Source organism: Benincasa hispida, chromosome 4 (assembly GCF_009727055.1).
Source record: "Benincasa hispida cultivar B227 chromosome 4, ASM972705v1, whole genome shotgun sequence".
Taxonomy (NCBI): domain Eukaryota; kingdom Viridiplantae; phylum Streptophyta; class Magnoliopsida; order Cucurbitales; family Cucurbitaceae; genus Benincasa; species Benincasa hispida.
Genome location: NC_052352.1, coordinates 18,907,233 through 18,979,321, shown reverse-complemented (window position 1 = coordinate 18,979,321; position 72,089 = coordinate 18,907,233). Strand labels below are relative to the sequence as shown.

General features: G+C 33.1%; 2 protein-coding genes across 2 annotated transcripts; both read right to left on the bottom strand.

Moving 5' to 3' along the window:
* Nucleotides 1-15,010: 15,010 nt before the first annotated feature.
* LOC120076623 (serine/threonine-protein phosphatase 2A activator-like) lies at nt 15,011-28,147 on the bottom strand. The gene is made up of 2 exons (XM_039030501.1): nt 26,815-28,147; nt 15,011-15,327 (listed from the first exon to the last, which is right to left on the bottom strand). Exons 1-2 carry the CDS (start codon nt 28,002-28,004, stop codon nt 15,321-15,323), a joined length of 1,197 nt encoding a protein of 398 aa, XP_038886429.1. The 5' UTR covers nt 28,005-28,147; the 3' UTR covers nt 15,011-15,320.
* Nucleotides 28,148-30,825: 2,678 nt separating this feature from the next.
* Nucleotides 30,826-31,995, bottom strand: LOC120076879 (protein PHOSPHATE-INDUCED 1-like). The gene has a single exon (XM_039030828.1). It carries the CDS (start codon nt 31,932-31,934, stop codon nt 30,984-30,986), a length of 951 nt encoding a protein of 316 aa, XP_038886756.1. The 5' UTR covers nt 31,935-31,995; the 3' UTR covers nt 30,826-30,983.
* Nucleotides 31,996-72,089: the final 40,094 nt, after the last annotated feature.

Genomic DNA, 72,089 nt, shown 5'->3' with positions numbered 1-72,089 from the left:
TTAAAATTATTAGCAACATGATGAAGACAATATCGATGGTACGCTTTAGGTTCACTCCAACCAATTTTCTCATTGTTAATTGTAGCGAGAATGCCCTTATGTCCATCAGAAATCAAGAAAATACCATCTTGTTGGATAACATATTCATGCAATGCCCACAAAAATCATGACCAACTGGACGAGTTTTCACCTTCAACAATAGCAAAAGCAAGTGAAAATATATGCCTGTTTGTCTCCATAGATAATACGGTCAATAATTTCCCCTTATACTTTCCGTAGAGATGAGTTCCATCAATCTAAATTAATGGTCTATAACATTTGAACCCTTCTCTTGCAAGACCGAAGGACTAGAAAACTCGACAAAAAATAATTGTACTTGGCACATCAGACGGAAGAAAATACCAATTCGATCGTATTCTAGGATTGTAATGCACAACAACACTCGACCAATACGGAAGCTCTGAATATGATTTCTCCTGATCCCCAAACACAAAAATTAACGCTTTTCTCTTAGTTTGCCACACCCGTTTATAATTAACATTATACCCATATTGTTTTTTAATTACTTATTAGAGTAGGGCCATAAGTACCCGAGGATCAGCTCTAGCCATATTTTGGATTTCAATACTAAAAAAATTTGAATTAGGCTATGAATAATCCTGTATCAATTCTAAGTACAAACATGAGTATTCCCTTTCAATTCTGGTGATTTCAAACATCTCATAAGTTTTACGCCAACATGCATGTAACCTCCAATCACAACCATTTGTCTACTGTTTGCATCTCACGTACCAAATATCTTAATTTAATTCTATTACGATAATTTCATAGTATTCTGTCACACAATGTTTTTTTACAACCAGTTGTAAATCTTGTTTAGTGTCAAATAACATTGTTTTTTTTGTATTAAACTAGAATTATCTACACATTTGCTCATTTCCTCCAATGTTGACCTTCGTTCACTGGTTGAATTAATAATTTTTCAATCTATTTGTGTGAACATCTCTGATGATACCAACTCAAGATCATGTTATGCACTTTTATCGCTTTCAAATAATTCATCAAGTTCTACGTCCATATCATTGTCTCCATCATTTTCAGGTTCAAGAATGACTAAATCTTCATGATGCATCAACATATTTACTTAAATTTTTACAATTGTTATAGTTGACAAAAAAAAAATGTTAATACTAACAGGCAAGAAGTTTTTTTTTTATTCTTTTAAGTAGTCCAAATAGGTCAATACTCTCAATAGTCCAAATATTTTTTTTTATGACTAGTCCAAATGTAGATATATGGAGCATACACTTCAATCAGTCCAAATGAAAACAAAATAGTAGATTTATGGTGCACACACTTAAATATGGAGGAAACTCTATTCTTTTATGCACAATCTCATATATTGGGAAAAAAAATAAACAAACTTTACCTACGGTGGGCAACAACAAGAAGAACAGTGGACGGTAGAAGTGGCGAACAACAACAACAATTAGATCGGCGGATGGCAGCGGCAGTCGGACCCACGATTGTGAGAGAGAGGCAGAAAGTGAAAAGTTTCATATGGGAAGAAAGTGAAGGGGAAGGTCGTCGGGCGTGTGTTTGGGGCCACTTAGTCGTGGACCCGATCCACGATTTAGGGCTAATCATGTACCGGGTCCACGATTGAACTACTCTATTTTTTATATTACTTTCAGCTCAATCCTATTTTTGTTAATAATTACTAAAATAACATGATTTAAAAGAAAATTCTATTTGACCCTATCAACTGTCCTCATATATTTAGAGAAAATATAAAATTTTGTCATAAAAAGATGATATGATGCATAAATTTTGTTGAGGTGAGCTTACCACAACGATGATTAGCATAATTTTTCTCTCAAGAAATTGGAGGTTTGATCTTTTATCTCTACAATTCTTGTACTAAAAAAGCATAGACTTTCAACCTAAATTTTCTATTTTATTAAATTTCACACCTTTAACATTTTTTTATAATTGATACAAATCTTATATTTAAATGTCAATACGTTTCTTTTATGCAAATAGTAATTTATACCTCTAGACTTTGGGAGTTATATCAATTAAATCTTAAATTAATAATTGTATTAAATTTAAGTCATGAACTTTGGAGATTGTATAAATTATTTAAACCTCAAACTAATAATGGTATCAATTTAAACTTTAAAATTTTATAAGTATATCAATTTAAAATTTGAACATTCACAAATATATCATTTTAAACCATTCATTATGTATTATTTGGATACACTTATAAAAATTTAGAGTTTAAATTTTAAAACATAGTAAAAACAAAATCAATTATCAAAGAGCTTTATTTAAATTTAATAATTTCATTGAATAAACTAAAATATCATAAAAACTAAATTACTTTGTAGCGCACGAACCAATAAGAACAAATATATAACCTCTGTAATTTGAAATTTCCTATCTACTAGATCCATAAATTTTAAAATCGTCAAATAAGTAAAGGGTTCGTTGAACACAAAATGGTAAATGCAGAGTAACATCATTGAGACATAAGTTTAATCACTCAAATTTCATAGTATCTTTTTACTTTTAAATGATTGAAACTGCCTATTACTATTTCTAAAAAGAAGTACATACTAGCATTTTTCAAAGCCTATTATTAACCTTTTCTAAAAACAAAATTTACTAAAGATTATCCATAATTTTTGTTTAGAGGAATATTACTCATAATTTACTGCTATACAAATATAAAATAAAGAAATACATACATAATTTTTTTTTAAAAAAAAAAAAAAAAAAATGGGGAGGCCATGGCCCCCCTGGAGCCCCCATACAGATCCACCACAGAGCACAGACTACAGTTTATCAAATTATATATATAGACACACACATCTTCATATAGATAGTCTTGTCCAATTAAAGCACGATCCTTTTATAGGTCTCGGAAACGACATAGATGTGATGGGGACACGTGCCATTAACCTCTTCATAGATCTATTCCTACCTGTTGTCTTCTAATTTTCTTTGAACTTAAATCCATTCATGGAGTTTGGACTTTGTCTGAGGCAATCCTCGACTAGAACTCATTCCTTTTAAGATTTTTATTATATCGATGTCATTTTATTTATCACTACAACAACTCAGGATTGTTTAAAGAAATTAAAATATTTGATGGTATGATTTAAAGGGATCTTTTATGTTAATATTATACTTTGAGAAAATTATTAGGAAAATATAGTGGTTTTGAAAGTATTTAGAGAAATATTGTAGTGTGGTAAACGTTTAGAAGATCGAGTATGAAAGAAAAAAATGAAATAAAATTAATAAAGGTCAATAGTTGGATTCTCGACCAAAGTATGTCAAATTGTAAGTGATTTATGTAATATATATAAGTTTTGCCTCTAAAATCAAAATAGACCATTTGCTGGTTGGTTGGGTCTTCAATAGAGCTGCAGTCCCCTCCCGATCCTCGGTTTGACTCACGAGGATACAATTTTTTAAAATTTTTATGGTGATCGGGAACTAAAGGTGTTTTCATCATCATCATCATCTATACTATCTAAAAGGGGCTACAAGGGAGAAATATATGATTAGTCGATGGTTATTGAGATATCTTACGTAATTTTATATTTAAATCATTAAAAAAATCTAATTTTATCCCTAATAAATAATTTCTTTTTCAAAAAACTACATTTTATCTCTAACAAATATCTTAATAAAGGAAAGAATATGTTATTTAAAGTTTCACATTCTATCTCTAACTAATATTTATTCACCTTAAATAAAGAGAATATATATATATAATCACATTTTATCTCTAACTAATATTTATTTCACGTTAAATAAAGGAAATATTTTTTAAAAAATCAAAAAATTTTCTTTAAGGCATTTATCTTTTTTCATTTTTTTTCTTATTATTTAATGTAAATTTTGTGTGTGTGTGTTTTTTTTACATTTGTGTGAGATTGAGATTTATTCAATGTTATGTAACACGTGCAGCTCACGAAGGTCCGACTAGTACTATCTAAAAGAGCTATGGGGTCTATCTATACTATCGGACCATAGGGAGAAACATTCATTTTCTTCTTTTACCTCTTTTAGATAGTATAGTTATAGATACATTCGTTTTTAATACCTTTTGTTGTTTAAGGTTCTTTTGTATGTTATATACAATTTTAGAAATACTTTTTGGACATTGATTGTGATTATGTCTGACTGCTTTGTTTTTTAATAAAAAAAAAAATATATAGCATTATTAATTTTTTTTAGTAAATCAAAATATAGCATTACTTGATTTTATTTTAATAATCTTTAATAAATATTTTAAATTTTATTATTTGCTTATATAATTATATATGGAGGTCTTTTTAAATATTAAAAAATATTTACACTTTATAGTAAAAAGTTCAAAATGTACAAAACGCTTTTGGACTTTTTGCTATAAATGTAAAATTTTTTGAATTTATTTGTTTATAAGAATTTTTCTTATATATAAGACCTATTGGATATAAATTTTAAACAATATATATCTATCAAACACACAATAAAAATTTTAGGGTTCTATTATACACCTTTTAAAGTTTCGGGACCATATATAGAAATAAATTTAGAAATACGTGATCTAAACTTCTAATTTTATATGAACTTGTGTCCCTCTAATTTTAATTTAATTTAATTTAATTTAGTCGGGTTTTATGCCCTAAAGCCTCGTAATTTATTGGTTGATTAATTAATTATGTAATATTAATTTATCTATTAATTTTATTTTAAGCATTTGACCAAGATGTAATTATGAACAACTAGTGAAGTATCGATTTCCTCATATTGATTATATCCATGGACAAAACTTGTCCTACGCTACATAAGAGTACATTTTAATTAACATTGGATTTCTTTTTTGATTCTATAAAAAATAATAATAATCTATTTTATCTATCTATATTATCTAAAAGCGACTATGGGAGAGAAATATTTGATTTCCCCTTTTGCGTCTTTAAGTGATTGGTTACGGGGTTACCATTCATTTAATTTCCCCTTTATCCCTTTTAGTTGATAGATATAGGAAGATACTAGGTAATTTCTGTTGGGGTTAATGCCCTAAATCTCGTAGGGTCTTATAGTTGTAAACATTATATGAACAAACTCTTTATGTGATTAATGAAATATATGATATTTTATTATATTTGTCTATAAAATATGTGATATTTTAGTTGCATTAACCACAAACCAATAAACGAACATCCAAGGTTATCTTTGTAACTTAAACATGTATGTGGAGACATACAAGTGGATCATGTTTAAGTGATAACCTAAATGGTTTGTAGTAAATAGATAAGACTAGGTACCTTATCCTGGTGATCCTACGAGTATGACCCGCTTTGTAAGTGTTACAATTGTTGTAAAGTACTACAAATGATCTGATCATGATCATTCATGTATTAGACATGCGAGCGAAGATATTCTATATAAAGAAGTTTGTATAAGACCGGACCACAAAATGTTTAATCTCATTATATAATATCGTTCATAATAGAGACTTATATTTCACCAGGATGACCATAAGTAACATGACATGAATCCTAAGTGAGTTGTGAACTCCTGCCTATAAGGGTGGTCATTTGATTTGTATGGGTGAGAGTGACCAGATCGCCGACTTACAAGGCTACCATTTTGGGATTCGTCTGATTGGGAGTTGGGAGCACAACAACACAAGATGGAATTCACTCTTTCCCCAAAGCAGGGATAAATAGATAAATTGCTCCCTTAAGGGCTAATTTCGTATGACGCCACACCCTCTCCTAGTCCGAGAGGGGTTTAGTCATAGTGTAACTATGATCTATTGTTCATTAGAGGGATCAGTGGTACTTAAGAAATTGGATGTAACTACAAGAGAAAAACAGTAATTTGGCCTAGTGTACTTACGAACAATTTGTAAAAGATCGTACTGTTGATTGGCTATATCTAATGGATATAAAAATATATCCAGGTCTTTAGTGGAGTGCTCGACAGTTAACGAATGGTGAATAATGTAATTAAAGAGTTTAATTAATTATTCATGTACCGTTGGAGTTTCAAGTTATAGGTCCATAAGTTCCCATTGGTAGCTCAAAAGGATTTAGTTGAGAATCAGTTTTTTGGGTTAGTTTGAATTTTTCAAATTAATAGAGGGATTTAATGATATAATTAAATTGTTTCAATTATATATGATATAATTGTCATAATGTATTTGATACATTATAGTTTAATGGGAGGAAATAAATATTTGAATGAGATTCAAATATATTTTCTATGAATGTGATTCATAGTTGTTAAATTTAATATAAATGAGATTTATATTAAATGTCATCTAAAAGAGAAAAGAAACTATAGTTTATATTGTATGGAATACAATATTAAAACTATAGGTTATATGTTATATTTGATATAATATATAATTTAATATAAATATAATATGATAAGTTTGTTATTATATTTATTTATATTATTTTATTATTATTATTTGAATAATATTCTCCATCTTTTCTCTCCATCCACTATTTTTTTTTTATAGCAAAATGGAGAATAAAAGAAAAACAATTATTCTTCTTCTCCCACGTTGAGGTTGTTAAATGATTGAGAGTTTTACAAAAGTGTTTTGTGTTATTGTGTTCTTGAGAGAGTTCTCAATCCACCTCCTCCACCCAAAACTTTCCCTCAAACCAAAATAGTCCGAGTCCACCACTCCTGGGTTCTCACTCCGAGAATACCAATGACTCATTTGTGGTTGTGTCTGGGTTTTGGTTCGAGAAAATCTTGAAGAAGGTATTCAAGAAGTTGTTGATTTTGTTCGAGGGAGGATTCGTGAAGAAAAAAGTTTTAAAAAATAATGTATCTTGAAACTCTTTTTCTTATATAGCATATTGTAATTTAACTTTAAGTGCATATCACTTGTATGTTTACTGTAAACTTAATATTTGATAATTGATAAAAATTGAATGATCCGCTTCTGCTCAAGGTTCTCCTCACACGAGTTCCTCTAATTTTACATTTAAATTATTAAATAATTTTTTTAAAAAAATCTCATATTAAATACTTTACTTTATCATTCACATGAATTTAGTTTCAAATTAGATTTTTATTTGATTTCTTTAATCAAAACTTTATCAAATTTAGTCAAACATCCCTTTCCATGAAATTTAATCAAAAAATTTTTCCAGAGATATATTAATTATTAAAGAAAAAATCATATCATTTAAAAATTTTAAAAAAATCTCAAAATTTATCAATTTTCACGTTTAATTCATATAGATCTAAGAGATAAATTAGTTTAGAGGAAAAAATATAAATAATTTAGACTCTTTATAGCAAAAAATAGATCCTTATGTTTATGTTTAAATTTTTTATCTCGATTACTTCACTTAATAAATAACATTTATATTCATTTATTTTAAATAATGTCTAATTATTTTATAATTCACGGAGATCAAGCAACAATAGCGTTCATAATATCGCAGATGACCCACAATAAGTCCTTATCGTATGGCATAATAATGAGAGATTTATTAAATAAAATTTCAAAATCGTATCTAATGAATCTCTAAAATTTTAGTTTTGTATCTAATAAAATGCAATTATCTAATATATTCATGAACTTTCAATTTTGTATATAATAAGATACTTTTAATGGTCATTTGATCCCTTCAACTACCTTTGTTAGTCGAGACGATATTCGATTTTCAAATATTTATAATCAAAATTATTATTGATTCTTAATCAAATCATCCAATAAAGATTTTGTAGGTGAAAATTTGTGTGTTTTTTTTTAATTCACAAATGAGATTATCATGAAATAAAAAAATAATAATAATATTTTGGTTAAAATTAAAGTTTGAAACTAACCAGATTAATAAAATCATCATAGAGGGGAAGGGGAGGGGAGGGGGTTTGTCTCACCAACATGAGATGAGTTAAGTTGATATAATATACCAACTCAATGTTTGGTCCACCAACTTTAAATGTTGGTGGAGTCGAGTTGGTATATTTTATCAACTAACCCCAACTCTTCCTTTTTTTTTTTTCCATGTTTTCAATAGCTCCATCCATCAGCTACTATTAGTGACTATTGCTATCACACTCCAGGAACTAACTCCGGACTCCGATAACCACCTCCAATGACAACTCCAACGAACAATTCTGGACTCCGACAACCATCTTCGATGACAACTTCAGCGAACAATTCCAGGCTCCGACAACCATCTCCAATTACAACTCCGACGACAACTCTGGGCTCCGACGACCACTTCTGATGGCAACTCCGGTGACCCCATTCTATGACCACCTTCACGCGGCCAACTCCGATGACCAATTTTAGGCTCCAGCAACTACCTCCAATAATAAACTCCGATGACCAAATCCGATACCCACCTTCATAGGCTTCGACAACCACCTTCAACTACAAACTTTTAAAATTACATTCGCTAATCAACTTCGATGAACACCTTCGAGCGAGTAACTTTTCGATAACCACCTCCGGCGAAAAACTCCGACAACCAACTCTAATACCACCTTCATGACACCAACTTCAGACTTCGACAACCACCTCTGACTACAAACTCCAATGAAAATCATCCTGGTTGTCAACTTCTCCCTCTGACGACCACCTTAAACACAGCCAACTCCGGGCTTTGAAAACCACCTCTGACGACAAATGTTGACAACCAACTCCAATACCACCTTTATGCGATCAACTTCAAGCTCCGAAAACCACCTCTGATTACAAACTCCGGCGAAAATCATCTTCGATAATCAACTTCAATTACCACTTCCGACTATTATAAAACTGATGACTATTAAAGTATGTTGTAGGGTTGTTGATTATATAAATAATATTATTTTGACTACATTAAGTGCAATATTAATACGTAAAAATTGTAAAATATATTTTTATTTAATTGAATTCACATATCAAATTAGTGTTAAGAATATTTAGACGAAAAGTATGTAACATATAACAAAAAAAACTCATAAAATGAAGATTTTTTTTTCTAGAACATTTTCTAGCAAGAATTAGTGAAAAATGAACATTTGTTTTCTGATGATCCTCCAAATTTGAAGGAATTAAAAGTGAAATTATTGAATAAATGTGGTTAAATTTCACTGGCTACTAAGATGATAGAGGAGATTCAATTACAAAAAATTCATGACGGAATAAAAATACAAAGCAACGATAGGAAGAAAAAGAAGAAGAAGAAGATGATGGTAATGAAATTCATGGAGAAAAAAAATAAGAATCAAAAGTTTTTATTTCTCTTTGGTTTTTTTAATTTTATTTAACTATATTTCTTCAAGAAATGTAACAGATTAATTGTTGTTCATTATCCAAAAAAAGAATGAATGAATGAAAGAAAGAAAAGCTTTAAAAGTTAAAAGAAAAATTTGTAATCCATATTTTATTCTAACAAAGATGGTAGAATTATTGAATAAAAAAAATTTAAAACAAAAATAGTAATCGTAAAAGCAGATTATTTAAAGTTCAAAAAACTACACATATGAACTCAAGACATTTTATCTCAACTCAGCGTCCCAAACAACTTCTAAAATCAAAATAAATAAATAAGTTCATAGGTCTCAAAATTTTTACCCTTGACATTTGAGTCTTCTTTCGATTTGGTCCCTAAATTTCAAAATTTATATCTTTAACATTTGTTTTTTTTTTATTAAATACTCTTTTTTCGTCTTTAGTGTTAATGTATGCTTATAAATTTAAATTAATTAAATAAATTATAATTAATTAAGTTTCACTATTTTTCATCACTTTTAAAACTGAATTTAAGATTTCACTTCATAATTATTTTAGATTAATTGTGATTAAAAATGTAAAGCGTCTAGTTTATGGACCAAATTGAAACAAAACTCAAATATGAGGTGTAAAATTGTAATATTACTAATTTGAGCTTTTATGTTCATAAATGTTACCAATTTAATTTAGTAATTAATAATTATTACATTGTATATTAGCATTTATTTCTAATTGTACAAAACCATAAAATTTGTTTTAATTACAATATTTGATTAATTTTAGATTTTGACATGATTTTTAATTGTGTTTACCTAAGTGATCTTTCTCTAAAAAAAAAAAAAAAAGATATATAAATGAAATGGTTCCATTTGAATTTTCTAAATTAACCTATTAATTTAATTTAAGAACATTTAAATTTTGACACCAAAATCTTTTCTCCTTTTTTTTCTTTTCCACAAAACGATTGAAATTTAAAACGGATTATCATTCTCCATCATACAATCAAATTGAAATTAGAACTTCTACAAAAAATAATTTAGAAGTTAACAAAATAAATCCAAAATCGATTGATCCATAATATTTGAGTTTTATAGTTAATTAACTTGATTTTATGAAAAGTGAAGGAGAAATAAAGGAGAGAAATGGTGGAATAAAGAAGAAAAGATTGAGAGAGGATAGAAAGAGAAAGGGAAAAAAGAAAGAGAGAAAAAAGTGAGTCATGAGTCGAGATTATTGGAAAGAAAAGAAGAAAAGGGAAGGAATATAATGATTAGAAAACTACAATATTTTTCTAAATATCTTGTTAAAGTACCCCATTTTCATATATTTTTAAAAACTATCATATAATTTCAATTTTACCGATTCAAAGTGTTCTAAGAAAAAAAAAAATCAGATTTGAACATAAAGGTCTTCCCCTTTTCAAAACCACTTTTTAAGTTTAATATTGGATGTTTAATTTCTCTTGGTGAACCTTTGTTTAACTAGAATGTCACATATATATTTTTTTTAGAAAAAAAACTTTAAAATATATAGACTTTATCAAAGATGAACTATCATTATATTTTCCTCCCTTCTTCATATATCAAACAAGAACCAATAAATAATTAAAAAAAGACAAAAGAAAAAAAATAATTGAAGTAAATTCACATGTATGAGTGAGTGTGTCTTATAAAAAGTAATTAGCCCCTATGAATATGGATGTTAAAGGACACATGTTTAAAATAGTTGTCTATTAGCTAACCCTTGAAAGTTAAATATCATATGGTGGAGTTGTCCTAAACATCCACAAATGTTGGATCATAGTACAATCCTCACATGCCAAATACCCTTCTATTATGTTCTTTCCCAATATAAATACAAATATCATTATTCCTCAACTTATTCAACATTTGGTTAGGGGTGTTCGTAGGTTGGGTTGAGTTGGGGTAAAAAAACTTTTTAGATCTAACTCAATTGTTCGGTTTGTTAATTTCTTCGACCCAAATAACTCTTATTAAAAAAATGAACACAACCCAACCATGAAACATTCGGATTGGATTGGTTCGGGTTAATCGGGTTATTTATTTAAATTTATATTCTAAAAAGAAGTAAGATATTAATACGAAAAAATTTGATTTAATTATGTTCATACAATTTATATAATGATTTTTTTCCTCCCAAAGTGCTAATAAACTATTCTTAGGAGTTATTGGAGAATAAATTATCCAAAAAAATTAAAACTTGTATATATATATATATATATATAATTAAAGTTAACCATAAGTTTAGGTTGGTTCGGGTTGTTTTGGGTTATTTTAAGTGAACCCATGAACCAACTCTTTATTTGAACTCAACCCAATCCAAATGAGTTGATAACCCAACTCAAACCACATGGGTTAGGTTGGATTGATCGATTTTTTTGGGTAATCGGATTTTTTGAATACCCCTACATTTGGTTTGGTTAATAAGAGCGCTACATTCAATTTTCTACTTTTATATATATATATATATAAACCAATACTTTGATGATCATGAGCTACATGCATTTTTGTGTAAGTCACTCCAATTATTAAGCAAAAAAGTGAAGAAATATATATTTTTTTAAAAAAAAAGCCTTGGGCGTGATAACTTGTGGACTACAGTTGGATAATTGAGCGGGTTGTATTAAGATACATGTAGCCTAGGAAGCACTTAAATACTTTACATTAAAAATGAAAAAGAAAAAAACCTTTAATCAAAATTTTATTTCAACTTAGCCCCTAAACTTTTGGGATTATATTAATTTTTAACTCTAAACTTTCACCTGGATTTATTTTGAAAAAAGTTGTGTGAAACTTCTAAATTGATATAAATGAAATCAATTTTAGACTATTTATTAAAATTACATTTAAAATTTTTCCATGTATTTAATTCTTACACTTTTATAGACTTCTTCAAAAATCAGATTAATAAATTGACAATTATAATTTATGCATAGAAAAATTTCAAACTTAATTGAGTATAAATTAACTCGCTTAGGAAAACTTAGGGATTTATTTGTTAAAATTATAAATTCTACTCGATGTTTATTCAATTCTGTAAATGGATATAATTATTAGTTTACGGTTTAAATTGATACAACTCAAAAATTGGTGTCAAAATTTTCAATATGAACTTTAAACGGGATTTATAAGGTGTAGGAAAAAAAAAACGAAATTATTAGTAGATAATTTCTAAAAGCACATAACTGTTTTGAAGCCAGATGTAAATTATTCAGCAACTTTTTGATAGGAGAGCACAATCAATAAATCAAATATTGACTTATAAAAACTCAATCGATCAACTATTGCTTAAAATACAAGAAACCAACAAAATTCATTTCAGAAAGTTCATACCAAAATATCTATAGAATAATGCTTGAATAATTTAGACCATGTTCTTATTCTTTTTGTTTTCGTTTTTGTTTATTTACTGAAATTAATGTAAGAAATATGTGTTGTTTAAATCAAGTTTTGGTAAGTGGAAATGAAGATGAGATGTTCGAGAAATATACTTAGGAACAGAAAAATGTTTGCATGTTAGCAAATGTTGATAGATTGTAAAGTTGGCTTCATTTGCAAGCATTTAATCTCTAAATTATAGTTTTCAACAGTTTAGTCTCTTTTATCTTAGAATATATCACAATTTAGTTCAAGAATTTTAGTATAAACTATTTAGTCTATATATTTTAGATTTTATAATAATTTTAGTCTATAATATGAAAAAATCCATCAAAATTAAGTGGCTATTTTACTATATACGGACTTAGTTTTTATAATTTATAAACATGTGTTTTGAGTATAATAAAGGGCAAAGGGATTAGAACCACAAACATCTTAATCACCGACACATATGTATCATTTAAACTATGTTTACTAAGAAACATATTAGTCTTTCGAAAATAAATAAATATATATAGTCCATAGTTTAATTATTGACCTACATGCTTAAGACATTCCGTTTGAGACTAAATTATTACGTACTAAAGATCAATATCAAATTGTTTCAACATGGTGAAAGTGAAGGGGCTACATCTTGTACAAAGTAAATTCAAAATTTATGGATCAATTATTAGGTTCATAGAAGTTTAATGACTCAAAATGTATTGTTAACCTAAGATTGTTTATTTATTATTTCTCTTATATATCGTTGAAAGGTAAAAGAAATAAAATGATAATTCTTAATCCTTTTAGAAAGAGAAAACCCTACATTGACAAACTGGTAGACCTACAAGTGAATTCTTTTAAACAATGGGTTAATATATCATTTTAATTCATATACCTTAAAATTTGTTTAATTTTAGTTGATCTATATTCAAATATCTAATTTTAGTCTCTATACTTTCAAAATACTTCTTTTATCTATTAACATTTTCACTATAAATATTAAAAACATATGATATTTCTTTCTAAGAAAATTATTATAATTATTTGGTGAATTTTGACAAAACGAAATTAATTTTGAGAGACTAAATTTAAAACTTATCAAAAGTAAATGGACTAAAATTGAAAAAATTTTAAACTATATAGGGACCAAAATAATATTTTAACCTAAAACATAATTTGGTTACCAACATTTATGCATTTGCTCAATTTAGACCTCAAAGTTTATAAAATTTTAATCGAGTCCCTTACCCTTTAAACATTTTCTTAATTATATTCTCGTTGACAAATGTTAAAATTGAGCAAGGTTAGATTTACATCACATGATAATTGGTGAGTCAGCTTAAAATTTTGAGAAGAAATTAAACCAAGGCACAAGAGAGAATCATCAAGTTTCTACATGTATGAATATGAGTACAAATCTTACTTTTATTCTCTTGGAGGTCTAATTCCTCTTTTAAATTTATGTCAAGTTACATTTTTTATAATTATACCCTCACAATTTGTGAGAATGTTAAATTTGAGCCACAACTTCCATAATATACAACAAAAACAAGATACCTACCGAACAGAAATTTTGAAGAATGAAAATCCATCTTAGAGAGAAAAGTTTGACTTCACTTCAGATAATAACAGATTAAATATGTTGTAAAACATAAGGAAGTCCATTGAAACTTTTTAGGTTTATCCCTTATTTTAAGTTTGTATCTTAAAAGGTCCATAAACTTTTAATTTGATGACTAATAGGTCATCGAACCCTGAAAACCTTTTGACAGGTTCTCAAACTATCAACCTGTCTAATAGATATCTAAAAAATTCAAAATTTCAAACTTTTTTATTAAAAAAAAAAGATCCATCACATAAAGAATTGAATTTCAGTCAAGTAGGTATGTTTTTTTTTGTTTTTTTAATGCATGACATGATTCTATTGAATACAATATTAAAATTTTAAAGATATAATAGATAGGCATAAACTTGGAAGTTCAAAAAACAAAACATATAATTTAACCAACTTTTTAGGTTCCATTTGGCAATCATTTAGTTTTTTTTTATTTCTTTTTTTTTAAAATTAAGTCTATTTATCAACATTTCTTACAATGATTTGCATCTTTCTTAGGTACAGTGGTTGAATTCTTAGCCAAATTCTACAAACAAAAACAACTTTTTGAAAACTACTTATTTTAGTTCTCAAAAATTGACTTTGTTTTTTAAACGTGGGTGAAAAGTAGATAACAAAGGAAGAAACCTGAATATGGAAGTAGTGTCTATAGACTTAATTTAATAAATTAAAAAAAAAAAAAACAAACAAAACAAACAAACAAACCTTCCATGTCTAAAACATATATAGTTGCCTTATCAAGAAAGGGACTACAGACAACAATTCAACAAGACTAAGCACAAAACAATACCATTCTACAAGAAAAAGTAGAAATTAATTTCAGTTACGTAGATATTTTAAATAGTAAGAAGATTTCCATTTTCATGTCTACCTCACATTCTAGTTTGAAAGTTGGATTCTCATATTAGGATTCGTCAGACTTAAAGGGCACTAGAGCAATACTACAAGTTAAAAGAGAGTTAAAGAAAGTACATACTTTCCCAGGTTCCATGATTGTACAAAATTTGTTAGCAGAGTAGTGTGAAGTCCGCTGAAAATGTGCACAAATGATGCCCACATCTTATTCCCTGTCAGAATTAAGGAAGAAAATGTCAGATTGCCATCTGCCAGAGAAATCATAACGTTGGTCATTACTGAAAATAAACAAAATGATTTGTACTTCAAACTATCGGATCTTGTTAAACGGATTTATTTTAGTTGTTAATTTTGTTTTACTTCAGATACTCTATATGCATTGTACTAAAGACATGTGACGAGTTCCTTTGCTGAAACTAATTAATAGCAGATCTGTAACACCCCAAACCTAGTGATACATAGAAGGCATGACTATGATAAAGAATTAAGAGGTCATGAGTTCAATCTATGATAAAACGGTATTTTCAAAACGCAAGTAGTACACGTCAAGGTGATAAGTCCCTTGATTGCCTTCAGGTGAAGGCAACAAAAAGGTGTCACCTGAGTAAAATGAGGCGTAATAAATAAATAAATAATATAGAGATATTTATAGATAGCATATATATAGTCGTATAAACTGTCAAAGCCTTACAAGATTAATACTAAATATTAAAACATCAAAGTATCACACCTCACCTCAATAAATTTGAATATATAATATAATTAATTAACAAAAAAAAAAATTTCACAGATAGAAAAAATATCAAATTATTTATAGAAATAGTAAAAAAAAAAAAAATACTAGTACTCTTCTATCAGCATCTATCTGTAATAGACTTCTATCGGTTTCTATCACTGAGATTAAAACTTTGTTATTTTGTGTAAATAATTTTCCTTCTTTTTTTTTTATTTATTTTTGAAAATCTCCCTAATAATAGTATGTGAAAAAATCTAACCAAAAAATGAAATCAGAATCATCCAAGTGGTTTCAAAGATAAAAGAAATAGAAAACAATAAAAATATATAATATATATAAACTGAACTCCACTGACGAAAAGAAATAGAAATATAAAAATATGAACTGTTTCAGATTTATTATACAAAAGAAAATAAATAATAATCATCTAATCATTATTTTGTATTTTAATGATTTAAATTGAAGAATAATTAAAGAACTTCTAAAAAATGATTATAAAAGTTAAACATTTCATTAAAACCCCACCTCATGGAAGAACCAACAACTCAGCAAGAAGTCGAAGAAGAAAGACTAAAACAAATCAACCGAATATGCAGTCAAATGAAGAAGACAAAGTCTACTGAAGAAAAAAAATTCAGAAGCTCCCGATCATGTGAGAAGAACATGAGAAGAAGAAGAATTGAAGAAGAAGTCAAGGAAGAACAATGGCTGTAAAATTTGGAGTCGAACGAAGAAGATGAATAATTTAATTGAAAAGCATGCAAAACCACCGCCTGTCTAAGATGAGATTGAAAATAAAATTGACAATCTTTGCATGGCATTTCATTGGCCCTTTCATGAGTTCAAGGGTTAGATTTCGCGTCTCTTGAGTATTTTCTTTTCAACCAAAAAAAAAGGAAAGAAAAAAAAGAAAAGAAATTATATATTAATCGGGTGTGCGCCTTTGTCAGGAGTGCAGTTAGGTGTGACTTACACAAAGGCGAGAAGACCCTAGGTCGCCTCGCCTCTCGCCTAGGGTCGCCTCAACATCGCTAGTAGCCACCTACCTAAGACTTATTATCCTACGAGTTTCTGATAGACCTCCTATATTTGGAAAATATGAAAGGAGAATTAACAAGAAAAATAGGAGGGGGTACAAATGTAAATGAGGGAGAAGAAGGGAATAAAAGTAGTTAGAGCGAATGAGTAAGGTGGGGACCACTTGTGAGGAATTTGTTATTTGTTACCAAATTAGTACAAACCAAAGGGAGGGGAGTGAGGTAGAGGTAGAGAAGATTTTGATCTGAATTTAGCATGCGAGCTTGTAAGGAGGAGGTCTCGGCTTCCTAGGCTAATTCTGAGCCAAAACAGTAAATACATAACCGGGCATTATCAATTTGGTATCAGAGAAGTTCCTTCTTGGAAGGGCATGGTGAAGAAGATGGAGGCAAGAATGTTAGCAGTCGAAGAACAACTTACCTTGCTACAAGTAGGGATGGAAAATCGAATGGACCAAAGATTTGTGGAAATGCAGCAAGTCACCGAAAATATTATGGCCGCCAAGATTGAAGCCCTGGGAGAAACGCTCGAGCAGAAAATGATACAAGCACTGGAGCTTTGGTCGAAGAAGTCGGAAACAACAGGGGAGGGCGAGTCGGGCTCATTCGAGAGAACAGTGATGGATAAAGGGAAACAACCGGCAAGGAAAGGTATCGGAGAGAGGAGAGAAGTACCATTATTCGATATGAAACTGAGAAAATTGGAGATCCCAATCTTCAAAGGGGAAGTAGGGGAAGACCCGTTGGGCTGGTTTCATAGGGTCGAGAGGTATTTTGTGGTAAATCGCTTGTCGGAGAAGGACAAGATCGAAGCAGTGATATTGTGTTTGGAAGGGGAAGCACTAGAATGGCACCAATGGGAAGAAGAAAGGACACCGATGGATACCTGGGTGAAGTTCAAAGAGCAGCTGCTGCTGCGTTTTCTGCTGGTTAAAGAAGAAGATCGTCGAGCTCAGTTCCTCACACTGAAGCAGGAAGGCAGCGTTCGAGCATACCGGTGACGATTCGAACAACTGTCGGGGCTATTGAAGGATCTTTCAGACGAAACACTAGAAAGTAAATTCGTCAACACACTGAAGGAAGATATCCAAATCGAGATGCAGATGTTCAAACTAATTGGGCTCAAGGAAAAGATGAGGATGGCCCAAATCATCAAGGATACAGAGGAGGCCCGAAGGAAGAAATGGGGTGGAGGTGGCCCAAGCCCATCAAAAGCAATCAGGACTAGGGCAGCAGCAGCGGGCCTCAATGCCACCACGGGTCAGACCAGCCACAACCCGAGTAATCACACGCATCCGACAGCCCGAACCATTTCTCTTAACCCGACCCGCAGCGGAGGTACGTCTTCTAACTCGGTCACACTGAAGGATGTAAACAGGAGGTCGTTCACTGCCGGCGCATTCAAACGACTGTCCAACAGTGAAATGCAGAACCTGAGGAACAAGGGACTATGCTACCGCTGTGACGAGAAGTACACCACGGGCCACCGTTGCAAGAAGAAAGAGTTGAGTATTTTGCTGCACCATGATGAGGAAGAAGATGAGGTAACGGTCGATGCAGGGGAAGAGCCGGGCGAAATTGATGTGACACCGACAATGACTCTGGAATCCATGGTGGTCGAGACCATGGAGAGCGAAGCGGCGGAACTCTCCCTTAATTCATCGACTGGAATTGACTCACCCCGAACAATTAAAGTCAAGGGAGCGATCGGAGATAGGGACGTGGTCGTTCTCATAGATAGTGGGGCATCCCACACTTTCATTGATAAGGAGCTGGTAACAACCCTTGAATTGCCACAAACACCCACGACGAGCTACGGTATAATGTTGGGGACAAGAAGCTCAACCCGGATGACCGACATCTGTAAAGAGGTAATACTAAACCTTCCAAACCTTACCATTATTAATGATTTCTTCCCTTTACCTCTGGGTAGCGCCGATGTGGTGTTAGGAGTCCAATGGCTGATGACGTTGGGTCGAGTTGAATGTGACTGAAGCACATCGGAGATGGATTTCCAAATCGGAGACTGGCAGGTGCACTTAAAGGGAGACCGAAGTTTAATGAAGGCTCAAATATCCCTCAAATCTATGATGAAACTAGTCAGAGAGGAGGGCCAAGGCATTTTGCTCGAATTGAATTCTCTTCTCACCGCGACAGGGGAGGAAAAGCACCGAATAGAGGAAGGGGATGCCCCTGAGATCCTGGAAGTCCTGCAGAAGTACCAGTCGGTATTCCAAGCAGTAGAAGGATTACCCCCAACACGACACCATGATCATCATATTGAGCTGAAGCCAAGAGCAGGGCCGGTGAATGTCAGATCGTACCGGTACCCTTAATTCCAAAAAGATGAAATCGAGAGGTTGGTAGAAGAGATGCTCACTGCCGGGATTATTCAACCTAGCACAAGCCCATTCTCCAGACTTGTGCTATTAGTGAAAAAGAAGGACGGAAGTTGGCGATTTTGTGTAGACTACAGAGCTCTAAACCAAGCAATGGTACCCGATAACTTCCCCATCTCAGTGATAGATGAGCTCCTAATGAATTAGCCGGAGCATAAATTTTCTCCAAGATCAATCTGAAGTCAGGCTACCATCAAATTCGAGTGGCACCCTCAGACGTTCACAAAACTGCATTCCGCACCCATGAAGGCCATTACGAGTTTTTAGTCATGCCGTTTGGATTGAGGAACGCTCCATTGACATTCCAATCGGTAATGAACGAACTCTTACGCTCGTATTTACGGAAATTTGTGTTGGTTTTCTTCGATGATATCCTAATCTACAGTTCCTCGCTCTGTGATCATGTACGACATTTGTCCCTAGTGTTGCAAACATTGGAAGACAATCAATTTATGGCCAACCTTAAGAAATGCACATTTGCGGCCAACCAGATTGATTACTTGGGCCACATGATATTGGCTGAAGGAGTAGCGGCCGATCCGTCGAAGATCGAAGCTATGGTGCACTGACCCACCCCGACCTCTATAAGACAACTAAGGGGATTCTTGGGGCTGACCGTGTACTACCGCAAGTTCGTAGCTAACTACGGCACTATTGCGTTCCCATTGACACAGCAGCTCAAGAAGGAGAGGTTCTGATGGGATGAGGAAGCGCAGGTGGCCTTCGCACCTTGAAGCAAAAAATGGCACAGCTCCCTATCCTAAAGCTCCCTGATTTCAACCAAGTGTTTGTAGTGGAAACGGATGCGTCGGGGGTAGGAGTTGGGGCGATACTGATGCAAGAGGGGCGGCCAATAGCTTATTTCAGCAGAGCACTCCCACCAACGCATCGCCTCAAGGCCGCATATGAACGGGAGTTAATCGCCATAGTCATGGCTGTCCAAAAATGGAGGCCTTACCTTTTGGGTCGAAAGTTCACCGTGCGCACCGATCAAAAAAGCCTCAAATTCTTGCTGGAACAACGCATCATCGCTGAAGAGTATCAGAAATGGGTAGCCAAGCTGATCGGATATGATTTTGACATCAAATACAAGAAAGGCTTGGAGAATTCAGCCGCTGATGCCCTATCTAGACTACCTTCCACAATGGAAATAACCATGTTAAGTATGATCAACTCACTCAATCCAGCAGTGTTTAATAGCCAAGTCGAGCAAGATCCGGAGTTACAAGGCATTCGAGAGAATATTCAAGCAGGATAGCCGTACCCACAAGGTTATTCACTCAAGGGGGACCTCTTGTTGTACAAACAACGGATTATACTGCCACCCCAATCCCCAACGATACCACTACTGCTCCAAGAGTTCCACAACAGCCCGATCGGAGGACACAATAGGGTAGTTAAAATGTACCAGCGGCTAAAGAAAGAATTCTTCTAGAAAGGAATGAAGGCACGAGTAAGAGCTTTCATGGGAGATTGTTCGGTTTGTCAGCAAGCCAAGTATCTATCACTAGCACTCGCCGGGTTACTACATCCGCTGCCTATACCAGAACTAATTTGGGAGGATATCAGTATGGACTTCATAGATGGGTTGCCTAAATCCGAGGGGTATGATTCCATATTGGTAGTGGCAGATCGTTTGTCTAAATATGCACATTTTCTTGCACTCCACCATCCATACAGCGCGGCAACCGTAGCTAGGGTATTCCTTCAAGAAATTGTGCGACTAAATGGAGTTCCCCGGAGCATAGTATCAGATAGAGACAAGATATTCACTAGCCTATTCTGGGAATCAAACTAATGGGTACTCAGCTGAAGAGGAGCACATCATACCATCCTCAAACGGATGGGCAAACCGAAGTTGTCAATCGAGGATTAGAAGCATATCTCCACTGTTTAGCCATGGGAACACCATCATAGTGGTCTAAGTGGTTGGCATGGGCTGAGTACAACTACAACACATCATACCATACAACAATCAAAAGATCACCTTATGAAGTGGTATACCGCCGACCAGTACCCCCACTAGTCTCTTATGAGCCCGGGAACGCAATAGTAAGAGAAGTGGATGTGTTATTGAAAAATAGAGATGAAATGCTCAAGCAATTAAAGAGTAACACTAGAGGCAACCCAACAACGAATGAAAGCATTAGCGGATTCTAAACGACGAGAGGTGAACTTCGAAGTCTCGGATTGGGTGTACATCAAGCTCAAACCATACCGCCAAAGCTCTCTACTAATACATAAACATCCAAAGTTGGCACCACGTTTCATTGGCCCTTTCCAAATCATCCAAAGGATCGGGCTGGTAGCATACAAGTTAGATCTTCCCCTCTGATATTAGCATACACCCAGTACTTCATGTTTCGCAATTGAGAAAGGCCACAGGCACCCTAATGCCGAGAATCACTGCACCACCAGCATGGCAAGTAGGAGAGCAACACAAGCTCAATCCAGTGGCAGTCTTGGGAATTCGGAAGATCGACACCACTATATTATCAACTACTGATTTTGAAGTACTCATTCAATGGGAAGGACTACCAATCGAAGATGCAACATGGGAAGGCGGAGCACAAATTGCCAAACAATTTCCAAACTTTCACCTTGAGGACAAGGTGGTATTTTGGGGGATGGTAATGACTGACCTCCTATATTTAGAAAATATGAAAGGAGAATTAACAAGAAGAATAGGAAGGGGGGTACAAATGTAAATGAGGGAGAAGAAGGGAATAAAAGTAGTTAGAGAGAATGAGTAAGGTGGAGACCACTTGAGAGGAATTTGTTATTTGTTACCAAATTAGTATAAAGCAAGGGGAGGGGAGTGAGGTAGAGGCAAAGAAGATTTTGATCTGAATTTAGCTTGCGAGCTTGTAAGGAGGAGGTCTCGGCTTCCTAGGCTAATTCTGAGCCAAAACAGTAAATACATAGCCGGGCATTATCAGTTTCCTTGACACCCAAATGTTGTAGAGTCAGGCAGGTTGTCCCATGAGACTAATTGAGACGTGCATAAGCTAGCTTGGATTTGAAATCCGGATTCGACACTTGATGACTCCGGCATTCCCCTGCGATCTGGCAACGTTATCCTTGTTTCTCTTAAAAAGCTTCTAAAAGTGAAGATTACCCACAAACTAACACATGTCATTTCAGCATACTTTGTCCTCACTCACATGCTTCCTAAAAAATTTTTCAGGTCACCCAACATAGAAATGTTCCAAGCTAAGCACACATAACTTTGGAGTTACTATGATTGAGCCACCGAAAAGGAATGCACACCTTGTTGGTATAGGTAGTAACTTTCAATCCTTTTAAACCTTTCTTAACCATACATTCATATTCTCATGTTCTCTTTCATTTGAATGTGATCTTGATTCATTCATATACCCCTCCTAAACTCAGGCATTACAACCTTTCTCTCTTTGCATCAACAATATAATCAGAGAATATTGATGTCCCCACATTGTTTTTTCTCTTCCAACACTTATGTTTTTACGGTATCAAAAAGCTTAGATAAGCTCAAAAACCCTTTAAACACAACTCGCATTGGGCGACCAAGGAGATGGATAAGATCGTTATAAATTCCTTCTAAGTACAAATATTGCTCCCTAAAACCTTTGAGTTGCAGTTTTGCCCTCTGTTGGAAGTTTTTCCGATTGGAAGGTTCTTTTATCTCATGAAATTTTGAAGTGGTGTTAAAGTCTCAAATAATTTTTGAAGTTTTGGTCTCCCTTCGCTATTTTGCATTTTCCTTGTTGCTCTTATATTTTTCTATGTAACTTTTGTTTTTCAAGGCATTTTTCCATATATTTTCTCCTTTACTTACTGTTATTTCCTTGTATTTTGAGCATTAGTCTCTTTTCATTTCTTCGATGAGAAGTTTTGTTTCCATTTTAAATAAAAAAAATGCTCCCACCAGTCAGATAGGGAATGGACCTCTCGTCCTATTCAATTTGGAGGGCCGACAATTGGCTCCTTCCAACAAAGAAATAATGCTCTCATTATAATTGTTGTAGAGGTTTGCTCAGGAATAGGTAGGAGTAGGTGGTGTCATGGACACCAAGGTTTGAAATAGTCGAGAACATTGTTATTTTCTTGAATTTCACCAAGGTCAAAGCTGGTAAGTGGATAGGGGACTTCACCTTGAACATGATGATAGAAACCATATGTATTGAAAGATAGACGATAATCAAACTACAAGAAAATCCAAGTGTTAGAGGCACTTGGACCTTCCCAATTACGGATTCATGTGATCACTCAAGCCCTAATTTATTTCCCAAAATATTGCCTGCTTTTTCTATTTCCCACTCCCTCTATTTATAACAAATTACCATAACAATTTCTATGTAATTTCTATTATACCCTTAATACCCGAATTATTTCCTAATAGCATTTCCATCACATGACTTTTCAAATTCTTTCACAATGTCCCTTCAAAAAATGCAACTATCAGTAATTGCTAGAACGATGAGAATAATGGGTGAGATCTAGTTTTTAATAGAGGCCTCTCGCCAGTTGATCGGTCAGGAAGCTCCATGGATAACATTATTTGGATGCTGAACACGTCAGTATCCTTTACAACCAAGTCAACTTTTTTTAATCTGTTTCAGTCAAGAATCACTCTTTAAGTCCTAGGCCATATGGAATTTCAAGTCTCCTAAGGAACGGAAGTTAAGGTGTTTCTGTGGTCTCTTGCTCATAGAAGTCGGGATTGCAGAAAGTTGGTGAGGGGTGGACTTTGTACCCCTTAGTCTGCTGCATTCGTATGTAAAGGAAGGAGAATCTAGATCATATCGTCCTTTCATTGCTCTTTTGCTAAAACTAAGAAGGGCTGGAGAGATTAAATTACTCCGATAGATTGTGGACTTGACTTAACCATTCAACTGCATCGTAATTTTTGAAAAAAGGGGAAGGGAAGATGCCCACCATGTACTCATGTTCTACAGTTAAAAAAGACCTAGAATATATTTTAGATAAACATATGACACAGAAATGCACTTGACGGGATAAGGTACGTTTACGTATCTCTAAAGTCTAACCCAAGTCAACAATGATAACCAAAAAAAAAAGGACCCTAGATATGTAGGATACAAAAAAATAGAACCTATGATGGAGCTATGGAAAGAAATTGTACTCACTTTGACTTCAGTTAAAGGATATAAGGCTCAAATCGTTCCGAAGGTGTCTCAGACAAAAAAAAATAGAGCATACCATACTCAAGGAAATGACTCCAATTGTGTAAAATAGAACCTATAGAATAATTATAAAAGCTTTCCGAAGTTGATGCCCAAAGAGAAACATGAACTCTAACACGAGAACAAACATACGATCGATCCCTCTACAAACCTCAAGACTTGACAAACCACAAAAACCGACCTTCTCCAGAAAAAGGCAGATTGAAGGGAACTCGTCGATCATATTACAAGTAAGCCTAAAACTGAAAATCTGGAAGAAGCCCACAAACTCACAACTTCAAAGAATATGATTTAGGACTTCCTCCACTTTCCGACAAAAGAATACTACACAATGGGCCAACTCCTGTCTCTTATACACATCTAGATGTGTATAAGAGACAGCTCTAACACGAGAACAAACATACGATGGATCCCTCTCCAAACCTCAAGACTTGACAAACCACAAAAACCGACCTTCTCCAGAAAAAGGCAGATTGAAGGGAACTCGTCGATCATATTACAAGTAAGCCTAAAACTGAAAATCTGGAAGAAGCCCACAAACTCACAACTTCAAAGAATATGATTTAGGACTTCCTCCACTTTCCGACAAAAGAATACTACACAATGGGCCAACTCACACCTCCATTCACTAGGTGGATAAATAAGTGTCGTATTTTTTTTTAGTGAAAGGATAAATAAGTGTCGTATTCACTTCAAAGAATCTACTAACAGACTGAATTCACATTCCTTTGCTATCAGTAGTACCAAATTACTCTGAAGTCCTCCATCATTTACTTTCCTCCTCGCATTTTGCTATCAGTAGTATCACGTAAGAAAATGTTGGGGAAGGCAACAATTTGAACTCATTACTTCAAAGTCTCTGTCATCACAATTATCAACTAGGAAGCATAGACAATTTGTTTTAGGCAAAATGTTCACATGGAACATGGACATTCAAAGATGCTTTGGGCATGTTTGACACGATATAAAACTTGTTTGAATGGTTGTCCTTTTCTTTTTTTTTTTCTTTTTTTTTTTTAATTTTAGACATGAGTTTTGAAGAAAAATTGGGGGATAGAGATTCTTTTACGGACAATAATTCTTATATACTAATCATTCATAAAGTAATAGTACAACATCTTCTTCCTCTAGTCACAGCAACTAAATCCTTTTGCATCTTTTAAGTCTTCAAATATCATTAATTGACTTAACTTTGTATGTTTTCAGTGAAGTATATCTTGTTTTTATGTTAAATTTACATGCTTTATCCACAAAGAAGTATTAATAAACCATAATCAATATACATATATACACACATTCTATTAAAAAGAAAATGTGTCTCTAACATGTCAGTGTCCTACTTTTATAGGAATTGATGTGTCACCATATCCTTGTCAGTTCGTGGTTGTGCTTCTCAAGTTCTCAATGAGAAAGGAGTTTGGTGGTTCCTTTCGTGTTTTAATTCTACAAAATGGAGAGCTATTTGAAATCAAGCGTATTTTTGAACTGCTACTGGATGCTTCAACCATTTATCTTCATCAAATAAATTTTTGATAGATATACAGGTTCATTGTTAGATTAAAAACATAAGTAAACATAAATGTGTTATTTTGTTGAATACTTAATAGTATAACTAAATGAAGGTAATGGAGAAGTAATATTAGACATCAAACCTATAGTTTATTCTTGAAATAAAAATAGATCCCAATACTTAATGAAACGGGTAATAATGTCATAATTGCTGAAAATATTTTCAAATATAACAAAATATCACTATCTATCAAAAGTGACATTTTCTGATAGATGTCTATCGTCTATAAGTGTCCATCACTGATAAACAATGTTATATTTGTAAATAAGTTGACTTATTTTTCTATATTTGAAAACAGCCCTAATGAAAATTCATTCTTCAATAATCTGATTTTTTGGGAGATAAAATGCCAATCTATAATTAAAAAGGAAAAAAGAAATTTAAAAAAAAAAAAAAAAAAAAAAAAAAAAAAAAAGGAATGTAGGAGGAATAAGTAAAACACCCCAAGAGGCATCCACATAGCCTAGGAAGGGGCTCCAGTCGTTCAATATTATGACTTGTTTTTACCAATTCATAAACTCGTGTACGTACAGATTTCCAATAAAAAGTATCTTGTTCCTAATCAATGTGCTCTCATAATGAATTCCAAACTCCAACCAAATGTATAACTAAGAGTTCAGAAGAATTCATAATTTCCCTAAAATGTATCACTGAGATATGACCACAGAGCAATGGAATGAAGGTTCTATTCGTGTAAATTATATTAATGTTTCGAAAACAAAACAGAAACCAATGTAGTAAAAATATGAGGAGAATGCACCGGAGTCATACCATTTGATGAGCCAGCCAAAGAGAAAATGCTGCATGATAGGAACTTTTTCCAACACCTCCGCTTTATACATTTTGAGCAACCCACTGTTCACCTTCTTCCAAGCGGGAACCCCACTGATATCATCCAGCAAAGGAGAGTGCTCTGCAAACAGACCCTTCTTCACTTTCTTCACGAAAGCAATACATGAGAGATAGAGATACTCAGAAGAAAAGTTATCCAAGATATCCGGATTGTGAATGGACTTAGGTTTCATATATTTATGGTCAATCAACTGAGAGGACCCGAAAATGAAAGGTAAAAAGTGGTAGTCGTCAAGACCCCAAACCCCGTGTGATCCCGCCGGCTCCAAACAATAAACCAATTGCAACTTTCTCATTAACTCCAGGTACTTAACAAACACTCTAGCCACAACAGCTTGATAGTCTTCTTCTTTAATAAGCTCCAACCTCACCAAGCAATACAACCAGGCAGCGAAATTAGTTTCGTGACCCGTGCCGTAATCGATACGCGTCGAATTTCCGAAGCTATCAGTGAAATAGGGGACTAATTCAACAGTGGCGGATCTCCGATCGTCGGGAAGAAACCGTAGCATGAAATCCTCGCTGTTTTCTACCAAGCGAGAGTGCCAAGTTCGGTACGAAACATTCCCGTATCGAGCTGCTTGCTCGGTGGGAGGAATTTCATCGACCCAATCAATCAACGTGTGAAGAATTGAAATAATAGTATTCACGGTGTCCGATTGGTGGCAAGGATCAGATATTTTGTGGCCACGCATGGATTCAGATAGGGCAACAATGAAACCTAGGAACTTCTTGCCGGAATCAGAATCGTTAAAGCTACGGATATCGTCAGGCGATTGAATTTTTTTGGAAGGAGCTTGAAAAAGAAAAGGAGGCGCAACGGGAAGTACCTTCTCCGATTGAGGAACTGGTGAGAGAATTATGGCTTGCCGGGACTGTTCGTTCGGAGGGAGATTGATGGCCGGAGCTCTAATAGGGCGATAATTTGGAGGCGGTGAAACTTCCGACGACCAAGGTGGCGGCGGAGCAAAAGTGGTAGGGCCGCCGCATTTGCGGCAAGTTCCACATGCAGCAGTAGAATCGTCATGGGCGGAGGAGGAAGAAGATGACGCCGGTGGGCATGAAGTGTCCGGCGATAAAATGGTTTGATGAGAGTGCGGTTGTTCCATTGCTACAGAAACTGAGAAGTTGAATTGGATTGGCGATGATGATCGGATCAGCCGGAGAAACGAAATGGAAGCTGCTTTTGCTTCTGGTTCTGGTTCTGCTTTTGATTCTTTCGAGCGACAATGGAGTTCGTTGGTGGACTTTCTAGGAGTGGCCCATCAAAGCATTTCCAAGCCCAATCTTCTAAACCAGATGGGCCTTCTCCTTTCTTGCATCTACCTTCTTATTAGATTTATTGACCCATTTGTCAAGCAATATTTTTCCTCCTTATAAACTTTAATTATATTTCATAACTAGATTCTTGCATAAATTTTAAATCATTTTTAATATTTTCATACAATCTCTCATATTTAATTTTCGTATTATTTTATGATTATAATAATAAAAAATCTATTTTAATATAATATTATTTTTTATAGATTTTATTTTTAAAATAAATGTTAATTACATTATATATTATCATTAAAATTGGATTGTAATTTAATAATATATTTTTTATTTGTTGACATGGTATGTATTTCTAGAATTAAAAAATACAATATGGTAGTTACATTTTTTTTCTTGCATACATAATCCAATTTTTTCTTTTGCGTAAGGAGTTAAAATTTTATTCAATATATTACAACGTATATGATTATTGGTTTTATATCATCCCTTATTAAATACTATAATTTATCTGCCATATTTTTGTAATAAAACATAATCTCAACAAAAGTTGATTATGAACCGGAATTAAAAGTATATTCAATATATCATAATGTATATGATTACTGGTCTTGTAAATTTTATTATGTACTATGATATATTATATGATATATTCAAAGGATAAAATCATTCATGCAGTTGAGAAACGTCTATTTAATATATTACAATGAATATTATGATGTTGGATGTTTCATTATATACTGTTTTTTATTTGGTATGTGTTTTTAATTCTATGGATTTTGCAAATGGAAATATGAACTTCCCTTGTTTAAGACGTGTTTTTATTATTTTTTTTCCATATGTCTACTTTTCACGTTTCCTTTTTTTTTCTAAAAATATATATATCAGAATTATGCAGGGGTGTAATAAACTTTTGGGCCTAATTTTTACATGATATCCCATTACATTAAGTTATTCATGAAAAAAAAAAAAAAAACAGTGCATTTAAGGTTTTATTGTAATCGGGTCTATTTAATTAGATTATTGCTGTAAAAAGTCTTTAAAAAAAATACACATATAGCCTACTCAATTAGACAATTAATTAAATTTTCTTGTTATTTACCTGAAAACCGTAATGTACTATTCTTTTACTTCAAAATTTGACCTAATTTGCTTTTCCAGTCCACTTTGTCATTATGACAATAAGTTTCTAGCTTCCAAAAATAGTCTTCTTTCAAAAAGTGCACAAGTAAATAAAAATATTCTTAAAAAATTATTCTCTTCAATAATCGATAAGAAAATTCGAATTTTGAATGATAAAATAATAGATATATATATATATATATGATATANTTGAATTTCTAAAATTAAACTAAGATATATTTGATAAATATATGAATAAATCGATTTTTACAATATATTATTTTATATACCAAACAATACATGTGATGTATATTTACATTTTTTTTATTATATTCGACAAATACTTAGAATTTCAAGAGACGTGATTGATTTTCAGTTGAGAATATGGATTAAACTAAAAGAAATCTCTTAAGGTAAATGAAATATTAATTTGAGATTAAATGAATATGGATCGAAATTAATAAATAATAAAACAATATTCAAAGACTATATTAATAAGCAAATAATTAAATACTTCCAAAATTTTGAAACAACGGTGAGAAGGTTAAATTGGTCCAAAATTAAAGCTAAAAATTCTTACCCAAAAGGCCATATATATGTGGTGTACAAACGATTTTCAATGTAAAAATCTATTTATTTTAGTTCTTTTATCTTTCCAAAAAATCGTTTCAACTTTCAAGTTCATCATACTTTAGTCTTTAAACTTTTGAAATGTCGATTTTAGTCCTAAAACTTATTATTATTATTATTATTTAAAAAAAATATTGCCTTACTATGTTACTTTACTATCCTAAATAATTAGGGTATAATTAGGGTTGACAAGGAGGCAGTTTGAAATGGTTAGAAAATCCTTATTGACAATTTTATATAGATTAATTTATGACCCAGAATAATGATAGAGAATTTAGTGCATATTAATAATAATAATCTAAGTTTAGATTTTGTTATAAGTTATAACAGAACATTTAGTGCATACCAATAATAATAATGTAAGTTTAGATTTTGTTATAAGTTATTACAGAAATACAGAATGTTAATTTTTGTTTTAAAAGTTTTAATTATAGAACAAAATCTAACAAAATCTCATATTTTATGCATGTGTTCACCCATTACAGCAATAAAAATAGGCACTTTCACTTTAAAAAAAGGAATGTCCCAATGCCAGCAAGTTAGGGGCCAGCTTACTGTTGGTACTTTGGAAGTACAAAGTAGAACAAATGCCAGCTAACATCCACTCTCCACACAAATAAAATATAACATTTTCAAATTTTATGACCAAATATAATTAAACAAAATAATTGAGAAAAAAATGTGAAAATTTGAAACCTAAGTAAGGATTAACTAGAAATTAGTCTCAAATCTAAGGACCAAAAGTTTATTTTTATTTTTTAAGAATGTCTCTCGAGTATTCAAAAGTACAAAACTATACATTCCATTGTAATGTCTCTCCAAATAAGGTTTTAATAATTGAAATGATTTCAAACCCCAATTACTTTAGAATGTAAAAGAAAACGAAGGAAAAAGAATAAAAGTAAGTCATTTCAAAAGCAAACAAAAGATATTTGCCCTTTCTATTATTAATCCGCGTAGTAACAGAGCCTAAAAACAAATAAAGAAATCAACGAATTTCATATTTAGTACAACCATTCCCTAACCCCATCCTAATCCCATAATTTAATTTTACAAAAATTTTCTCAAACCAAAGTCGAACAAGCCGATGTCGAAGGATCATACAAAGCCGGAAGCAAATATTTCCTTCCATTAGCACCGTTAGCATTATAGCTTCCACCAGTAACAGAATCCGTCAACAACTCGCCGGCGTAACCAGGATAAGCTCCTTTCCCATAAACCCCAGTACAAGCAGAAGCCGCCTCCAATGGCGCCTCCGCCGGACCCTGAAAGTAGCCGTTACCAAACGGATTCGTAGCAGTTCCAGCCAAAAGACTAGCAAGATTAATAATCATTCCGTCAATTCCCACATCGCCATTAGGCGCAATCAGGGGCGGCGATTGAGGTCCGTACAACGGTTGATGAAATGGCCAAGCACAATGTCCAGGACATTGAGTCTCGGAATTTCCAACCCAAATGTAAGCAAATTTGTAATTCTTCCCTTTAGCTTCGCCGCGTCTCACGGCGGAACCCGACCCATGAGTGCCGCAACGACTCATACAGAACCCATCAACAGTAACATCAGAAGCCGTTAAAACAACATTAATCGCGTTCTTTTGTTCACCCTTTGAAGCCAATTGAAGAATTTGTTTGTTGGTGAGTGATTTACCCAACGAGTAATTCTCGTCCAAGATTTGCTTGCCGAGATTGAGAAACAGGGGAGTTGATTTCTTCTTGGAAGACAATTTGTAATACTTCTCTGTTCCCTTCCACCAAGTGGAAACCGATGGCTCGCCGACTTGGGGTCGAGAGTAAGAGAGGGAGTTAATGAAATCAGAGACGATTGCTTTTTGAGATGGCTTGAATTTACCATACCAAATGAGATTGACACTGATTTTGCCGGAGAGAAGAACACCATTGTGGTATTTCAACTGGGTTTGGTCTTGAACGAACTCGCTCAGCATCCGTGATGCGGAGATTTGGATTAAGGAAATAGCAATGAAGAAGCGAATCATTGATGAAGTAGAAGAAGCCATTTTTAAAAAAACTAAACAGAGGAAATTGGTTTTTGGGTTGTGGATGAGAAAATGGGTAGAAGGGGTTTATATATATAGGAGGAAAGTTAATGTTAAGTGGGGGTTTTTAAAAAAAAAAATGAAGTGGCTTGGCAGGAAGCTGCCAAGAAGTGATGGATAAAGAAAAGAGAAAAAGGTGGATAGGATAGGACTTTAGGAGTATGGAATTTGGCTTCCCATTTACGATTGCTGAAAATTAGTCAGCAAGTAAAGAGAAAAATACCCCAAACGCCATTCCCTAGGCACGAGCGTCTCTCACGCGCTCCACTTTGCCTAATGTTTCACGTTTCATATTGGAGCGTACATTACACGCGCTACAACTTCCGTAGGATAAGGGAAAGTAAAAATCTCCGGATTTTAAACGAAAACGTGTGTTACAACTGAGTGGAACTTTTTATTTTTATTTCTTCTTTTGAAAAATAAATTGGATTCATCTGGAGGAGTATTTATAATTATACATTTAATCCTACAATAAATTTTAATAATTTTTTTTTATATGATGAAAATAAGATGCATAAACATGAATGACATTACTCTTTCCTCTTCCGTCTCGATTTCAATAACGAACAAAAAGCATTACAGCTTAGATACAGTAGGCATGAATTTTCAAAAGTCAAAAATGACCTCGGGGGAAACCTGGGGGAGGTAGGGGCAAAATGGGAAAATAAAAAGAAAATAGACGTTGGGGAGAGGGACAGGCTGGAGGCAGTGCATGAATGTAAATTCATCGAGAGGCGTAAAAGAATCCAACTGGCAGTCGGTATCCAATGGGAAAGAACACGTGATGTGCACGTGATATATGACGCGCTCCAAGTTTTTGGTAATTTAATTCCTCTGTAATAATACCACGTAGAGCCGTCGTATTGGCTACCCTGGTAGCCGGTACCCAGTAGCCGTAGCACTCCAGTGAAAGTCTCACTGGACCTCACAGCTGGCATATAAATGAATTTCACAGCCTAAAGCTTATTTCAAAATATTCTTTCCTTTAATTTATATCACTTTGATAATTTTCTTTCCCAAAAGCTATTTACTGGTCCCCTTGAAAATAGAAGTATTCATATATGGAATATATGGGATTGAGCAGTTTTGGAGTACTTTTTAGACCTTTTTAAATTATAAATTTCTCAATTTTAAAATTATAATTTAACCTGATTTAGTCCCAAAACATTAGAGTTTGATTTGTTCCCATTACTTGAGTTGTTTATTTAAAGTAAACGGTTCATATGTAAAAAGTTTATTTAGTTAATTTTCAGATATTGAATTAATATGAACAACTCAATTTCCTTTTATATTAGGACAATGATTCATTTCTAAAATGTTAAAAAAAATTATTAGCTAGAGTTATTGGATAATAACAAATCCAAAAATTTATATACAATTGTATGTAGGTAAAAAAAAAAACATGCTTTTCAAAACTAAAAACAAATTCAAGTTGGTTTGTTTATGTGAAGTGGGTTATTTTGAGTGAATTCATGAATTAATCCACCGATAATTATTATTATTATTATTATTTGTTTGAACACAATTCAACTCAAAACGTATATTTTGGATTGAATTAAATGGATTCTTAAACTTTTTTTTATTACCATTAGTTGAAAATAATGAAACTTCAACATACTTCTACAATAGTATGACTTTGCCAACACACGAGTAAATTTAGACCCTTACCTTGACACTAGTGGTTAGGAATAATGATGTCTAACCTAACTATTTAAAATTCTAAAATATTTTTAATTTAAATACTACTTTTATCCCTATCTTAATAAAACAACTATTTAAAATTCTAAAATATTTTTAACTTAAATACTACTTTTATCCCTATCTTTTTAAATTTTAGTTTATTTGGATAGGAGTATTCTAATATGTTGATTTTAATTTGTATTCTTCCAACTTGAGTTTAATTTGTTTTACTACTTTCAAAATGCTCATTTTTAATAATCCAAATGATATTTAAATAAATAATTTCCAATTTAAAATAAGTCAACTTTTGCGTTTAAAGTAAATATAGGTTGATTAATTTTAAGTTAGGTGGTAAATTTTTTTACCATGAGTTTGGTGAGTTAATGCGCGTAGCATTGAATGCGTATAATGAATAAAGATAGAAAGTAAACCCATAATCACGAGTCTGCCAACAGGATAGGCTGTAAAACATTATCCAAAATAATATTTAAAAAAAAAAAAAAAGAGTTATTTTCGGGATCACGAGGCTTCTCCACCAAAACCCTACCCCTTGCCCTAATTGATTAAAAACGAAAGGATAGGGGATAGGGAAGAAGAAGATTCTTAAGACTTTAAACTTAAATTGGATTTTATTAAACTTAAAAAGGACAATTAGTGCTCTTAAATTCCGGTTTTAGGATAATAAACAAGTCGTGCCGGCGGAGGAGGCAGCTCCGTCCTCCGCCGCAGACCGCGGAGGATAGGATGGAGGTGTTTATTTATTTTTTTTCTATGAGTAAATATTTATTATTATTATTATTTTGGTTTAAATCTTATTTAGTTTGGTTCCTACACTTTAAAAAACGTTCATTCTAATCTCTAAATTTTTAAAAATTGATTACTATGGTCACTGCCATTAAGATTATGTCAATTCTTAAATAGAACGATGCGATAGTTTATATTTTTTAGTGGCTAGTCATTTTATGTTCAATATTTTGGTTGTTCACTATTTTGGTATGTTGGGTTGTTGATATTTTATGTCACTTTCATCTTGCTCAACCAATTCTAGATGAAATTTTATCTTTAAAGAGGGCGTTTGGGGCAAGAAGTTGGTCATTATAGTCCTAGGTTATTATAATTGAGTCATAATAGTTTGTATTTAAGGTGTAGATTATTTTAATTTAGATTATAATAGTATATATTTAAGATGTAAACTATTTTAGTTTGAGAATTAAGTAGTAAACCCTGTAACAAAAAATTAACAAAATGATGAAGGTAAAATAGTAAAAAATGTAGCAAATAATAAATACTATAACAAACGAGGATTTTGAAATAGTGTTGACAGCTAATTGAAGATTTTGAAATAATATTTACTATAACAAAAAATGATTATTATAGTATTAGAATAGTCTTTATTCAAATGTCTCCTAAAAATATATTTTAAAAATGTAGGAACTAAAACTGATATTTTTAGAAGTTTAATATTGAAAATAAAATAAGATTTGATTGACCGAAATAGGAAATAAAACTCATTATCATTAATATTATTATTATGGATTGGTTTCTTTTATTTTCTTTTCTTTTCTTTTTTTCTTTCCTTTTCTTTCTTTTATTTATTTATTTTATTATTATTATTGTTTGCTTAGGATTGGCTTTTGACTAAATTACCCTAATTTTTAGATTCGCTGTCTGTTACGTCCGTGGCTCAAAAGCTGGACTTGTCTCGTGACCACCTCCAATAAACACACACAAAGTATAAATTGAATTATTAAAAATATTTGAATATAGAAGACAAAAATATTTATTCTTTTATCTCTGGTCAAAATACGGATTTAGTTAAGCTATTTGTTTAATTTTAATTATTTAATGTATTTTTAAATATTCAATTTTAGTCTTAATATTTTTAATAAATCTTAATTTTTAGTATTTAAAATTAATTTTCATTAAAATAATCTAGATATAACAATAATAACTTTCATGGGAAATGTCTCAGTATGTTTTCAAAATCGATAAGGATGTGTTTGGTATATGATAAAAGTAGAAAGTTGAGTTGAGTTGAGTTGATAATTATTATCTAGAAAGTTATATTATCTGGGGAGTTAAATTGTCTGTGTTTGTTGTGTAGAGTTGAGTTGAGTTGGTAATTATTGTCTGTGTTTGTTGTGCAGAGTTGTGTTGAGTTGGTAATTATTGTCTGTGTTTGTTGTACAGAATTGAGTTGAGTTGAGTTGAAAGATCTGATGCAGTTTTTTTGTGGATGAGATTAGTTCTATTTTTTTTCTGTTTGTTTTTTATTTCATTCTTTTATTTTTTTAGTTTTATGTCTTGCTATTGTTGATTAATTTTCAAATATACACGTATTTTCTCAAATCATTTATGACATAAACTGGATAATCTCAATTTTTTTTCTCAATTTGTAGAACATAATAGATTATTTTTCATATATTCTTTTCAAAAACTGTAATAGTTATAATTCTCTTCAATCGGTAAAACATACCAACAAAATATATTTCATATTGCTGCTCAATTAATTAGTATATTGTATATTGTATGTATATATATTGAATGTTTGTATATATATTGAAGGTATATATATTTCATATTGAATGTTTGTATGTATATATATCCAAAAAAAATTTACAAAATATATGTTCTTTTCGATACTTATAATATTAGTTATATTTACAAACACAAAGAGCTGTCTCTTATACACATCTAGATGTGTATAAGAGACAGCTGCAAGGAAACAATCTATCTTCTGAATGTCTGTTAAAAAGAGGTCAATAAGGGTGACCTGATCATCCTCATCCAGGCCATCAATGTTGTATATGGCATTTACTACTTCCTTCCGACACCCGAACTCCAGCTCATACTTCTCCTTTTGCCATGATGCAAGTCTACCCATGTGTGTGCTCTGCATTTCAACCTGTCTCTTATACACATCTAGATGTGTATAAGAGACAGGAAGCAATCTGTCTTCTGAATGTCTGTGACAACGAGGTCAATAAGGGTGACCTGATCATCCTCATCTAGGCCATCAATGTTGTATATGACATTTACTACTTCCTTCCGACGCCCGAACTCCAGCTCATACTTCTCCTTTTGCCATGATGCAAGTCTACCCATGTGTGTGCTCTGCATTTCAACAGTCGATCTCATGATGTCGATCATTTCAACTTGAAATGATGACCTCTTCCTCTTACTGCCTCGAGATGACTCGGCATGTACAATTGCTCTACCTGTAGATTGCTCTACTGGCTCTTCATCTATTTCATCTTGATTTAATGATGATTTTGTTTGGCGAACCTCATGGGTGTGACAGTCCTGTGATCAAAGTCGAATCTCATCTTCAAACTCTCTGAATCCATTCGTCGCCATCACGTATGGGTCCTCACTTGATTGCCCTACTGCTCTGTTTTTCCCAAATATGGTGGAGAGGTCATCGTAATGTGGGAATGACTTATTCCACATCCCCTTCGCATTGGGATGACTCTGCATTGATACACACACATTATTAATATTTATATTATAACACGTATCAGTACATTTTTTTTCTAGAATCTTACCCGAACCCAAAGATCGAAAATCTCACTCTCGACCTGGACACATTTGAACTCTTCATTCCAGCCGAACCCTGACTGACTTAACATCTCTGATACTGCGTTGTATTGTTTCTTCAGACTCCTCACCTTGCACTCAATGGTGTTCTGATTCAATGCGCACCCGGGCACTTTCTCATGCAAAATTTGCTCCTTGTGTTGTAGGTATCCTGGTCAAAACGTCCCATTATCGGACCTCCAACCGGTCTCCACCAAATACAATAGAGCTTCCACCAACTTAGTATTCTCTACCTTCGATCATATGTGTTCAGACCTCTTACCATTACCTGCCATTATGTTGCATGCATATGTTTGTTGAATGAAAAGATGTTATAAATTAAACACATGCACAAACAAATGATAAACTGCTGAAATTATATGTTCCAATTTAACTTGTTCACATAGAGTCTTGGCACAAAACATTTTCACGACATACTTGGAATGTTCCATAATTAAATTCCATTCAGTAGTAAAAGAAAAGTAAGCAATGAACATTGAATAATCAAGCTCTTTGCCATTGAGTAAACATTTCAATCGCTAAGTCATCCCTGAACTTGGTCCATTCCTCTGATGATTCAACAAATTCAATATGATCCTCATCAAGACCAACTGATGCAGAATTCTCCTCATCGGGCACGTTAAGCATTGCACCGATTCCCATATCCTTTGTGATCAAGTTGTGAATAAGGCAACATGCAGTTATTGTTCGATCATTGGACTTGTATTTGGGTAGAATGATTTTCCCTAAGAATAGCCCACCGCCCCTTTAGCAACCCAAATGCTCGCTCGATAAGTTCCTTGCTGAAGAATGTTTCATGTTGAAAAATTCTCTTGCAGTTGTCGGTGCGTTTCCTACTTCACGCCAATCGGAGAGATGGTATTGTTCCCTTTGTACGAAGCCAAGAATCCTTCAGTGTTGGGGTATCCAACATCACATAGGTAATAGTACCCTGTACACGTTTTGAAATGTCATGTACATGTGTTGTGGCAGGTACGCATGTTTAATAACATATACGGTTATTATAATACCCTTTGGAGCCCTCAATCCGTACGGTCGCGAAACCGCATCCCTAAGAACCCTTGAATCGGTTGAAGACCCTTTCCACCCTGGCAAAACGAAGATGAACTCCCCATTTTGATCACACACCCGCAAGAACGTTTGTGGCAATCTCTCCCTTTCTCGTCCTATATCGAGGTCGATCAACGACACTATACATTCACTTTAATGTATGTGCCGTCTAACGCACCTAGACAATTCTGTTTCTCTCAAGTGATCAAAACGAATTAAAAAAAAAACTATCGTTGCATGCATATTTATGACGTATTCATATAAAAAACTAAGTACTTTTTGTACCTGAAACCACTTCCATCTTCCATCGGTGCATGTATTTGTGATCGATTCTGGTTTTCTTAACAAAACAGTGTAAATTTGTAAGACTGCCCTAAGAACTGTGTTGAAATATCTCGAAACTGTCTCACCAGACCTCGAAAAGTTTCTATGTACCACTCGATTCTTGACATCGTGTGCAAGAATGTGTAGGAATATCACAACCATCTCTTCGACGTCCATACATCTTGTTGGTTTCAAACAACCAGTCGACCGTAGCATATTACATAGAATTGTAAAGGTATGTCTATCAATTCGGGTGCTTTCACAACATGCCAAGTCACTCTCGTAAATTAGGCGAAAGAAGGTCAACTGCCTAATACAGTGCCTAGAATATGTCGGTTGTCTCTCTATCCTTCGGTAGTTGTTCAATAACGTGGTTAGTGTTATGATCAACTGTATTTGAGACTGCGAAATAATTCTCATGATCGAAAAGAGGTCTTCAATAGTATCCATCTTTATAGGGAAAGGGATACACAAGTTGTTCCTGAAAGGGTAAGGTATTTGGCGGATTATGTTTCATGATTAAGAAAAAATAGCAAACGATGTCAAGCGTTGGTATTGGGCATATTAGGTTATAGTTTAAATTTATGGTGTTATTCCCAATGTACCTATAATAATCTAAAAATACATGTTTTCAAGGGCTTAGTGGGTTTTTTTTATCTAAGGATAGGTTTTTTTTTTTTTTTTTTTTTAAGGGCCCAATGTACCTATAATAATCTAAACTTGTCATTCACCGAAAGATGTGTTAAAACGATGTATATAGAAAAAAATATGCATTTTTCCATATTTTCAAAACTTGGTGAACCGATTGTATGAATATTGGTGTGCAATATTTTTTTAATTCTTATGTCACTGATTAGAAACTATATTTTTCAGAAATTAAACATTGGTTATAATATTAATACCATCGTTTCATTACAATTACATAATTTAAAAAACAAAAATCAATTTTGATTGTGAAACGATAGTAAGACATACTAAAATTAATCCTGAAACTATCTTGATAATAACACACCAAAATGTATAGAATATGATCTTATTGAAGCTGAAAAAAAGAAAGAATTGAAATGAACGTATTATTAGATTAAAAAAAATTACATTACAGTACTATTTCACCCATAATTAAATTTGAGAAGTATCAGAGGAGGTGAAAAACAATGAGGATCTCGCTCATCATCATGAACGAGATCCTCATTGTTTTTCACTCATTGAAATAAACGATTATTAGATAAATAAAATTACATAACAGTACTATTTTACCCATAATTCATAAAAAAAATTGAGAAGTATCAAAGGAGGTAAAAAAACAATGAGAATCTCGCTCATGAGGGGGATCTAGCGAGATCCCCCTCATGAGCGAGATCCTCATTGTTTTTCACCCATTGAAATTAGCTTATTATTAGATTAAAAAAAATTACATAATAGTACTATTTCACCCACAATTCATAAAAAATTTGAGAAGTATCAGATTAAAAAATATAGTGTTGCCAACCATTAATAAAAAAATTTGTGAACTAGTATTTCAAAAAAAAAATGTAACCAACAATTGACGAATAACATATTTCCATAAAAAAAAATTAAAAGAAATAAGTCCTAAAAAAAGGAGATACTCTGAACCTCAAAATAACAAACCTCCTCAAACTAATTAGGAACTATTTGTGCAATTAGTTTGGACCCCACAAGAAACACAAAATAATGATAGTTAGATTAGAAATAAAATAAAATAAATTGAACTAAGAAGTAACCAACAAAAAAAATAAAATAAATTGAACTAAAGAGTAACCAACAAAAGCATACATTTTTTAGTGGAGAAAGACAATGGAAATATGAAACGTGGAAAAAGACAGTGAAAATATAGTGAAGAAAGGCAGTGGAAATATAAAATGTATGAGTGAGAAGTCATCTATAAATAGAAGAGGGAGAAAGAAATGGTTGTTGGAGAGAGTTGGGTGCATTTATTAAAGAGTGAAATTAATTTAACCTCATTAATTAAAGAGTGAAATTAATTTGGGTGTTGTTGAAAGTAAGTAGCAGCCACGTTGGTAGTAAAGTCAAGTAAATAGAAATAACATATTTCCATAAAAAAAAAAAAAAAGGATCTCGCTCATGGGGATCTTCATGAGCGAGATCTTCCTCATGAGCGAGATCCACATTTCTAGCGAGATTTCCTTCTAGAGCGAGATCCTCATCACAAAATTAGCGAGATTCGGTCCACATTTCTAGTGAGATTTTCTTCTATAGCGAGATCCTCATCACAAAATTAGCGAGATTCAGCTCACATTTCTAGCGAGATTTCCTTCTAGAGCGAGATCCTCATCGTAAAATTAGCGAGATTTACTTCTAGAGCGAGATCCTCATCACAAAATTAGTGAGATTCAGCCCACATTTCTAGCGAGATTTCCTTCCAGAACGAGATCCTCATCACAAAATTAGCGAGATTCAAGCGAAATCCTCCTCACAAAATTAGCGAGATTCAGCCCACATTTCTAGCGAAATTTCCTTCTAGAGCGAGATTCTCATCATAAAATTAGTGAGATTTTCTTCTAGAGTGAGATCCTCATCACAAAATTAACGAGATTTCACTTGTCCAGGGTTGAAGTTTCGACTTATGTACAACCCTTTATACATATTGTTTCCAAGTTTTTCTTTGTTTGTCGAGTTATGTATGTCGAAACTTCAACCTACGACAACCCTAATATACATATTGTTTCCAAGTTTTTCTTTGTTTGTCGAGTTCTCAATGTTCGACCTCTACATTAATCCAATCCTCAACCCTCGATTTCTAGCAAAACAACAATATTTCTCTAATATAAAATGTCTAATATTTCTCTAATATAATAAGTTTTGAAAACAACCATATTAATATAAAAAGTCCTAGTTTTGAGGGGATAAAAAAGGAGAGTTTTGAGTGGGTAAAAAAGGGATTTTAATAACCCATAGGTTTCTTTATGGGCTTAACAAACATGGGTAATAAATCCCCACCCAACTCAACTTAACTCATACCCATTTATCAAACACCCCCTAAATAAACTGCTAATAGTAAATAACAAAAAGTTTTTGAAAAAAAATTAACAATAAATTAATCTAGATATCAAATTTAAAATCTATTGAAAGCAAAAGAACTAGAATTGAAAGTTTGAACGTGCAAGAACGAAAATTAAATACATAGATCAAAATAGTATTTTATTTTATTTTGTTTTTTTGCTAGGGTTTCTTTTTTGAGAGCCAGTGCTTAAAATATGCTATTTGGGTTGTTTTATACAATAGTCGCCCTCTTATAAAAACTATATTATTAATAGAATAAGCAAATAATATTAATTTGTCAAATAAACGTATTTGTCCTTTTTTCCTTTTTCCCTTTTATGCAATCTCATTAGGGTAATACTTGGGTGCATCCTGAGTATGACCCATCTTTATGCATTTCACTTTCAACACTCACATAAAGAAATCATTAAAATATTATAAAAAATAAATAAGAAGAATCTGTCACGTATCAAATTATGATTGGATAATTTGATGTGATATACTAAGTACTACCCAAAATGTATCTAAGTTTTTTTTTTTTTTCCTTTCAAATTAAGCAATGGACAAAATTGTCAGGGCCAAACCTACTTTTACTTTGTCTTGGCATTGTTTCACCTCCGCAAACAATAATAATGCTCAAAAGAACAATTATCAAGCATCATCCAATCTAATGCATGAGTTTAACCAAAACTTGTGTTTACCTCATTGTTGAGAATCTGACATTGGGAAAATCAGGAGATCTCGCATTTTTTTTATAAGATAGATGAGTTACTCCTCCCGTTGTCAATTAGTTTTGAGGTGAAATCTCATATTATCAAATATGGTATCAAAGCCCATAAAGTCAAGAAAGACCTTCAATCATAAACAATTACTTGACATTTAGAGATGCGTTTCATCTTAGTCACATAATGGACATATCTATATCGTCATAGACTCAAATGAATGTACCATATATTTAGATGAGACAAACAAATAGTATAACATAAGAAAAATAGTAAAAAAAATCTCACAATCAACATTTCATATACTACGTTACATCTGTTTTGTGATATACCAATTGTTGAAGCAAAGACCATTTTGTGAATAGGAAGTGGCAAAAGAAAATAAAATGTATGGGGAAACATGTCCGTGAAGAGTGGATGAGATTTAGGTGAATGCCGTTTGATTTGGGTGTCCCAAGTCAATGCCACTGCGCAGTTGGCTCATCATCTTGCCCTCAGCCAATTGCCAAAGTCAATACCCATTTATTCACTTGTCAGAAAAACCCTTAACCCATTCCTCATTATATCCTTGACTTTTGGATTTGAAAATTGCCAACTTCTAGACCTCGTAATCTTAGGTTGAGTTTTGAGACCCAACATGTTAATTCAGAATAAGACACTTCACAAATCTCTACGATAATATGATACGTACAAATAAAATGTCAGAATAAATCGATTGTTGTGTTATAAAAATACCGTTTTCTTAAAAATACTTCACCGCACTTTTTAATTGGAGAGCAAACATGACATTAAAATATCTGGTTTTGATATCATTTGACCTTAATTTTTTTTAAAAAATTATAATAGAGTTGAGAGAATTTAATATATATTGTATTTCAATTGAATTATGCTCACTTTAATTGATGCTTTTAATTCACTAGGTGTGGAATTGATGTCCATTCAATCCTTGAAGTTTCAAATAAACATTTTAGTCTTCGAGATTTGAAAAATAGTTCTAAATTGTTTTAAAGTTATAATCAATTGTCAATTGAGTAAAAAAAAAAAAAAAAAAGGAAGTGACAATTTTTAGATGATATGACAAATTTGATTTGTTTACCTCATTTGCCTAAACTTTGAAAAAAAAAAAAAGCATAAATAAGGCATTTAGGGTAAGAACTATCCTAAGACTATAATAACTATCTCTTGTTAAAGTAAATACTATTTAAAAACTCCTAGTTAGTTATAGTCAACATTATTTCACAATCCTCATTTGCTACGGTATTTATATTTTACATTCATCATTTTTTTTTTATTATTTGTTACAGTGTTTACTATTTTCTTTTCAAACTAAAATAGTTTACACTTTAAACACATATTATTATAACTCAAACTAAAATAATGTACACCTCAAACACAAACTATTATAACCCAACTATAATAACATAAGACTATAATAACAATTCCTAAAGTAATTTAAACATATGCATGAGGAAACTTAATTTAGTGCGAAGACTTCAATAAATGAGTTGGTATAAATTTAATTACTCCATTTCAAAAGTTGAATGATTGACTAAATTGGAGATTTAATTTTGATTAATCTCACCCTTTGTTGGAATGAAAATGGTTTTTTTGGCCCCTTGACGTTTTATATCTCTCTCTCAAGTTTAATTCTTGCACTGCACCCATTGATTGTCTTTGCAAATTGCAACCACTATTCTCTACCCATTTGCAGTTGTCCAATTTCAATCAATGTTCAAGATTCTCCCAACCTCATAACTCTATTATTGCACTAAATAAATCCTTTCAACCCCTCCATTATTATTAATGGAAAATATTACACATAACTATAGAGTCTGCATGCCTATGCCCATAATTTAATCCTTCATCTATTTTCCTTGTGACCCCTTTTCTTTCAATGGTAAAATTGATTATTTATAAAATGGAGATTAATCATTCAAGTTCTTACGTTGATTTTAAGCAATACTTGTACAAGTACACACCAATAATTATATGAAAAATTAGTTAGACATAAAATGTGTAAATAAAAAAAAAAAAGAAAAGAAAAAGAAAAAGTAAAGAATTTTAGGAATTAGGTGATTGAATTCAAATAATTGAGAGAGAAACAAAACAAGAACATTTTGTGGGGTGTGTTTTGTTGGGAATGAGATGACCAATAGAACAACTTTCGATGAATCAAAATTCTGTCTGTCCGAATGCGTTGTACTCACCAATTTCATTGCCATGTGAATCTGAAACTATATAATAAAATAAATTAAACTAATATATAAATATAATCTTTGAAATAATATTAATAATAACTAAAATATTATAATTAACCAACACCAATACCATTATATTTTGCTTGCCCATATGCCACCCCTCAACTTCATTCTGTCTGTCTCTTTTTCTTTCTTTTTTCTTTTTTTTTTCTCCTAATATAATTTGCAGATTTCAATTCACTTTTTCTTTTAAATTTTAAATAATCCATTGGGTTTCATAGTTATATTTTATTATATTCAGTTTTTCATATTTTCTCAAAAAGGTTAGAAAGAATTCAATTTTGAATTCAATAAATTCATGATTTTGCTTAACGAGCTGAGATAAATTTAATATCCTCCTTTTTACACTATTAATTGATGTCCGAGACAAAAAAAAAAATGGAATAGTAGCCAACAAGAGCATAGTTCAATCAGCATAATGTTCATACTATTAACCTCATGATTTGAGGTTCGATTCTCCCACCCTACACTTTAATTACAATACCTCTTTAAAAAAAAGGAATAGTAATAAAAATAAGTAAATAAATACTAAACAACTTCCTTTAGTTGTTGAGTGGGAAAATATATTACACTTGAAAGCTAGGTGTGTGTGGACTAAATTGACTAACGTTTCAAAATAATGATATCCATACTAAAGTGAGTTTAGTTCAACAAAATGGCATCGAAAGTTCAATCTCACATCCCTAGATTGTTGTACTAAAAGAAATAACGACGTCCATGTGATACTCATAAACATGTGAAAATACTTTTGAAAATGTCAATAGGAATTTAGGATCTATTTGATTGACAATCTAGATTTTATTTTATGTTTTTAGATTCACTTGAGTTATTTGATAGACAATCTATATTATGTTTTATATTTTTAAATTCACTTGTATTTGGTAGGCAATCTGTATTATATATTTAAAAACTATTTTGAAATTTTATAATCTAAACCATGCAAATTTTGAAAACTAAGGTGTACATGAGTTGAGTTGAGTTAGGTTGAGGGTGTTTTTTGAACCAACCCACAAACTTGAGTTAGTTGGTTTGGCAACCTAAAAGACCTAAATAAAGTACTCTTCAACCCAACCTTAAAATTTTGGGCTAGATTGGGTTGGATTGTCGTGTTATAACTTATTTTGTTTTTTTAATTAAAAATATGTAAATTTATATACAACACATGACTAATAATTAGAATCTCATAAAATTCAAATGCTAAATATCAAATATCTATGATATTTAGTGCAAACTTTAAACAAAGACAAATATCACAATAAGTTTAAAAGAAAAATATTAAAAACTCACAAATTAATCAATACAAAATAATCAAATTTTAAACAAAGAGAAACATATACATTTTATTAATATATATAAAATTTGGATTGGGTTGGGTCAACACAACTTTTTTTAGCCAACCCACCCCAAACGAACCCAACGAAAATAGTAAAAATTTAACCAAACCCAAACCAAGAACGAAATTAACTCGACCAACCCTTACATTTTAGATTAGGTAGTCTAGGTTGTTCGAGTTGTTGGGTTATTTGAACATCTCTACTGAAAATAATGTTTTTTAAATATATTTTTAGTGTATCCAGATTTTGAATTTTAAATTTTAAAATGTTGAACTTATCAAAAGAAGATTAAGAAATATAGTATTTCATGTTATAAACTCAATTCATTAAAAAAAAAAAAAATTAAAATACGTATTATATAATATATTATTAGTTATATAGTATTACAAAAATAATATTAATATAAAAAGATTAGCATAAAACGTCTTTAAAGATGAACTAATAATAATTTATATAGAAGTTAATATTTAGTTGATAATCATAATTTATAAATATAGTAGGACATGCATTTAAAACAATGATTTACATTAGAACCAAATGATTGAATTTACGAGTAAATACATAATTACAATTAAGTGAATTTTTTTAATTTAAAATTTTATATTTTCCACTGTGTGTAGGAAACAGGTGGTTGAATATATATGGGGGGTGAATTTTCAAATAGGCCTAGGAATAGGGTGGGAGGGAAATTATGAGATTTTAAAAAGGAAGAATAGAGGAAGGTGTAGTGAATTACGCATATTTTGCCCATAATGCCATGATTCTTTCGAACACCCACCCTGAAAGGCTGAAACCCAGCGGTTATGGACCTATGGTAACCAGGAACGACATGTCGGCATGGCGCATGGGGAACCCGATATGAATTCGTAGCCCATAGGGAACACTTTTATTTCTATATCTTTTTGGATAAGGCCATAGAAAGGAGGGGAAGGTAAATGAAGTTGGTTTCATTTCTTTGGAGCACACACATTCTTTTCCGCCTATCAAATGGCCTGTCTTCTTTGATGCCTTTTTCCATTTAAACTTCAATTATTATCATCTATCCTATTCATCTCCTCTCTCACACTTTTCCCCTTTTCACTATTTTGGTCCTACCACTCATGATTTATACACCCATATATGATACATGGATAGAGGAAAAGACCCAAGTTGGTAGACCAAGGTCGACAGGGCCCATATCCGATTAATACACCCATGGCTTGAGAAGGACTGATCTGAGTGGATTGGTCAAAGCCCATGAGAGAGCCTCGCAATAACTTAAAGAACTAGCAAGGGAGCCTAAAGTGAGCTAAGAGGACTCATGGCGATCCTAAAGGGAGCTCAGGGTACTTAAGAGCTTAATTAAAAGTAACTTAGAGAATCGATGGGGGAGCCTTGTGGTAGCTTAGAAGACTCATGAAGGAGTCTAGAGGTAGCTTAAAGGACCCATGAGGAAACCCAGTAATAACTTAGAGGATGCATTGAAAGTTTAGAGGTAACTCAGAAGACACACGAGAGAATAGAGATGTCCATTTAACCCGTAGGGCCCTGCCCCGAATGGGTAGGGAATCCCTAATTAGACGGGGAATGGGGAGAAAATTTTCTCCATTGGTTAAACGGAGATGGAGACAAGGATTATATTCCCTGCCCAGCTTCCTCGCCACGCCCTATATATATATATTACTCACTATACACATTGAGTTTATAATATAAAATAGTTATAAATATATAAACTAATTTTATATAATATATATGTATTATATATAAAGTTAATTAATTACATATAACTTTTTATTTGATATAGGAAGGAATTGAATTTCTCGTGGAAGCGTGTGAACACTGTGACATTGACATTTAATTTTGAAAACAACAAAATATAAAGAAATACATACAATACAATAGATAAACATTCATCCCTAAAGCATGCTTTCACAAAGGAAGAGGGGAAGAAAAAATAAATTTAGAATGTTTGTAACAGATAGAATTATAAGAGAAAAAAATATAAAAGTATAGTACCTCTTTGAAATATTTACAAATACGAAAGTGTTGACTAATCATCTTTTGAATTTTTTACCCTCTCTCTTGCATCTTCCCTTTTCTTTCCATTTTTTCTTTTCTTTCTTCTCTCTCTTTTTCTTTCATTTTCTCATTTTTCATTTTATTTTTTTCTCCATTTTCTCTCTCTCTCTCTCTCTCTCTATCTCTCTCTTTTTTTTTTTTTAAATTTTCTTTCATTTTTTGGATTTTAAAAATTTTTCTTTCTCGGGTTTTTTAAATTTTATTTCCTTTCTCCAGTTTATTTTTATTTTTATTTATTTTCTTTCCTTTCTCCTATTTATTTTTGTTTTCTTTTCTTTCTCCAATTTTTACTTCCATCTCCTCAATCTCCCAATCTCTCCAAACATCTCTCTCCCTCATCTTCCCATTTTCCACTAGAATCATTAAAAAAAGAAAAGAATTACGAGACTGAGTTTCAACAAGACTTGAAAGTGCCCAACTCATAAGTGACTAACACCAACAAGCCAATCATCAAGTTTGATTATTATAACGAAACTTTCACTAGAAGAAATTCGGGCTTCAATGTAGGTTGAAAATAATATTATCGGATGTATTATGTTGGTTGAAAAAATAGATCTTCAATGTCGGTTTTAAACCGACATTGAAGATGACCTACAATGTTGGTTTAAAACCGACATTGAAGGCCTCCCATTATTATTATTGTTATTTTAAATTTATCAAAATTTTTCATTTCCCTCTCGCGCGCGCGTCCCCTAAATTTCATCTCTCAGCTCTCTCACTTTACCAAAAGTACTGCAACCCTCGATCGGCCGTTTGCCTACCCAAACAAACTCTCTCCTCTCTCAGTAGCTGCTGGTCGGTCGTTTGCCTTCAGGTGGGGTTGTCTTCATCGGGCGATCATCGAAAACGAGCTCGTCATCCAAGCTTCTCCATCGCAGGTATATTTGAACAACATTTTCATTTGCCTTCAGGTGAGGTTGTCTTCCTTTGTCATTTGATAGTTGAATATTTGAACAACATTTTCTTTTGTCATCGAACCTAATAACCACCAAAAGAGCAGCTTGTCTTGTTGTATCCATTTAAGAAAATTTGGGTTTATCTTCTTCAGAGCAGATTCATAAAGTTTGGGTTTATCTTCATCTAAAACTTCTCTGGCAAAAATTCATCTGCAATCTTTGGATCTTCATTGATGTGTTCTTCAAGTCCATGACCTTGTATCACATAAAGTACTTGAAATTTTCAAGCAAGAATAATAAAGTACTCTGTGGGCAAAATTTCTTAGATTTTGAAGAATAATAAGTTTGGGAATTTATCTTAGTAGGTTCATATTTGATTCTACACTTTAAGGTGAAAAGAAATAAGCAAGAGTTACCTGAAATTGGTTTAGCTGAAAGAAATAAGCATTCTGTCAAATTTATACTTTTGTTTTTTACATTTAGGCTGTTGATTTTCAGCTTTTTTCTTGGTAAATTCCACTTTTAGTTTGTATTTCACAAATCTAGAAATCTGCAGCATAATAGTGATTGAGGATTTTACAGTGGATTTCATGTCCTTTTGTTCATAGGCTCTTCTTTTGTTGCATTCACAACCTTTTGTTCTTCATTTTTTATTGTACCATCTTGTAGCGTTATTTTTCATTGGAATGGAGAGGTGAGAGCAAGAAAGTATACTATCATCCTGATTAGAGCAATTTTATTGTAACATCTTGTGAGATCTCATGTCTTGTTTTCTTCATTTTTCTTGTAAACTCTAATTTATACGTAACGTGGTTAATGGTTCATGCTTGTCATCTCCACATGTTACCGTTTAAAGTCCTTACCTCCTATTGGCTTTAGCTTAGAATTTACTGCCAGTTGTTGTGTGGTGTTGAGTGAAGTTTTTCATTTGTTAGGTTCAAGTTTGACGTGTAAGGCTAAATTTTGATTTGAGGGATTGGAAGGCAAGATAGGAAGATTGCATTAACGTGTTTGTAAGAGGTTGACAAGGTGGAGAAGGTGCACCCAAACACAAAAAGGACTTCATAACAATATAATAACAAGGACAAGTAATATTTATAAGATGCTTATCTTAAAAGTCTAGTTGTTCTAAATTTGTTGAAGTTGCATATTTTCAATCATATTTTATGCTTTAAATTTCCCTTGTTATTGTTTTTTTAAGATTAAATTGCATATTTTACAATCATGGATAAGTCATGGATGAAAATGAATAGATGTCAGCTGAGTATGTGTTTAGGGGTCGAGGGTTTATTAAAAATGGTCTATAACATTCAAATATAATCGAATGTTATGAGTTGTCCATGTTTGAAGTGTGTTAATGCAAAGACTCTAGATGTGAACAAAATAAGAAAACACTTATTTTTTAATTGTATAAGTCAAAGTTATCAGACATGGTTTTCAGTTTATGAGTTTGGTTATTTATTATTTTTCCTACTTTGAATTTTTGTAACTTTGGTTATGGTATGATCATTCACCAATTAAGAGCTTTAGCCAGTCCTCCAATATGCCTAACGCTAATGGTACTATCAAATTATTGAATGACATGCCATACATAACATGAACGATGTAGACATGATCCGTATCTCTTTGAACAAGCATATATTTGGAAGAGACAAATTTATTTGTTTAGGTCGTGATGATCTGCTCCAATATTGCAATATGTTGAAATAGGCTACATGTGTATTTTGACATACATTGCGTAATTATTACTTATCTAGATTCACTCATGTATACTTTATTTCATGTTGATAAAATAATAACTTTTACTTTGTTTAGGTATCTTTGGGATGAATGGTCGTGATATTACAAGAAGTTTTTTTTTTTTTTTTTTTTTTTTTTTTTTTATAATGATCAAGCAAGAATATCGCCACACGTGAAGTCTCAAGATATCCAATCCAAAAATTTAGCCAATCAACTAGAATTGGGTAATTTACACCAAATAGTCCTCATTCCATATAACACAAGATAAGTGAATTGTGTTTATGTTGTGGCTAATTTGCATTATACACTTGTTGCTTATTATAATTATCATTGGATATTGATTGTAATCAACCTACAAGAAAATTGTGTTTATATTTTGGATTCTCTTCAAAGCAAGGTTCAAGAGGATTTTCATGGAGTTATAAATATGTAAGTGTAATTGAATTTTCTTAGCTCTTAATCGAAGTATTTATGTTTAACTAATGTTTTAAAACTATTTAGTGGATTGAAAACATGGCAAGCCAAGCACGATCTCCAACACTATCGGTTTTCTCCAAAATGGAAACCTGTAAAGGTAAATTTGTATTCATTTTTTAACAATTTATGTTCATTCGACTTCTTTATAACAATTTAACAATTGTTTTCAACTTTATATGCAGTGCCCTCATCAATTAGATTATGTAGGATGCGGGTACTATGTGCAAAAGTATATACATGAAATAGTGCATAATCCTACTACTCCCATTACTAGCCTCGTATGTAAATTATTTATTTTTTATATAGTGCTAGCTTTAATTTAATAAATGGACGTAAACTTATGTTGAGTTTATCTTTTTTTTCTTTTTTTCTTTTTTGTAGTTCAATACAAAAGATGCATATACGCAAGGAGAGATCGACGTAATTCGGACCCAATGGGCAAGTTTTGTTGGCAAATTTGTGTAGGATGTAATTCTTGTTTTTTTGTCTCAATAGAATGTAAAGGCTAACTTAGAATGAATTTGTAGATAAATTCATAGGTGGAAGACATGATCTGTTTATTATTGGAAGTTGTATTCTGGTATTGTGATTCTTGTTTATTCATGGAATTAGTACTACTAGATATTTGTGAATGAGAGAAATGATGGCTTTGGTGTAAGTATTCTATGAAAGTCTGGTTCTAGTATTGTGATTCTTGTTTGTGGATAAATTCATAGGTGAAAGACATGATCTGTTTATTATTGGAAGCTGTATTCATGGTATTGTGATTCTTGTTTATTCATGGAATTAGTACTACTTGATATTTGTGAATGAGAGAAATGATGGCTTGGTGTAAGTATTCTATGAAAGTCTGGTTTTGGTTGGCTTGGTGTAAGTATTCTATGAAGGTCTGTTCTGGATGTGATTTCTGTTTCTGTAGTGGATAAATTCATAGGTGGAAGACAAGATCTGTTTATTATTGGAAGTGTATTCATGTGTCGTGATTCTTGTTTATTCATGGGATTAGTACTACTTGATATTTGTGAATGAGAGAAATGATGGCTTTGGGTAGTAAGTTCTATGAAAGTCTGGTTTTGGTATTGTGGATTCTTGTTTGTGGATAAATTCATAGGTGGAAGGACCAAAATATTGATGGCGCTCGCATGCAATTTTTTTACTACTAGAACTGCCCACAGGCCAGACATTAGATGTATGCTAGTATGATAAATGAACGTTATGGCAGAATGTTAGCATGATAGACTGATAGTATAATATGATCAAAGTATGTTCTGGTATGAGATCTGAATTATTTATTTATGCACATAGACACTTGAATGCTAGTATGAGATGGCATGTGTTTCCATATGATTGTATTTGATCTGATGATGTTGAGGTATACATGTATGATGTAGAACCATGATGTTGAGGTATATTTGTATGTTGTAGAGCCATGATGTTGAGGTTTATATGTATGTCATAGATTCGTACAGTGATGATTATGATGTTGAGACTGTGCAAATGTCCTTACTGATTAGTTAGATGCCCATTAGATTTTGTGTTTCCTTCGGGATTCACCAGTTTGTGTTTCCTTCGGGATTCACCAGTTTGTGTTTCCTGCGGGATTCACCAGTTTGTGTTTCCTTCGTGATCCACAAATTTGTGTTTTCTTCGGGATTCACCAGAGATAGTGGACGTACTTAACTACAGTAGGATAGGACTCAGTCTTCTTTTTGTTTCATGTGTATATGTGTCCCATGAGGACTAGAACAGTTTATATGTTTCACCAGAGGTGGGGTATCTAGAGGACATATATGCCTAGCCTGACCCCAGTAGTGGGGTTACTTACTGAGTATTTTATACTCATTCTTTTTCATGTTGTTGATTCAGGTAAAGTGGAGATGCACCGACGACGGACAAGCGGAATTCGTGATTGAGCCACTGGGACTAGTTTTTACGCTTCCGCATCATGAAATTTAGAGTTCTTTTCATGTTTCTCTCAACTTTTAGTTTTGATGTTTAAAACTCACTTTTAAGAATTGTTTTTCATATTTCTTTATTATCCTTCATGAATTATGGATACCCTATTATTATTTTAGTATTTGAAATTAATGAAAGTCTTTTGAACTTACCTTATTTAATTAGCATTTATTTCGCCATAACCAAGTGTCGTTTTGAATTCCATGCATGTATGCTTTTAGTAACGGCCTAACTTAAGTTCTAGGGGGTTGGGTCGTTACACAAACGATTGTACAGCTTTTGCTAAATGATCGCATAACATTTGTTAAACGATTGGGCATCGTCTCTACGATAGGCCTTGTCATCTCCCACTTGTTGAATCGTTTACACGATTGTTCCTTTGGTCTCTTCCTCTAACCAAGTCCATACAGAGCCCACACTTCTGGATTCTCACACCGAGAATACCAAGGTAGCCATTGTGGTAGTGTCGTACTCAACTCAACATAGTGGAGGTTTGTTGGAAGTCGTTCATTGAGTTCGTGGTGTTCGTGTGGTGGTTGCTGATTGTTCGTGATCTTGGAGATCGCTGAGTTTGAGCACTCATGTGTTGCAATCTTGGAGTCTGTTCGAGCGTTCGTGATCAGAGGTATTGAAGATGAGTCTTCAGGCACTAGGTAGGCGATCGTTTAGGCGCGAGGTATGCGATCGTTTAGGCACTGAGCGACTATCGTATAGGCTCTCATGTTTAAGTGATCGATTACTTTTTCACACCAACGCAAACCTTCGATCTTTTTCCGAACCTTCAAAATGAAACAAATTTCATTTTTATTCATCGATTAAAATAACCAACGCTGTACCCCATTAACGCACGTCCGAGAGAGATTTTAGGTTAATTATCATATAATTAACCAATTAAATTATTAATAAATATAATATGATTAATAAACATGATCCACTTGTATGTCACTACATACATGCTTAAGTTACATAAAGACAACCAGAGATTTTAAGTTTATTAGTTTGTGATAAAATAAAAACATCTAAATATGCAAAGTCAAGAAGTGAAGTAAATATCATATATATTATACATCACAAGCGTTCGTACAAAATTGTTTACAAACTACAGGACACAAGACTTTAGTGCATCAACCCCAACACTGCTCATGAGGGCGGTCCTTTGATTTGTATTGGTGAGAGTGGCTAGATTGCCAACTCAACAAGCCTACTATTTTGGGGATTCGTCTGATTGGGGAGCTGGGAACTCAGCTACACAAGACAAAATTTAGTACTTTCCCGAAGCAGGGGTAAGTAGATAAATTGCTCCCTTAAGGGTTGATTCTTAGTCTTGAACATAGTGGCCACACCCTCTCTTAGGAAGAGAGGATTCAATCATAGTAGGACTATGACTTATTGTTCATTACAGGAATCAGTGGTACTTAAAAAGTTAGATGTAACTATAGGGGAAAAATGGTAAATTGGTCCAACTGTACTTACGAGCGATTTGTGAAGGATCATCGCACTATTGACTGGTTATATCTAATGGACACAGAAATATATCTGTTGTGCGAAGAGTGCAACTTTCGGTTTTTAGTGGAGTGATCAACAGTTAACGAATGGTGGATCTCATGATTAAAGAGTTTAGTAAGTTATTCACATGCCGTTGGAGCTTCAAGCTACAGGTCTATAAGGTCCCCTTGGTAGCTCAATGGGTTCAAGTTGAGAATCAAATTTTGGATTAGTTTGAAGTGTTCAAATTAACAAGTGGAAATTTAATTATATGTGATAAAATTTAATTTATTCAATTGTATGTGATATAATTGATATGATGTATTAGGTACATTAGTTGGAGGAGGTAATATAAATATGATTTATATTAAATACCATAACATAGAAAAAGAACTATGGTTTATATGTTTCATACGAAGAAATATTAAAACTATAGCTTATAAATATAATATGATAAGTTGGTTATCATATTTATTTATATTAATTATATGATAACTATTCTTTTTCTTTAATAACGGATTGAGTGGGAGGTTATTGGAAATTATGGTAACTGTGAGATAAAAAGGAAAATTGTTTTCAAACTTGGTTAGATGATTCATTTGTGTCGTTTGACAAAAGAAGTAACTATCAAGTAAAAACGTTTTACTAAACGATAATGCCTCACAACCTACACGATCGAGTATCGAGTTTACTATACAATAGTTACTCGCTTACTCGTTGCTACACGATCGAGTAGCAAAGTCTATACGATAGGCTTCATTTTTCTAAACGATCGAGTACCTAGTCTATACGATAGACTTCATCCATCTCCCACCTATTCGATCGTCTACTTGATTGTCTACCTTCTCCTTTCCTCTATCCAAAGTCACACAGAACCCACAACTCCTAGATTCTCACACCGAGAATACCAAGGTAAAACTTGTGGTGGTGTTCCTGTTTATTAGAGAGTCGAGGATCAAGTTGGACTTGATAGTAATCGAGGATTCTTCAGTTCGTGCTGTTGGCTAATCTGTTCATTTCATTCAAGTACTTCTGTGGTCGCGTTGGAGATTGATCGAGGGATAGTTGAAGAAAGGTTCTTCAAAGGTTTATATACTCTATCCCTTGTTCATTCTTTTAAGAAGCATACTTGTAATTTATAGTATATGCATAATCGTTTTCGTTTAGACTGTAATTTTTTATGTTCATTCTCAATGGGATTTGGAACGATCCACTTCTGCTCACTGGATCTCTATGTTTAGATTTCCTTCAATTGGTATCAGAGCTAGGTTGTTCTGATATTCCAAATTACATTGCTGTATTGAACTTTATGTTACAGTCTTGGTGGGTTTTAAGTGTGTTCTATAATGCATTTAAGTGTTAAATGTGTTTTTGGATGGTTTGATCGATGTTTTAGAATGATGACCTCTTTTTTAAAGCTTTCTTTTACTTTCAAAATTAATTTGTAAGGGCCCCTGCGTTTTTGGGCATAATTAACTTGCTATCGAGTCCATATTCAAAGTGTTTGAAGAGTTTTGAGTCGTTTGTGATGAAGTGTCAAAGAAGCATGAAGACGCTATTCTCATCGAGGAAGAAGAAGACCAAACATTTTTCGTATCGTGTAGCCAAGGTTAAAGGATCGTTTAGATTTGGCTAAACGATCAAGTAGAAAAGTTATAACTCGATCATGTAACATTACTAAACGATCGTATGGCTGATGCTAAACGAATGAGTAAAGTGTTTACTCGATCGGTTTGCGTTGGCTACTCAATCCTGTAATTTATGGGGGTAAACAATCGTTGAGTATATGATACTCGTTGCTTGATAGGAGCATGCAATGAACGATCGAGTAGGCTAGCATGTTTCATCGCATAGTCACTGGCTATTCAATCACTCGGTATTGGATACTTGTCGTTTGCTCTTCGATCGACTAGATGATCATGTTTCATCGCATAGTTTTTGTCTACTCAATCGTTTAGGCATGCATTTAAACTTGTTGTGTTGCACGATCGAGTGGTCTTCATGCTTCATCGCAGAGTTAAAGGTACACGATTATTGCTACATGATCATGATTACTTGACCAACGTTACTCAACAATCACAAAGAAAAGCTACACGATCAGTGGAACGAGGATTCACCTGGCTGGTTCAAGACCTGGTTTGCTTATCTGAATCGAATTTTGAGGCATATTATCTCAATCCATCATTATTTTAATGTACATGAGATGTATGTTTATTTATATGCCATAATGTATGACATATAGATTTAAAACCAACCTTAGGTTATGCATTTATTCATGCATCTTCTTTATATTATAAGTGTTATAATATAGTAGATTGCATGAATAAATTACATTAAAGTATGTTCATGCATCATATAATATAAAAGTTACATTTATGCATGCATTAAACATATTTATGCATCATCTTTATATTATAAGTGTTATAGTATAAGGGTGTATGAGAGCATGTATGCTTGGTTCATTAGTTTGTTATATAAGAGTTATATAAAAGTAGTAATGAATGAACAATGCATGGAGCATGACACTTAGGTTTATTTATAAGAGTTATAAATTCCTTGAGAATGTGTTGCTTCACATTGTGGTTGATTTTGATTATTTCATTTTTTATAAGAGTTATAATTAATGAAAATAGAATTAAAATCAATAACCAAGAGTTGTATGCAAACCTAGGTAAAATCATATTTTAAAAAAGGTTTTAAAATTTGATTGAAATATACCTAAGTTCATGGTTCTAATGAGATTAGAAACCTAAGTTTAATCTTTTAAATCGGTTTAATAGGATTAAATTGATTTCCATAAAAGATTAAAATTTTAATATATCTATCTATAAGGGACCTTTTATCTAAGGCGGGTTTTGGTTAGGCTGGGGTATTTAAGTTGACGAAAACGGAGCACCCCTACCTGGGAACCTACCTGAAAAGGTGAATTAGATAGATTTGCTACAAGCATGCAATAGTTGATTAGAGTTCGTTAAAGTGTTTAATGAATGATGATCAAAAGTTGTTTAACTTTCCAAAGTAAGCATTACTTTTGGGCAAACTAAACAGTCACTTAATTAAAATAATTAATCGTGTTTTTTTTAAGTAAACTAAATCCTAGGTTCCTAAAATAGTCAGTGGAAGGAAAAGATATATATGATATGTCAATTCCACTCACGTTTCTCCCTGCATGTTCATGCCGTGAGATTCATGCTTGGCCTCATGGTGCCCTGGGAGCATCCCCCTTCAGATGGTGTTTGCATGGGTCAATATCAAGGTGAACAGAGAGAGTATTTATAGTAAGTGGGTGAAGGATGAGTGTCAACATGTCCTGCAGTCTCTTTCATTGGTTTGCACTGTGAGATCTTTTTGCACAGCCTCATGGTGCCCTGGGAGTGTCCCTCTTTGGATGATTTGTGCAGTTGGTCAATATTAAGGCGAACTCTAAAAATGGATAGGGTCGATTTAATTTTTGCCTCAATCAGATTTTTTCCCTTCGAATCTCTAGAGTCTAAAATGAAGGGTCACACTTATGGGAAATTGTTAAGCAAGTTAATGATTTCTTGATCAAATCAATGATGGTTAGTTGTTATAGGAACAAGAGTTGTTATGGTATAATGATTAGTTGAAAATGTCTCAATTCAGAGGAAAGATAAATTGACTACCCTTCGGTGGCATTTGTCCTAAACCACTGAAGCGTCATTGCAAAACTAGATATCACACGGGGTTTATTTGGATTTTGCTAAACCAGATTGGATTTGTTTTTCAAGAGTATTTGCTAAAATCTAATGTAAATTAATATGTTCGTTTTTTCAGCAACATGTCATTGTATGATTTTTCGTTAGTTGCCTTTTCTAATTCGACTGATTACAAACATTGGAAGGAGTCTATTAAAACGTATTTCGTAGTGAACGACATCAAGTTGTCATAGTTAAGAAGTGTCTTCAAGTTCCGACCTTTGATGCACCAAAAAATGTTCGTAATGCATATGAGGTATGGATGAAGGCTAATTCGATGGCCCGACTTCACATTTTGACTAGCATACCTGATGCATTGTCTAAGAGGGTTGGGAACATGGTCATTGCACGTGAGATCATGGACTCGTTGCAAGAATTGTTTGAATGTCAGTTCTCACTATTTGAGCAAAATGGATTGATGACAAAGAAACCAGTAATATCAGTTCCCAACATAATCTCCAATCCTCCTTGAATGTCAAGGGACTAAAAGAGAAAGCAATTGTTGCTTACTCAGATGAAGCTCATCGATGAGAATTGTTCTCTGAAATGGAACCTCGAGCTTATATATGTTCTGATACTGATCCCACTACTCTCCAAAAGAGAAAGAAGTCTAAAGGCGATAAATGTGATTTATTTGTCTTGGAGATGTGTTTGGTAGAGAATAATGATTCTGCCTGGATATTTGATTCAGGTGCCACCAACCACGTATGTTATTCTCATCAAGGATTTAGTTCCTTGAAAAAGTTGGAAGATGGAGAGATGACTCTTCGAGTCAGTACTGGTGAGGTTGTTTCAGCTGTTGCTATAGGCAGACTTAAGTTATTTTTAGATAAGAAACATTATCTGTTACTGGATAATGTTTATGTAGTTCCTCATATCAAGAGGAACTTAATTTTAATTTCTTGTCTGATTGAACAAGGTTATTCCATCTCATTTTCTGAGAATAAAGTATTTATTTTTAAGAATGTTATAGAAATTGGGTTTGGTTCAATGGAAAATAACTTGTATGTACTAAGGCCATTAGTCATAAAAGCCTTGCTTAATACTGAAATGTTCAAAACATCAACAACTGCAAAAAGACCAAGGGTTTCTCCTAAGGAAAATGCCCATTTTTGGCATCTAAGGTTAGGTCACATCAATCTCAATAAGATTGGGAAGTTGATGAAATGTGGACTTCTAAATGGTTTAGAAGAAAACTATTTGGCCGTTATGTGAATCATGCCTTGAAGGCAAAATGACCAAACAACCTTTTACTGGAAAAGATTATAGAGCCAAGGAAACCTTGGAGCTTACACATTCAGACCTCTGTGGTCTGATGAGTATAGGAGCTCGAGGTGGGTATGAATATTTCATCTCTTTCATAGACGATTATTCAAGATATAGGTATCTATACCTAATGCAACATAAGTCTGAAGCTCTTGAAAAGTTTAAGGAGTATAAGGTTGAAGTTGAAAATTTGTTAGGTAAGAAGATAAAAACACTATGATCTGATCGTGGTGGAGAGTATATGAACTTAGACTTCTAGAACTATATGATAGAACATGGAATCATGTTCCAACTCTCAACCCCAGTTACACTTCAGCAGAATGGTATATCAGAAAGGAGAGATAGAACCTTGTTGGACATGGTTCGGTCTATAATAAGTTATGCTTATCTACCAGACTCGTTTTAGGGATATGCAGTGGAGACTGCATTACATTTTGAACAATATTCCCTCGAAAAGTGTTCTTAAAACACCTTTTGAGTTATGGTGAGGCTGTAAAGGTAGTGTACTCCATTTCAGGATTTGAGGATGTCCAGTCCACGTGCTTGTGGCTAACCCTAAAATGTTGAGACCTCGTTCGGAAGTTTTCCTATTTGTAGTTTAACCCAAAGAAACGAGGGGTGGATACTTCTATGATCCAAGTGAGAACAAGGTGTTTGTATCGACAAATTCCAACTTCTTGGACGAAAACCACATAAGAGATCATAAGCCACAAAGTAAGCTTGTTTTAAATGAGATTTCTAATGAGACTATTGATAGTTCAACAAGAGGTCTTGAACAGATTGATAGATCAAAAAAAGCTGTTGATGTCGGTTCATTTAGTCAACCATCTCAAGAGTTGAGACTGCCTCGACGTAGTGGGAGGATTGCGAACCCACTGGAATGCTACATGGTTTGACTGAAACCCAAAACATCATATCTGATGATGGGGTTGAGGCTCCATTTTCTTATAAGCAAGCAATGGAGGATGTTGACAAAGATGTGTGGATTAAAGTCATGAATCAAGAAATGGAGTCTACGTACTTCAATTCCGTCTGGAAACTTGTGGACCAGCCTGATGGGGTAAAACCTATAGAGTGTAAGTGGATCTACAAGAGGAAAAGAGGAGTAGGTAGAAAGGTGCAGACCTTTAAGGCTAGACTTATGGTAAAAGGTTATACCCAGGTCGAGTGAGTGGACTATGAAGAAACATTTTGACCGGTTGTCATGTTGAAGTCTATCAAGATTCTCCTGTCCATAGCCACATTTTATGATGATGAGATATGGCAAATGGTCGTCAAGACTCCCTTTTTGAATGGTAATCTTGAGGAGACCATCTACGTGGCTCAACCAGAAGGATTCATTACTCCAAATCAAGAGCAAAAGGTTTGCAAGGTTAATAGGTCCATTTATAAATTGAAACAAGCATCTAGATCTTGGAACATTAGATTTGATAGTGCGATCAAATCATTTGCTTTGATCAGAATGTTGATGAATCTTGTGTTTACAAGAAAATCATCAATAACTCAGTAGCTTTCCTTGTGCTGTATTTGGATGATATTCTACTCACTGGAAATGATGTAGGTTTTCTGAATGACATTAAGAAGTGACCAGCCGCCGAATTCTAAATGAAAGATTTGGGAGAGACACAATTTTTCTAGGGATCGTAAGAACAAAAGGTTGGCCTTATCTTAGGCATCGTACATTGACAAGATGTTGATCAGGTACTCAATGCAGAATTCCAAGAGGGGGTTTATTACCTTTCAGACATGGAATTGTTTTGTCTAAGGAACAGTATTCTAAGACACCTCAAGAGGTTGAGGAAATGAGATAGATTTTCTATGCATCGGCTGTTGGTAGCCTTATGCATGCAATGTTATGTACTAGACCTGACATTTACTATTCAGTAGGGATTTTCAGTCGATATCAGTTCAATCCAGGATTAGATCACTAGACGGTGGTCAAAACGATTCTCAAGTATCTTCGGAGAACGAGGGACTACATGCTTGTGTATGGAGATAAGGTTTTGATCCTTACAGGATACAAAGACTCTGACTTTCAGACTGATAGAAATTCTTGGAAATCGACATCAGGGTCAATGTTCACTTTGAATTGAGGGGTTGTAGTTTGGCAAGCATCAAGCAGGGATGCATCGCGGACTCCACTATGGAAGTCAAATACGTAGCCGCTTGTGAAACTGCTAAAGAGGTTATTTTGGCTTAGAAAGTTCCTTACCGATTTGGAAGTTGTTCCAAATATGTCTTTGCCGACCACACTCTATTGTGATAATAGTGGGGTTGTGATAAATTCTAAGGAACCTCGGAGTCATCGAAGAGGCAAGCATATAGAAAGGAAGTATCATTTGATCAGGGAGATTGTGCATCACAATGATGTGATAGTCACGAAGATCACGTCGAAGCACAACATTGTTGTTCTGTTTACAAAGGCTCTCACAGCTAAAGTGTTCGAGGGTCATCTAAAGAGTCTAGGACTACGGGACATGCGATACCTTGTCTAGGGCAAGTGGAAGATGATACTCGGGTATAAAGTATCCCCTAGTTTATTGTATACTGTACTGTTTTTGTATTGTACATTAGCTCCCGAGGCATTAGGACAAGTGAGAGATTGTTGGGATTGGTGTCCTAATTCTCTTGGTAGTCTCGTAGTTTGTAAACACTTTGTGAACATATTGTTATTAATAAAATAAGTGTTATTTTATAAGCATTTACTTAATCCAATAAACTAAGATCCGTGGTTATTTTATGTAACTTAAGCATGTATGTGAGATATACAAGTGGATCAATAACCTCAATGGTTCGTAGTATAAGGATAAAGGAGAGATTCCTTATCCTGGTGACACGACGGATACAACCCGCTTTATAGATGTTACAAGTATTGTAAAGTGCTATAAATGGTTTGATCCTAACCATTCACGTGGAGACATGCAAGCGAGGGTATCCCATACAAAGAGTTGTATAAGACTGGACTACGAGATGATTAGTCTCTTTATATAACACCGTTGATAATTGAGACTTACATTTCACTAAGATGACCATGGGTGACATGATCTTAATCTTGAGTAAGTTGGGAACTCTTGCTCATGAGAGCGGTCATTTGATTTGTATGGGTGAGAGTGACTAGATTGCCAACACAACAAGCCTACCATTTTGAGGATTCGTCTAATTGGGGAGTTGGGAACTCAGCTACACAAGATAAAATTCACTCATTTCTCGAAGCAGGGGTAAGTAGATAAATTGTCCCTTAAGGGCTGATTCCGGGTCTTGAACATAGTGGCCACACCCTCTCTTGTGAAGAGAGAAATCAGTCATAGTAGAACTATGACTTATTGTTCATTAGAGGAATCAGTGGTACTTAAGGAGTTAGATGTAACTATATGGGCAAAACGATAAATTAGCCCAACTGTACTTACGGGCGATTTGTGAAGGGTCATCGCACTATTGACTGGTTATATCCAACAGATACAGAAATATATCTGTAGTGCGAAGAGTGCAACTATCGATCTTTAGTGGAGTGACCAACAGTTAACGGATGGTGGATGTCGTGATTAAAGAGTTTAGTCAGTTATTCACATACCGTTTGAGCCTCAAGTTACAGGTTCATAAGGTCCATTTGGTAGCTCAATGGGTTCAAGTTGAGAATAAGATTTTTAGTTTGAAATGTTCAAATTAACAAGAGGAAGTTTAATTATTTGTGATATAATTAAATTAATTAAATTATATGTGATATAATTGATATGATGTATTAGATAAATTAATTGGAGGAATTAATATAAATATGATTTATATTAAATACCATAACATAGAAAAAGAACTATGGTTTATATGTTTCATATGATGAAATATTAAAACTAGAGGTTATAAATATAATATGATAAGTTGGTTATCATATTTATTTATATCAATTATATGATAATTATCCTTTTTCTTCAATAACCGATTGAGTGGGAGGTTATTAGAAGTTATGGTAACTGTGAGATAAAAAGGAAAATTGTTTTCAAAATTGGTTAGATGATTCATTTGTGCAGTTTGACAAAAGAAGTAACTATCGAGTAAAAACGTTTTACTAAATGATAATGTCTCAGCCTACACGATCGAGTATCGAGTTTACTATACGATAGTTATTTGCTTACTTATTGCTACATGATCAAGTAGCAAACTCTATAAGATAGGCTTCATTTTTCTAAACGATCGAGTACCTAGTCTATATGATAGGCTTCCTTTGTCTAAATGATTGAATACCTAGTCTATACGATAGACTTCATCCATCTCCTACTTACTCGATCATCTACCTCTTCCTTTCCTTTATCCAAAGTCAAACAGAGCCCACAACTCTTGGATTCTCACACCAAGAATACCAAGGTAACCCTTGTGGTGGTGTTCTTGTTCAGTTCGAAGGTCGATGATTGAGTTGGACTTGATAGTGATCGAGGATTCTTTAGTTCGTGTTGTTAGTTGATCTGTTCATTGCATTCGAGTACTTCTGTGGACACGTTGGAGATTGATCGAAGGATACTTGAACAAAGGTTCTTGAAAGGTTTGCATACTCTATCCCTTGTTCATTTTTTTAAGAAGCATCCTTCTAATTATAGTATATGTAGAATCGTTTCTGGTTAGGCTGTAATTTTTTTGTGTTCATTCTCAATCGGATTTAGAATGATCCACTTCCGCTCACTGGATCTCTATGTTTGGGTTTCCTTCAATGGAGAGACTAGTGGGGATGGAAAAGTACTTCAGCAGACGACTGGAAATATGTGGCGGGAGCAAAATCAACAGAATTTCTATCGGCCCCTATTCTATTATATATGCAAGGGGCAGCACAAGGCGAGTGAATATCCGAAACGAGCAGCCTTTAATGCTTTTCAAGCCTCATTAGCCTGGATTGGAAAGGCAAAGCTGTTAAAGTAGAGGACGAGAATGTTCAAGATGAAGAAGATGAAACCCCCCGAATTAAGGTCGTAAGATTTTTAGCTACGATCTAGAAGAATGTGGGAGAAACAAAGGAATCCCAAAAAGGCGAACTGATGTATGTTGATGCTTAGGTTAACCATAGATCGGCAAGAAGTACCATGTGTTGGGGTTGATGCCCTAAATATCGTATGGTTCTATAGTTTGTAAACTTTGTATGAAAAAACATTTATGTGATTAATAATATTTGATATTTTATTCACTTTGCCTATGAAATATATGATATTTTAGTTGCATTAACCATAAACCAATAAACTAACATCCATGGTTATCATTGTAGCTTTAACATGTAGGTGGAGACATACAGGTAGATCATGTTTAAGTGATAACCTAAATGGTCTGTAGTTTGTGGATAAGGCTGGGTACCTTATACTGGTGACACTACGAGTATGACCCGCTTAGTAGATGTTACAAATGTTGTAAAGTGTTATAAATGATATGATTCTGATCATTCATGTATTAGACATGCGAGCGAGGATATTCTATACAAAGGAGTTTGTATAAGACTAGACCAAGAAATGTTTAGTCTCATTATATAACGTTGTTCATAATAAAGACTTTCATTTCGCTAGGATGACCACAGGTAGCATGACTTTAATCCTGAGTGAGTTGTGAACTCCTATCTATGAGGGTGGTACTTTGATTTGTATGTGGGAGAGTGACCAGATCGTTAACTCAACAAGTCTACCATTTTAAGGATTCGTCTGATTGGGGAGTTGGGAACTCAACTACACAAGATGGAATTCACTCATTCCCTGAAACAAGAGTAAGTAGATAAATTGCTCCCTTAAGGATTGATTTCAGATCTTGAATAATGTGGCGCCACACTCTCTCTTGGCCAGAGAGGGGTTTAGTCATAGTGGGACTATGATCTATTGTTCATTAGAGGGATCAGTGGTACTTAACGATTTCGATGTAACTACAAAGACAAAACTGTAATTTGACCCAGCTGTACTTGCGAGCAATTTGTGAAGGGTCATCGTACTGTTGATTGGTTATATCCAATGGATACAGAAATATATCTGTAGTGCGAAGAGTACAACTGTCGATCTTTAGTGGAGTGCCCGATAGTTAACGAATGGTGGATAATGTGATTAAAGAGTTTAATTAATTATTCACATACCGTTGGAGCTTCAAGCTACAGGTCCATAAGGTCCCATTGGTAGCTCAAAAGAATTTAGTTGAGAATCATCTTTTGGGTTAATTTAAAATGTTTAAATTAATAAGAGGGAATTTAGTTATATATGATATAATTAAATTGATTCAATTATACATGATATAATTGACACAATATATTTGATACATTATTGTTTAATTGGAGAAATAATTATTTGAATGAGATTCAAATAGTTGTTAAATTTAATATAAATATGATTTATATTAAATGTCATAAAATAGAAAAAAAGAACTATAGTTTATATTGTATATGATGCAATATTAAAATTATATGTTATAAATATAATATGATAAGTTGATTATCATATTTATTTATATTATTAATTATTCGATAATTATCCTCTTTTTCTCTCTAACCACCTTATTGGGAGGTTAAGCGGTTTATTATGGCAAAGGGAATAAATGAAATATGATTTTATTATTCCAAATAGAATTGTTACACGATTGAGAGATACCGATTTGGTTGAAAGCATATGTGATAGACTTCTTTCTCTATACGATTGAAGAAAACTCTATGCGATAACTTGTTCTTCATTTAATCATCTTTCTCCTCCAAACCAAAAGCTCCCTCCTAACCATTATAGCCAGAACTCACCATTCCTGGGTTCTTACCCCGAGAATACCAAGGTCATCAAGTGGTTGTGTCCTCTTTTTGTTCAAGATCTTTGCTGTTTGGAGAGTTCGTGACTGTTCGTAGTGGTTGTGACATAACGAGGGATTTACTTGAAAAAGAGTTCTTCAAAGGTATAATCTCTGAACTTTGTTTCTTATTGAAAAACATATTGTAATTTAGTTAAAGTGCGTAATCTGTATGTATTACAATAAATGTTTATGTTCAATTGAAATGAGATTTGGAAGATCTACTTCCACTCATAGGTTCTCTGTAAAACGAGATCCTTCATCATGGTCGACCCAGGAGTCACCCATAACTTTATGTCCGAAGTAGAAGCTAGACGGTTGAATCTCCGTTGGGAAGGTGGCACAGGTAGAATGAAAGCAGTGAACTCTGTGGTCTTGCCTATTACAGGAATGGTAAAGATAGCAGTCACAAAGTTGGGGGATTGGAGTGGCCCTGACGATTTCGTGATCGTGAAAATGGATGACTTTGATGTGGTGTTGGAGATTAAATTCTTCCTTAAGCACCAGGTAATACCAATACCTCTCACAAAATGACTACTGATTACAGAGTCTACACCCACCATTGTGCATGTCGGGATCAGACAGCCGAATGGGATGAGGATGATCTCGACCCTCCAATTGGAGAAGAACTTTACCCACGAGTCAGTTGAAACCATGGAAGAGAAGGCACCTCAAGATATTTTGTGTGTCTTGGAGAAGTGTCGTGTTGTCGAGTCGGCTAGTTTACACAAGTCCATGCCTCCAAAGAGGAGCAAAAAAAGAAAAAGGAAGCCTAGACACCGAGAGTTCCTACCAGGGGACAGGGTTCGAGTAAACTTGTGCCTTGGACTGATAGGATATACAAGCATGCAAAGAAAGCAAACATAATTAATAAGCACTCTAATTACATTTAATTTGAGTTTTATAAGCATGTTTAAAAAGAAATTTAAGAAGGGGGTTTCTTAACAACATACCTTTGATGAGTTCTCCCAACTTCAAGTTGCTCTTCACGTGATTCCAGATCTAATTCAGTAGTGAACCACCAAGAGATCTTCTCTACTATTCCCAGCCTTGAATTTGAGTGGTGGAACTTCAATTAGAGTGAATTTTTGAAGGGTGTATTTGTGGATTTTTTTGGTGAAACTGAATTTCTGCAACATTCTTCTAAAGAACACATAAATTCACGCTTCCAATCATCAATTTTAGAGCTTTTATACACAAAGTTCATGCAAGCACTCAAACTCAGCTCAATGCCAACAGTAACTTGATGAAGAAGTGGTATTTGTGTGTAAATTTGGGAGGAACACCTCCTACTTGGTATAAATGTGGGAAGAACCCACTCAAACCAAGTTTTCATTTTTCCAATTTCAAATTTTAATCAATTCTAAAATTAACTAAAATTTGATTTAATTAACTCATAATTAATTAAATCTAAAGCACCAAAATTCAATTTCTTGAATTGAATTGAAATTTAAAATTAATTTGATTTTTACTTAATTAATTAATTAAATAATTTAATATTAAATATTAAATTAATTACATACCCAATTTAAAATATGAATCCTATTCATGTAATTAGTATTTAAATCAATATTTAAATATTATATACTCTCCAATTTCGTTTAATTTCAATAAATTAAACATTGATTATATCAAATATAATTATACAAACCCTAATTTGAATTTGAACAATCCAAATTGATATCATTCAAAATTCACTTAATTTATTAATTCATGGTGTTCATGTTTTACGAATTGGTAGAGGGACCTTATAGACCTACAGATCATGAGTTCCAACGATTTATGATCGTTAACTATTAAGGCATACTTGCTATAGCTCGATAGTTGCACTTCCTCACTGTAGATATATTTGTGTCCACTTGATTTAACCATATTAGTAAGTCGACCCTTCACAGGTTGTTCGTAATAACGACTAGGTCAATACACTGTTTTACCTCCGATATTACGTTTTGCTCCTTAAGTTCCATTGATCCTCTAATAAACAATTGGTTTGTGATCCAATCACTAAACTAGACACCTCTTGGGCTAATGAGAGGGTGGGGCCACTTGTTCAAGACATGAATTTAGTACTTAAGAGAACAACTTTTCTTCTATCCCATAAATGGGTAGGTGTAGATTCCTTATTGCACCCTATGTCCCCAGCTATCTACCCGGTCTTACCCTTGAAATGGGAGGCATATTGAGCCGGTGTTGTTGAATCAACCCTCACCTATGCAAATCTAAGGATAATTATGAATAAATAGGAGTTCATAGTTAGCTTAAGATTAAGATCGAGTTACCTAGGTCATCTAGCTCAGGATTAAGATCAAGTTATCTAGGTCATCTAAACAAAATAACCAGTCTTTAAACAGTAAACAACGTTATAAAGTAAGAGTGACTTATTTATTGGTCCGATTTTATGCAAACTCATTGCATAGGAGACTCCCACTCCTCATGTCAATACATGAACAAATTAGGATCACTTTGTTTGTAGCATCTTTACAAAAACTTGTAACAACTACAGAGTGGACCGCATCCGATAGTGTTACCAGAATAAGGTACCCAACCTTATTTGTATACTATAGATTATTTTGACTATTTATTCAAACTTGATCCACTTTTATGTCTCCACATAAAGTTTAAGTATTCATATAATAGCCATGAATCTCAGTTTATTGGATTTAGACTTTATAAGTGCAATTTATAGATTTCAATAACAACTTTATTGAAGTAATGTCGAATAACATCTTTATTGATAATAGAATAGTTTTAACTTTACAAACTGCGAGTTTTAGGACATAGAACCCAACAAGGACAATTTCGAAGTTGAGGACAAAGAGAACGTTGCCTCGTGAATAGCTTTAGTGTACTGGTGGAAGTTATCGAATGGGTTGGAAAAGCCTTTTATCGGGTGCAGTTACCATTGTGGATGGAGATTTGCCATCCACGTAAGTAGATTGAAACTCTGTCATCCCGACCATACCGAGGAGCGATGTAGGGTGGTGACCCGTCCAACAGGCACGACAAAGAGAATGATAGAGGATGCAACTATTGAGAGACTTGCTGGGAGAAGCGAAAGAGTTGGAAGACCAAGACCAAGCTAGGAAGAGTTCCTGGAGAGGTGGAAAAGCCTCCACGATAGATAAGTTTGCTGGGAGCGCGTATAAGACCTCAAGACAACTGCTCAACAATTTTCTGAGTTCAAGCAGAGTCGATTGACGAGGACGTCAACCAATTGAGTGGGGAGAATATCACGATCATGCTTGTCTAGGGCGTGTTGTCCATGGCCGCATGTCCGCCTCTATCTCTTTTTCCTATGTTTTCATCTTATGTATTTCCTTTTGCTAAGTAGTTTTCTTTCTATGTACTTTTTTTAGTGTGTGACCGCTAGCCTATTTCCATATGCAAGGGTGACGGATGTATTTTTGTTCAGAATGCACTATATAGGGGTAAGACTAATCATCATATCCTCATACCAGTGAGTTGTATGCTATAAAACCGAGTTGTTGTTTATTGCTTTCTAGCTGTATGACTAATGTTCATTATTTACACATGCTTTCAAACGTTTGCAAAAAATTTTTCCTTTAAACCCGTTGATCTAAAATCTTTTCTGAAGAACGGGGTTGGAGGTTATTTGAAACACCCATTGTGCCATCGACTATTTGGATTTGGATTGCCTAACTTCTTTGAGGGCGAAAACAACTGTCGCACAATCACCTCAAGACCCTTACGAAGATGCGATTGTGAAATTATGCTGCCACCACATCTGTAGAAGAGGAAGCGAGGAAGGAAGAACTATTGTTTGACTTTGGCATATGAGGTATCAAATTTGGCTAAGTAACATAATGGAAATGTATCATACTATAAATACTGGAACAACGATTCTACTACGTCAGTGGGCTCATCAATAATTTTCAAAACTCTATATCCTCCTTGTTGTACTAAAAAAATACTAAAAGAAGAGCTAACTGAAATAAAATTTAAATCTATTTATTTCAAAGTAAATTTCCCAATTTAACATCCACTTTTCTGCTGGAATTCTAAAAAATGAAGCAATTTAAAATAATAATAATAATAATAATAATAATAATTCTTGTCTTAAAAATTGACTTTAAATTGTAAGTGTTTAAAAAAAAAAAAATTGGGAGAACCATAATATGAAATTTATAAGAAAACAAACATAAATTTCAAAAATAAAAAACAAAATTGTAACCTTACCAGCTTTAAATATGCATAGCGTTAGTTTGTATTGTACAATACAATTGATTAAGGTTTTTGGTCTTATAATTAATTTGGAACTTCGAAGAAAAGAAAAAGAAAAAAAGCGTGTAGTATTTTGAAATTATTGAAAATTTGAATGTAATACACCCATTTAATACTCTCGGTGCCCTAAACTTCCTTTGAGTAATAGCCAAATCATCATCCATCGATTCAAGAACAACACACAAATTAAGGCTTTTTTCCCCTTCTTTTGAAATATGAAGAAAGAAAAAATAATAATAACATTTTGAAACACACTAATAATTTAATTTAAACCATAGCTTAGTAGTTACTTTCTAATCCAATTTGTTTAAAACAAATTAAAATTATGATATCACTCTCAAAAATTCAATTAAAATAATCCTATTCTATTCATACTTAAATATTCGAAAAATGATGCGTACATGCATACAAAATAACGAGACAGAATGCACCCAAAACTCATTAAATATTTGTCTATTAAAAGAAAACACGGAGTAGTAAAAACAAAATAAACAAAATAAATGTTTAAATACTACTACTTTGATCCTAATATTTTTCTATTTTAGACCATATTTACTACGTCGTAATCAGAATTTTTACATTCGTAATGAATTTTTTTATTATTTATAATTCACATAATATTGTTAATTAATTTTCTAGAATATATTTAAATGAGTCTTACTTTTCATATTACAATTGGTTGATTACGTTTAGAGGGAAGTAAATATGATTTTAGTTTATTTTAAGTTTCTATACTTTTAAAATATTTATTTTAGTCAACAATGAGCAATCATGTTTCAAGTACTCGAACAAGTTGATAAATAGAAAATACCTAAGCTTCTCGACAACATTTTTCATTTTACACTACAAGAAATTTGGGTTTTCGACTAAAAAAAATAGCAGATCTTTAATATCGGTTTTAAATCAATACTAAAGATATATTTTAATTAGGCTACAATGTTAGTTTAAAATTGATATTGTAGATGCCCATTTATTTTTTTTCCTTTAGTAAAAAATATCATCTCTTTTATTTCTCTATCTTTCTTCTCTCTCCTTTCTCACTTATCTCCTCCAAAACCCTCCTCCATTTGACCAAATCTCACCTCTCCTTTCTCACTTCTCTCTTCCAAAACCCTCTTCCATTTGATCAAATCTCACTTCTCTCCTCTCTCACTTCGTTTGTGGAGGTGTAGATCTCATCGTCATCAGTTCTGTTTGACAACTCTGTTCGTGGAGGTAGTAGTCTATCACTGCTTATCGCGGTCTATTGAAGATAAACTATAAAATTTTGCTACATTTGTAAATATTTTGGTTCATTTTCTTAGGTTTGAAAACAACCATTTTCTTAACACTATAAGAAAATCAATTTTCAACACAAGTAGACAGATAATAGTCAATCGTTGTCTATCAGAAATAGATAATCATATTTTGCTATTATTTGTAAATTTTTTTTTATAGTTTTGTCATTTAAAATAATTTTCTTTATAAAATTATATAGAATGAGACTTCCAATAACATTAGATACGACGAAATTTCGA

What these genes read in the sequence shown, in the direction of transcription:
- LOC120076879 (XM_039030828.1), bottom strand. Translation starts at nt 31,934, where the DNA reads ATGGCTTCTTCTACTTCATCAATGATTCGCTTCTTCATTGCTATTTCC.
- LOC120076623 (XM_039030501.1), bottom strand. Translation starts at nt 28,004, where the DNA reads ATGGAACAACCGCACTCTCATCAAACCATTTTATCGCCGGACACTTCA.